Here is a 60,948-nt window from a genome sequence, read left to right as displayed (position 1 = left end):
ATGAGAGGAAGGTGGTTGTAAGCTATCTAGCTTTGTTGTTTTTAAGCTTTGTGAGGTTGGAGAAAGATGAGTGCCTTTACCTGACAGAAGGCTCTTGCCCTGTGAGGACATTTGTCTCAGATTGACAATTTTGAACTGGTGTGACCTTTTCTAGACATCGGCATCTGCAGTGTGGTCTTGGTTATTTATGGTAATTGCCATTTCCCATCACTTAAAAGCTTTGACTCTCCTGAACAAATGGCTTTGGTCTGAACTGCCTGAACTTCCCAAAGTTTATGACCTTCACTGTCTTTGCCCTTTTCCTGGGAAAACCCCAGGAAATCACCTCTCACAAATCATGTGTGCGGTAACAAAGTTTGTGATTAAAGTTCATCCTTTTGTCTGACAGATAGTGACATATGTGTAAATCAAACATGCTGAATACAATGAAATTTCATCTGGTGAAGAGATTCAAACCAAAGACAATGTGTGGCGCCAATTATGCAACAATGACTATTTTTTGTGGGGTGTGTGTGTAATAGTATGGTAGTGTGTGGGACAGAGAGGGAGAGAGAGTTTTCTGGGAGAAAATGCTTTGAAGTTGCAGAAAATTCCAGGAGTTTCCTGTTAAAGGGTCTGGGGTTTAATTCGATCCAGGAGTGTGTGTCTGTGTGTAAGGAGAGGAGTGTCTCTCGAGTCAGTTTCTCTGCTGCAGAGAGACGTTAACACCACGATAGTCTTTGCTTTTCCCTTTCCTTTACAGATTCCAGGTTGGATCCACCTGTTTTTCACCATAAAGCCTTCAGTGGAGCGTTGAACTGGGATTCAGGCTATTGTTTTATTAACTGGATACTTTTTTTTCCCCTTTTTTAAAATAACTGCACATCACTTCTAAACAAGCGGTGGTGAAAGCAACACTGCACATATGTATTTTTACTTCAGATGAGGATTTATGAGTTGCTAAGCAGTTCCAGCTGATCGCCAGACCAATTTATTTGCAACATCAGTGAAGATGCCTCAGTTTTTTACCTCACACTATCTGTTGCTGATTGCAGCTTTGTGGAGCCTCAACAACCTGGGTTTGCTGGCTGCATGGCAGGGCTTCGGTGACGGTAAGCCAAAGGAACTGTTGGACCCAAATGTACGAGACTGGGGAGACTACTCAGACCTTCCTCCTGGAATTGAACATGGATTAGGGCTGGAAGAAAGCAGAGAAGATGGATATAACAGAAAAGTTGGAGAGTCATCATCAAGCTTGGCTCCAGAGATGGATTTCCTGGCTGACTTTGCAGGTAAGAGGAATTAATTGACCAGCAGATGTTCCTGTTCTTATGTCCCTACAGTCACCGATTTTCCCTTGCAGGTAAAAAGCGTCTGTGGGTGATAACAGCTCCATCCCACAGTGACCAATATCTTCGTATGATGGAGAAACAGCTAGAAGAAATGGAGCAAGTACTTCTCTGCAATTTATTCTGATACATACACATTATTTACTCTTTTTTCAGATTTAAAAAAAAATTTAAACTAGCTGCTTATCCATCAATTTTTACTTGTTTTATTTGATTGTTTCTTTCTCTGCCTTACTCAGAAAGGCCTGAACTGCCATTTAGCAGAAAGAGATACGTACATTGTAACTATCATTCAGAATGCTATGATGGAGGGACGGATCCAGAAAACAACTTTTCAAGGAGATGCCACAGTCGAGAACCTGGACCCCGACACGGTTACCAAACTGCTGCACTACCTGGAGCTTACCAGCCAAGTAACCAGTGTGCCATAAACTGTGTGATTCATTTCAAACTCTTGTCAACATATAAAAAAGTTATTGCGTTTTTAATTCTTTTTTAAACTGAAATGCTTCTTGGTGGTTTACTAGTTGATGTGTTTCTGATTTGTGTTGAACACCAATCATGTCAGGAGCAAAAGTTCACCATGCTGGTTATAAAGAAGAACCTACGGGTCAGCGAGCGCTTCCCTTATCCGGTGCGTGTCGAGGCCGTTTTGGAGGTCATCGATCAGTTCCCCATGAGGAAGCTGGAGAAGATGACCAGAAAAGGATCTCACCTCAGGTTTCACTACCTTACTTTTATTTTTATGTGATGACTAATTTTAAAGGTCCTATATATGATGATCATGCTTCCTTTTCAGCTGTACACCGTGAAATGTTTGTCCTGTTTAGCATCAATAATTCATTTTCTTCCACTTACACAGTTCAGGGTCATAGAGGTCTGGAGCCTATCCCAGCGGTCATGGAGTGACAGCCAGGATATACCCTGGACATGTTACCAGTATATTGCAGGGCTAGCAGAGAGAGTCAGACAACAATTTACTCTGACATGCACATCTATGGTCAAGTCAACATCACAAATTAAATTAATGTAATATTTCTGAGCTTTGAGAGGAACGTGTCAGGAAGTTTGCCAAACAGTCCTAGACAGGCTCCTGCAGTGAATTCAGAAACAATAAGTACAGAAGAGTCACAAAATGTGCAAGGATATTTGTACCCAGTGCAAAACAATTATATACAAGAGTTTCAGAGATCTTTAGACCATTATATGGCGTACGCACACAAATAAGACTAGCAGTTACAGAGACTGAGTAACGGTTGTCCTCCTTCCACCTGGAGGCTGCTGAGTAGTTGATGCAGGTAAAGAAAAGTCTCATTAGTTTATCCGGTCACTTAAGTGTATGACCGCCTTGCTTTCACTGTCTGATGATGAAATTGACGTCACTCAGATCAGAGTAGTCTCTCTAGCAGACTCAAGAACACAGAAACTATAACTCACCTATAAGCAGTTGGGCACTAGCTTAAGTCAAACTCACTTCTGAGAGACTGAATTAACTACCAATGGGAAAGAAGGATACTATGGACTAATAAGGTTGGAAAATATGCAAGACTAATCTACACAACCAGAATATTGAATATCAAATGCAGCAACTGACAAAGCGATGGGGAACAAGTGAAGCGATTCATTGGTGAACTGTCACGGTCCGGGTCAGCGGCCGTGTGAAGAGTGGAAGGAGGACTCAAACGCAGCACTATTTCAGACGTGAAGGGTGATTTATTGACAATACCAAACATAAAAGGGAGATGGCAAAACTGAACTAAGGACGAACTAAACTGGGAGAAACTACACAAAGGAGTGGCAAACCTGAACATGAAGGGAGAACAGCAGGGAGAGCACGCAGAGGATTTCACAGGGTATGAACACAGACGACGCGACGAGGAGCAGAGGAAAACACACACTATAAGTACACAGAGAGACACTGGGAAATCACACACAGGTGGGGGGAAACAGCTGGACCTGATTAACCTGACGAGACAGGGGAACACTAACACCAGGGACCAATAGAGGGAGCACAAACCCAGAACCCAGTATCTAAAATCCCAAAACACAAACCATCCCAAAACAGCCCATGAATAATAAAGAGAATAATAACAATAAAGAACACAAACACAAAGTCACTGAGTCATGGTCGCAGGACCATGACATGAACAGGACGTTATTCCATGGGCAGTATCTGCTCACCAGACTTCCTGCTAAACAACTCCCCCTCATTTTATTTTATTGTATTTTTTTTTTTTTACAATCCCTGACACTTACGTTCATCAGTTTAAAAAAAATGATGATTAAAAACAGATAAAGATTTCATAGTTTTCCAAGTGAACACACATGTGAATTTTTTGTTTTCTATGCCATGTTTTAGATGTAAAACCACCAAAAAGAAGATTGTGAAAAAAAGAAAAAAGATGACACTTAGTCCTCAGAGGAGAGGAAATGTGACTTCTGTGGTGCCATTACAAAGAAGACCACCTTTGGACAAAAAAGCTGCTCTGAGGAGTAAGATCCAGGATATACTGAGTGGTCGGTCGAGGTTTGTAATTCGTAAGCCGTCTACAATGAGAAAGCCTTCGAGCAACAATGATCCCATCAATTCTAAAGTACAGGAGAAAACAAGGGTGAGCAGTCTTCCATCTGTTTCAAGGAGCAATGAGGAAGTAAAGAAAAACAGGTAATGTCTTTTTAAGTTAGTATGTTTTGTTAGACTTTGAAACAGAGTGAAGAGTATGCCTTTGAATGTTTTGATTTGTGTTCACATCTGGTATTTCTTGCCTCCTCTTCTGCTTACAGCACATAAATACTGTTTTTAGTGCTGGATGGACATCAAAGTGACTTTTTTATATATTGTATTGCAGCACTCATCCATCTGTGGAAGAAGGAAAGAAAAGAAATGTAGAGAAAAATAATGGAAATAAAACTGGTCAGAGTGGAAAGGGGAACAAAAAGGAAAAACAGAGGTCTAAGAAAATAGGCAAAGGGAAAAAAGGAAAGAAAAGAAAAGGAAGGGGGAAAAAGTCCAACAGAGAGGCAAGTGAGAAGGATAAAACAGCGCTGAAGGAGTTTTTGGACAGTTTAAAGGGGACAAGAAGGTTGATGGTAAGACCTTTTGTCTAATCGTTGCACTTCTCTTTGCCTCCAGATTGTTAATGAATTTAAATCATGTGTTTTCACGGCTGTACCTGAACCAATTTTCATGTTTTTGTTTTGCCTCATACAAGGTGATCTCAACACCCAACAGAGAGGCAACACTGTATATCCAGCAGACTGAGGAGAATGAGAAGTATCGCTGTGAACTCGCTATAAGGAAGATCACAGTGGCAACCATTACTGGACAGGGAAGTGATGGCACACTTATAATTCAGCACTACCACCTAGGTAGGAAGGGTTTTTACCTTTTGTTGCCAGTTATGTATTTGCATTTCAACATTTGTTTAGGTTCTCTTCATGAATGCTTTTAAAACTACAAATCCTCTCAGGGTTCACTGAACCAACACGTATTTGGTTTTGTTTTGTTTTTTACTAACATGCAACCAAAGGCAAATATAGTGCTTCCTAGAAACTGAACAGTAACAAAATTGTCCGTGGGTGTTGACCTATTGCCAGCTATTTTAGCATGCTAACAATAGCTAACGGTAAAATACACAGACTGTTTATAAGCCTTAAGGTTGTTAGTAAAGAGATAGCCATCTTGGTATACGCCTTATGCGTGTACAGACATGGATTATTAATAAATTAATTTTAACCTTTGGTCTGAAGTCTGTTTTTAGACACACTAACCCTGCGCATGAATGTCATAGTCATTCTGATATTTCAGTTTTTTGTTTTTTTGTTTTTGTTTTCTATGGGGCTTGCTCTTCAAACAGCACAGCACAGACACTCATGAGTACAAAGTGAGGAATGGCCTGGAATAACCTACAAAACTCACAGGAGGTTGTTGGTGTTGGTCTGCTTCTTTCTGGTTTGTCTCGTCCCCATTTCTCAACGTGGATTACGTGTAAATAAAAACATTTATCATGCGATAAAGGCAGCACGGTGGCACGGTGGTTAGCACTGTTGCCGCACAGCAAGAAGGTCCTGAGTTCAATTCCACCATCAGGCCGGGGTCTTTCTGTGTGGAGTTTGCATGTTCTCCCCGTGTTTGCGTGGGTTCTCTCCGGCTTCCTCCCACTGTCCAAAGACATGCAGCTTGTGGGGATAGGTTAATTGGATAATCCAAATTGCCATTGTGTGAATGTGCGAGTGAATGTGAGTGCGAATGGTTGTCTGTCCCTATGTGTTAGCCCTGCGACAGACTGGCGACCTGTCCAGGATGTACCCTGCCTCTCGCCCTATGACAGCTGGGATAGGCTCCAGCGCCCCCCGCGACCCTGAAAAGGATAAGCGGAAGCGAATGGATGGATGGATGTTTTCAGTTATTGAGGGTGACAGTTTGGGTCTTCTTCCACATAGTGATAACACATCTGAATGGCACATACTTACAGTCATTTAAGTTAATTATCTTGGAATCTGCAGTTGTTTAGAAATGGCTTCAAAAGGTTTTAATTTAAGTCTCCTATTGTCTTTCTTTAATCTTGACTGAGTTCGTTGGACTTTCTCATTGTTCTGAATATTGGTCAATCCAATTAATGGCATCAAACAAATTCTTTTTATTCTGGAAAAGAGAAACTACTAGTTGTAGTCAATCAAGAACCTAATAGGTCTTGGCCTTGTCAAGTTAAGACAATGTAGAACCTTCAGCACCAGTTACGCTGAAAAGCCCTCAACTGCCATGACATTCATGGCCATGATGAATGTATGTAAACTTTTGAACACAATTGTTTGTGGACTTGTTTTTGAAGAACTGTTGTTTTGAGCCTTCGATTAATATTTTAGCCTAACTCCCATATGTCACCATATCAGTATATCATTTATTAATAACATATGGTTGAAGGTAAAGTAAGGCAGTTCAACTTCAGAGGGACATAAATTATCCCTCAGTCACATAGGCCTAGAGACGTGGCATAGCAACCTCCCGTCCTCCGGGAAAAATGTGTATTCCATGATTGGGTCGAGAGTGGTTGCTAGAAGTTGTACAGAAGGTGCTGAAACTAAAACCTCCTTGTGATCACTGTGGTTGGTAGTAGAGTTGCTGCAATGACAACATCTTCAATGCAAACTGTTATCAACCAAAGAAATCATAAGGAGAGTTTTGGTGCAGCACCATATTCCTCTTTGCCACCAACGTCACCAAGCGATTGCAACCACTTGCCAACCAGTCAGGGAATATATATTTTCCCCAGGAAAAATATATATGCCAGAGGGTCACCGTCAATCTATAGACCTGCAGGACTGAATATTTAAACATGCATTAAGTGATTAGAGAATGCACATTTTTATCTGGAGGCTGATCTGTAGACCTGTGTGAGCGGGCGCCTTACTGAACCAAATTTAATGCTAGCCTAATCCAGTCAATGTGCGTTGAGACATTTAACTCAAAACTACAAAGTTCAGCCTCAGTATGACGCTGAATACAAAATCAAGAGCACAACAAAGTCAGTGGAATTCATCATCAGGGAACTAACCCATACAATACACAGTTCCCATCAGCCATAAAAAAGCAGATAGTATCTAATAAAGCATATAGCAATACACAATAATAAAGTGAAGTGGTTTAGTCAGAATAACATAAACAGCTCAGGTTTACTGCTAAGCAAAATGTAATAGTTCTCTGAGCTTGTGTACCAGGAAGTAACAGTTTAATTTTGCACTGCGGAATGTAGTAAATGTTTAGTTTAACCTTTACACTGTGATACTTCAGTAGTTACATTTTAACAGTTAACACAGTAGTCCCTTTCCACAAGAGGACTTGGTGAATATACACAGCCAAACAAAAGCCCTGTGTACTCACTGTCTTCAAGTTCACACATCGTTCAGAGACACTGATTTGGGATATAGTGGTTATAATTACTGTTTTTGTTGCATGCACTGTAACGTGTACTTGGTATTTTCTCTAACATCTGTGTGTGCACACATTGATTTATATCCTTTGTATGTGTGTTCTCCAGATTCAGAGCCTCCACTCAGTGGCCAAGCAGAGCACTTCTTGGATTTAGGGGCCATCTCTCTGCTGAGGGCAGAGCTCGGCCTGTCGTCGCCCGACCTCTTTTCAATGACTGTCACAGATTATGACATCAAGGCCAGTGTAAGAAAATCTCACCTGAGCTTTCCAAGTTTGGCCTTTTCTTGCTTATTTGGCTTTCTGATAGCAGATAAGTTTAGCGATTAAAAGGACAACACACTCATATTTCAAAACCATTGCAATATTTGAACTTAAAGTAACCCATCGAGGAACCCATTATTTAACCAGGTAAAGATGGGACTTTGATGTTCATAGCAACAAATATTTCTGGCACAACTTCACCTACTTCCAGGGTGCATGGAGAAGACAAAGTTCTGATGACTCCAGCAACACTTAAAGTAATCGGGAACAACTTTATTATGTGACCAAGTGTTGGTCACTTAATAACTTTGACATTCACCAAAAAAGAAAAAAATTGTAAATAATACAGTTGTATCGCAATACATTTTCCTTGTTGTTTAGTTGCTTATGTATGCCCATAAAGACTAAAGATCTAATCCCTCACCTGCTCTTATCCTTCCCCCCCAGAGAGTCTTTGAGGCTCCACCATCAAGCCAGGCTTTGTTTGACTACATTGACAACTTTCCCTCGAGGAACCGAGAAAAAGAGAAGGAAAGAAAGAATCCACCAGCGTGCTCTAAAGACATGGGACAGCCTGTAGTAGAAAACCCACTGCTCAGGTAATATAACTAATCTGTTTTTATTGCAGTGAGCACCATCCACTAAGAACAAAACAAGCTCAAAATAAATTTGAAGATTGCTGTAAACAGGGTCAGCATATTTTAATCTCTCCGTCACCTTAAATTATCAACAGTGAAAAAACCCATGTGGTTAATGCGACCTTTTTTTAGTGGAGCGTGGATCTCTGAAGCTTTCACAGTCCAATCTCCTATCTTTATCTTAAATCGTGTAATTATTCTTCATATTCGTCTTTATTGATTCCTGTGTAAGTTTATGTTTGTTTCTATTTTATTAACACAAATCATGATATAAAGTGTAGCATAATTCAAATTTGAAAACTGGGTAAAAGTATGATTGAATCTATGGTCTTCCATTTTATAGAAGGTGGTCTAATGACTGAATGAAACTGACAGGTATCCAAGTTTAAATCTATATTTTTCATTTCTAGGTTCATTTCTAAAAGGAGACTGCTGCTCATCTCTGCTCCCTCTGAGGATGACTATTTGTTTCAGCAGCAGCTCTCTGCTGTCAGAGGACAGGAATGTCCCCTGGGTACGTGTTTTAAAAGACCCGCGGTAACAAGGAAGTGTTACAAGGAAGCCAGAAGTCAGACATGGGTAGATTTGTCATGGTTGTGAAATTCGGACCTGAAAAAGCATACCATTAAACAAAACTGTACGGATCATGACAGAATCAAACAATGAATATTATAATATGAATATTAGTGTATTAAAAATGTTATGCATTTATAAAATTGTGTGGTACAAGAGCCATATTATTTGAAATATATAACCATAGCTAGACAGGCACTTAGCTAAATAGGTTCATCGACACAAAAATCATTTCTTTGTCTTTATAAAAAGGGATCGTTTTGATTATCTGTGCTGAATGTGTCCCTTTTAATGAGTCTAAATGTACCTTCTCTTATGTTTTTCTCAGGTATTCGTCACTTTGCCATGCTAAAGCTGATAGGAACAGAAGAAAAAGCATCAGGAACTGTTGAGTTATTTCCCTTAAATGGTACGTCATGGTAATGTGGGGCATTCCAGGTGTATGAGACGTAATGGAGCATACACGTTTGAAATCATTAGTAATATTGTATATTTTAAGGTAGGTAGTTTAATAAACATTTTGGTTTAAGAGCATTCTTTGTTTAAAAAAAAAAGAAAAAAGATTGATGTGGCTTGCATGATCTCACAGGTTTTGTGGACTGCAAAAGGCTACATCTGTCAACCAAAGGAAGCCTGTAGCTGAGGAAGACACACTCAGTATTTATATTCTATCATGCTGTCACTACTGCTAACCTTTTGCCACATGTAGATATGTGGTTTGGCCTGCACAGAGATGGAGATGCAGTTGGCAGGTGTAGTCTACATCAGTGGTAGGGAACTCTAGGCCTGAAGTGCCAGTGTCCTGCAGGTTTTAGATCTCACCCTGGGTCAACACACTTGAATCAAATGATTGGTTAGTTACCAGGCCTCTGGAGAACTTCAAGCCATGTTAAGGAAGAAATTTAGCCATTTTAATCAGCTGTGTTGGATCAAGGACACATCTAAAACCTGCAGGACACTGGCCCTTGATGCCTGGAGTTCCCCCTTCATTATAGCAAAGAGAACTATACAGCTGACCAAAAATGATCCCAATGGATAAATAGCAATACATGCTGCACAAAAACAAAAACGCGCTTTTGATTAATTTTTTGACTCCTTTTTGTATGTTTCCTTTAAAAATGCAAAAATAAAATCAATGTCAGCACAGATGACACAAAGGGGAAATTTAGCTGCAGAGGACGAAAAAGTTTCTGTTCCAGGTAGTAAAAGTTTATTTTTGCTGTAAAGTCGAGCATTTCAACATAGAAGTATATGGGACTCTCTCCCTTTTGGAGCCTAGAGGAAATGCTTTCGAAAGTTTTGTTTTGACTGTGGTTTTAAGAGATAAGATAAGAGATAAGATAGAACTTTATTAATCCCTCGGGTGGGTTCCTTTGGGAAATTCGACTTCCAAAAAGCACAGCAACGACCGAAGTTACAGTTACAGAATTGTTATATATATATATATATACACACACACACACACATATATAAATACAGAGACAAATATAAATAAAATATACAAAGGGGATAAATAGAATAAATAGGAATAAAAAATAAAAAGGTTGAGCTGTCATAATATTTTATCTAATCTGAAAGTATCTGGGTTATCCTAGTTTTCGTTTCTTTCGCTTTTCACTGTTTTGTGTAATTTAAATGACTTCCATTCCTTCCCCCAGGTCGCAGTCAGACTGAGGTTGAGTCATTGACGCCTGACTTGGTCAACAATATGAGGGAACAGCTAAAGATCGATAAGGACTATTTCAGCATGGTGGTTGTGGGGAAGGATGGTGACCCCAAAACATGGTTTCCATCACCTATGTGGTCCCTGGATAACATCTACGACCTGGTGGACTCTATGGAGCTCCGCCTCCAGGAGGCGAAGCTGCAGAAGAGGCTGGGGATTCACTGCCAGGAGGACAGAGGAAGAGGAGGCAATGAGCAGGAACACTCCCACGGATACAATGAAGAGAGGGCAGAGATGATGCACTTCTACAGCCAATCCGAGGAATAATGACAAAAAGAGGAAGAAGCGATTATCTACCTAAATTTTTTAATATGAAACAAAAAGTATCAACATGTGGATTTGACTTGAGCCAATGAGACCTCAAAACTGGACTCATAAGAATCGATAAAGTCGATGTATAGATGATGATCTGCTGGATCGTACAATAATAAGCTGGATATTTTACAAGAAATAAATACATTTGAAAAGATAAGCAGACGACAATGGCGTGGTCTTATTCAAGCATTTCAACTGCCCTTTAAAAAAGCAATTTTCTCTTTGACTTCATATGTAAAAAGGGAAGAAAGTAATTTCAAGACAGAGCAGACGGTGCTTTTTACTAATATGTCTGTGTAGACCTTTCAAACACATCCACTGTGCAAGTACAAAAAAGGAAAGGTTCTCTACTGAAATATGCTGATACTAAAACGAACAAAGTATTGAAATAGAAGAGAAGTTCTTTTATTTAAGCCATGACTTTTTAAAGAGCCGCATAAACCTCGTGGTCAGTAATACAGATGTTAACAAAAGTTTTACATGAGTTCTTCACTTGCCTGCATGGACTGATTTCTTGAATTCAGAAGTCCTAACACTGAAAGTTTAACATCGAGTTGTGACCAGAACATGATATGACTCATTCATCCAAATACTAACAAACAAAGCCATCGGTCTTAACCAAACCGGGATCCAGCAAGGGGAATAGCAAATGTTTACAATGAAACTCATGTCAGATATATCCTGAAGCAATGTTTAGTAAAATCAACACAAGAAGAAGATATGCAGGCTTAGCTCAGAGCAAATGCAAGTGTCCAAAATAGCAAACACCTCACATGCAATAATATGGCTCTGCAATATTGACTCTGCAAGTGCAAAAAGAGTGAATTAAACCTTTAACATAGAGGTTATACATCACAAAAGAAAATAGAAAAGTAAAAGCATTTTTACTTTAAAAATGAGGGTTGATGCTAAAGGTAGTCCCACATAATATAACAGATGTGAAGAATAGTTGTAACATAACTATGATGTGTAACAGAAAGTGAATGTACAATAAGTTGAACAATAAGTCTAATCAAAACATGGTACAATATAACAAAGCAAAAAAAGTGAAAAGAAAAACACATCCATCACACAACTGGCTCTAAATTCAGCTCTGGCCTTCACCTCAAAATGTGAATTATAAGTAAGAAGAAGAAGAATGAAGGTTGAAGTAAGACAGAAAGTCACTTTAAACTGTCTCTGTGTCAAATTTGCATGCTGACATAATGTGCCTCACAAATTCCAAGGAAAAGGAAGCCAGGTCGATTAGAGACCTTGGAGAGAAATCCAAATAGTCCCTTTGAGCTTCCACTGACAGTGGCGTAACAGACTTTTACCAGGAGTGACCCCTCCTGACCCCACTGACCACCAACCGGACTAGTTGGTGCGAAAAGAAACAACAGACAAACACAGCAGGTTGGTCAGGCCTGTAACCACAAATACAGAGAATGTCAAACACAATGGAGGAAGGGGGACAGATAAGAAAAGGAACAAGCAAATTACAAAACATGAAAGGATGCAACAAGATATGTGTAGCCATCATTAAAAATACTGTCTGTCCAGATTTTACAGCTTGTTCTGATTCCGGGTACAAATTCTATGTTGCATGAATTTTTTTTAATTGTTACTACAAAATAAGATAGAAAATGCCATACTGGTGTCCACTAGGGGGCTGCTTAGCTCTCTTTAGGGTTAATGAGCCTCAACTGGTGGAGTTACTCAACTTTCACATAGAAAGCCTGTGTTGACACTTGTATTTTCTGCTCTTTATACAGAGTGTGTTCTCAGTTCTAAATTGAGCTTATTAGCTGTTAGCATGCTGAAACTGAAACTTCTCTACAAATTTTACGTATCACTACATCTTCTCATTAAATTTCGGTCCACCCAGCTGTAGCTGTCGCCTGCAGTTACATATGAGACACTGGATATGCAGAGTAATAACCTAGCTAATAAAGACTGGCAAAAAAAAGAAGAATGCTAATGCTGAAGGCAGACAATTCATGAAGTGGCAGACTACATAAATTACTTCTTCACCCTTGTCATGGTTGGCTGTGTGGCAGGCAAGCAGAAGTGGTGGACCCAAAATTGCAGGACTCTTGGAGATGGGAATAAACTGAAAACGCAGCTTTATTGCTGGAGGAATGATTCACGAAATAAAACTTACAAAAACAAAACTCTAAACCGAGGTGCTGTAGGACAGGCCATTACAAACACACAGCAAGTTGAGGGTACGATGCGACACTGACACAGAGAAACACAGGGCTTAAATACACAGATGGCAGTAATCAAGGGATGAGAGACAGGAGGGGAACACACCGGGGAGAAATCACAGCTGACGAGACAGGGGAAACGTAAACAGAGCACACTCACATACGACACAAACCTTCACAATAAAACAGGAAACTCAGACACATGGAACCAGACAAGACATTGAACTAAACAGACAGATTCACAAACAGACGGGGTGACATCATAGACAGACAGAGATACAGACGCAGACTCAGAGGCAGACCGAATATAACATGTAGAACTCAAACAATAATAATAATCATGATAATAAATTGGAAAATGATAATAATAAACTTAAAGCGCTGGGTCACCGACCCAGGACCATGACAACCCTTGTGCATTTCCTACAAGATTATTTGTAATCATCATTGCCATTTTTGATCTACACACCCACAACAAAACTTAAGCCATGAAGCGTTAACAGAGGTTTTCTAAATGAAGCCTAGTACTATAAGTATTCTTTTAGTGAAGCTGTAAAGCTCACTTTCTCACAACAGAAAAACTGTGCGCATTTGCAATTCTTAAATCCTAACATGCAGCCAATTTTCATGTCAGAAGGCTGAATAGTGCATGTAAATAACACCATTTTCTTCCATAAAACCACTGACTTATCATTTGAAAACATGATAAGATAAACCTAAAGTGTTCTCACATATTTAAAGATAAGTGTGTGAGAACACAATTGCATAAAGTACATGAGGCCATGTGATAAATTCAATATATAAGCTTGGCCCTTTATGTGATTGTCATTTACCAGTTTGCCCCTCTGTGAAATGAACTGTGGCACCTCTGCTTTAGCTCAAAGCACTTCTAAGGCTTCAAAGAGCCACTAGCATGGACGTACGCTGGTCTTATACGCTTGTCTTGTCTTTGCGCCGCTCATATGACCACAATGTTTCCTGTGCTGTCTTCTAATGTTGTTCATTGGCTATGGCTTGTTGTCTTCCCGCACTGCTGACCAAAAACCTTTTCATCATACAAGCTATAACACCTCTTTAACACAGTTGCCATGAAACAGTTTTGACTGTGGCTGTTTTGGTTTGTTTTTTCATTTTGACCTGCCTCTGACTGAGTGAACATCATTTGTTAAGGACAGTGGGAAACTGCAGGGAATTTGCCAGGGATAGGCAAATCAATGAGATCAAAACACGGAGATAACAGGAGTTGTGACACCCACAGTCACACAAAACACACATACTACTAAGAGAGGAAGTAGTCAGTTGTAGACAGATGCTTATGTCACTGAAAGAACGGGAGTATACATCCCCCCCTCAGACATACATGCTCAATGCTCAGCCACACTCTTTGTCATTCACTATCAACACTCACTATCTCAGTGCCTTTCTCTCTGTGACAGAAACAGAAACTCGCACAGAGGCACTGAACAAACACTCTCCTTTATCCACCAGCCAGTCGTTGACCAGCTCTCTGCCTGGGAAAGTCTTCCTCAAGATGGTGAGTAAAACTTAAGACACTTAAATAATTAATCATCACATTTTAAATGATTGAAATATTCTAAGTGGGCACTGTGGGTTTAACAGAAGGAACTTGCTCTTGAAACTGCAGAATGGTTGTTATGTGTGTTATAGACGGCTTATCGTGACAGGATAGCATGAGCTTTTGTATCTTTTAGAAGTCAGCCATACTTGATTATTATTACAAACTGGTACATTTTAATTTGCTTGAGCGAGTTAATGTGTACACACTGACAAAAGCAGAGTTGTCATATTTGTATTCTGAGCAGTCAACATAAGCTTTCATTCATTTCAGTGATCGTTAAAGTTAAGTAAAGTAAAATGCTGAATTAAAACCACGTGTTTAAACTCGTTAAAAATAGTTTGATATTTAAAGCATTTTTGTCCCAATTTTCTTTTCACGTACTGTGTAAAAAATGAAAAGTTCAACCTCACAGTTGGGGTTGGTGGTTCTGGGTTTTGTGTCAGTTCGATTAAGCAAGGCACCTTTGCTCTGCACTTTTCATCACACTGTAAATAGAAATCGTGGTTCCTCTTCCTCTGTCGTTTCTCAGCTGGTCACTTTTCACAAGGCTTCTGTGAAAGAACAAACATTAAAAGAGAAAATGTGTTTGGAGTAACTGGTTTAGCATCCAAGACTCTGTGCTTATTATGTTATTTGTGCATTGACCCTGCACCATAACAATGGATTATTTACATATAATTATTTTCATAGCTAGAATTACATTAAACAGCTTTGCATTAAATTTATGGTTCAAACCTTTGAACCATCTCAGAGAAGTATATAGGTGCCACACAAACTATGGCAGCTTTGTGTTGAGCTGTAGTGCAATAAATGGCTATCCTATCAAGAGGTGTTTCTGGTATGTGACAAAATTTGCAGGTCCTTTACAAAATTGCAACTGCAGTGCACCCGTATCTCGAGAAGAAGCAACTGCAATAATCCTGTACATAACATATTGGGCAATTTATAGCTTACCGCGGTTAAAAAACAGAAGTATTATGAGGGAACTTTCCTCTTTTTCTTTCTACCGATTTAATACTCAACCGCATTTCAGGCTCAGCATTAACATATTTAACGCTTGATGTTACTGGCACCACTGCAGTGAAGTTCCACCCACTGTCTCTCTCAGTTTACTGAGAGATTGGCTGTTAAAGAGCATATGCTGACATTTCTCTCTTCAACACTGAAGCCATGTTGTTGACAGTGGATGTGCATTCATTGATAACAGTGAATGCACATTTCAGAATAAAATGTGTCCAAATGTATCAAATAAAACACCATCCACTTCTCCACTGCTGATTCAGTTCTTTAGACAGTGTAGCTTTTAAAGACTCGAAATTCCCTACATGGTCTGGTCCATGGTCACTGGTGGTGACTAAAGTCATCATCTTAAAGACTGAGACTGGTACTTTTTGTCACTCCCTTACTTTCCAGAGAGAGGGTCGCCAGAGTAGATAGATCCATGTACAGTACTGGGGCATTATGTCATCAGTAAAATATACTGGAAGTGTATTTCTCAGACGCTACAGTATGACATGTCTGGAAAGGCTGAAAGAAAAAGCTTCTTCTTTCTAAAAAGAGCAGAGCCGCACAACTTAGGTTACAAAGTTGCATCTGAAAAAATCACAAGACTCCTGGAACAGTGCCTTTTGGACAGATGAGACCAAAGAGCAAATGTTTGGCAATAATAATACACTGTACCATGCTTGGGGAAAACTAAACAGCATGTTGATACAAGCGGCTCACACTAGCTTTCAAGCTTATTGATGGATGATGCTGATGATTTGGGTTTGCTTTGCAGCCACAGGACATGTGCACCTTGCAGTCACTGAGTCAACCATGAAGTCCTCTGTATACCAAAGTGTTCTAGAATTAAATGTGCAGTTTCAGCTAAATCTTGGTTGAAATTGGGTCACGAAACAGATCAATGATGCCAAGCACAGCAGTAAACCACATATAATGACTAAAATAGAAAAAGAAAAAACACAAGGGACTGCAATGCTCTAGTCAGAGTCCAGACCTCAACCTCGCTGTGGTGGGACCTTAAGAGAGCTGTGCATCCAAAACCAATACAAATGCAAAAATGCCCACAAATTTCAATGAACAGAAGCAGTGTTTTAAAATTCCTCTATAACGTTGCAACGTAATACAGAAGAGAACTATTTTTAGTTATTATTACTAAGGGTGTTTCTACAAGCTACTGAACCATGGGGTGATATTCCTTTTTCACAGGACTGTATGCTGATTATGAAACTCACTGAGCCATCATATGCAATATCACATTATTACAATGAGAAGTCAGCAAGAGAAATCAGCTTCCACTTCACTCTGTGTTTTTGTGTCTAAGTCTCAGCACATAAGTGCACGTTAACACTGTGTGCTAAGTGTTTCTGTTTATAGCGGTGCGCATTTGCACTTTCCATTGCATTGTGTTCCCTTGCTTTTATTGCTCCATAGGAATAGCTGCAGCTGTGTGTCCTCATGCTCTTATCTCTACTTCCTGCTCAAGCCAGCTTCATTAGAATAGGTGTGGCTCCTAGTTGGTCACGAGCCAAATATATGACACTTTGTTAAACTGACGCTGGATGAAAGTGTGGTTAATAATGTACCTCAGGTTAGTAATGCAGCTTATTCCTGCCTCACACTTTTACATCACAGACCGACTGTTCCAGTTCACATATTTGAACTCCTCATTCATTCAAAGCCACTCTAAAAACACAGACCATCTAAATTATTTCCAGTGTAAACACCATTTTGCAGCTACCTTGAAACAGGTATATTACAAAGGTCCATGTAATAAATGCTTTTAAACTGGGGCCATTTGAAACTTGTGTTTATGACAGTGACAAACCAGGAAGTTGGTACAGAGTGTGGTTTGAGAGAAGGGTTTTTTTTTAGTCGGAAGTTTTTAGTTATTGTGTGTTTTTTAAATGATGAAACCTGGAGTGAAGACAATAACTGGGCAGTAGTTGATGTTAAGACTTCCACATTATTGTGTGGGATTGTAAGACAAGTATATTAAACATCTGAAGAAAAGAAAAATCACTCAATCCTTCGATTGATTATCTTTTCTTTTATTAATCTTAACCTATAGGATGCTTTTGTTGTACAGACATATGTAGCACATTTACTCTGACATAGAATAGAATAGAATAGAATAGAATAGAATAGAATTCAACTTTATTGTCATTGCACATGCACAGGTACAGGGCAACGAAATGCAGTTTGCATCCATCCAGAAGTGCTTTAGTGATATAGATATATTACAATATATATTAGCAATAATATAGATATGTGAGTATATTACAGAAATGGGTCTATTATGGTATGTTATAATGTACACGGTATGAAGTATGTTGTGAATATTCTATAACTATAAGTATGTACAGGCTGTAGTGAGTACAAGCTATGTACAGGATATGAACAGGATATAAATATGAAAAACTATACAGAATATGAAATAAATAACTTTACAGAATCTGGGATATACAGCTATACAGAAATGGGAACTATGCAAGTTGTAAACAGTTGTAGGATTAAAGATTATCGAATGTACAGAATGATTATTTACACAGAGCTATACAGTAGTGCAGTTAAGATAAGTGAGGGTGTAGATAGTTTCTACAGAGGCTATATAAAGTGCTAGTGGTTGTGAGTGGTGGTTCAGTCCATGTTATTATTGTGTTTGAGGGTACAGTTGTCCATTGTGGGTGTGTGTATGTTCAGTCCATGAGTTTAACGTGGGTCAGATGTCAGGAGGCAGAGTTCAGGAGTCTGACAGCTGTGGGGAAGAAGCTGTTCCGGTACCTGGTGGTCTTAGTCCGGAGGCTCCTGTGGCGCCTCCCAGAGGGCAGGAGGGTGAAGAGTCCATGTGATGGGTGACTGGGGTCTTTGATGATTTTCCCAGCCCTTTTCAGACACCGCTTCCTGTAGATGTCTTTTATGGCAGGAAGTGGTGCTCCGGCGATGCGCTGGGCAGTTTTCACGACCCTCTGCAACGCCTTCCGGTCCGAGGCAGAGCAGTTCCCGTACCAGACTGTTATACAGTTGGTCAGGATGCTCTCGATGGTGCAGCGATAGAAGTTCACCAGGATGTCTGAGGACAGGTGGTTCTTCCTCAGAGTCCTCAAGAAGAAGAGGCGCTGGTGAGCCTTCTTGACCAGCTTGGAGCAGTTGGTCGTCCAGGTGAGATCCTCGGAGATGTGGACTCCCAGGAACTTGAAGCTGCTCACACGCTCCACAGCCGTCCCCTTAATGTGGATGGGTGGATGTGGGTCAGCATTCCTCCTGTAGTCCACAATGAGCTCCTTGGTCTTCTCGGTGTTAAGCAGCAGGTTGTTTCTGTCGCACCACTCAGCCAGACGATCCACCTCCTCCCTGTAGGCGGCCTCATCGTTGTCACTGATGAGGCCAATCACCGTGGTGTCATCTGCAAACTTAATGATGGTGTTGGAACCATCAGCAGGTCTGCAGTCGTGGGTGAAGAGGGAGTAGAGGAAAGGGCTCATCACACAGCCTTGTGGACATCATGTGAGAGTAGGGATAACTCGCCAGTTTATCACAGGGCAACATAAGAGTGTACCTACAACAACTTTACAACCACCAGTTAGCCAAATATCCATGTCTTTAGACTGTGAAATGATGCTAGAGCACCTGGAGAAAACCTACACAGGCAGAACATGCACATACAAAGCCTGACCACAAGGGTCAGAACTCATACCAGGTATGAGTCAACAATACTAACCACTGCACCATGCTGCCAAATGCAACAGACTCAGAAACAGATGTGTTTTGAATGCTGGCAATTCTCAAGGTAAAATACTGTAAGACAGAAAATAGTCTCTTTTTTTCCAAATATTGCTTAAGAGTGCCAAACATAGAAAAATAATGACATGAGTCATCTGCAAAGTTCCTGTATTACACAATCCTGTAAATGCTGAGAATACTTATAGTCAAGGAACATAAAATCCCTTATTTTCATGACAGAGGATATTTTGTTATAAACATTAAATCTTTAACAGAGAGACACTAACAAACAGGGTCACTTTTGCAAATCCGTAGCTGCAATCAAGGTGCTGGCCTAACCACTACTACACTTTGAGATGTAGTGTCATTTGAACATGTTTGAACCACAAAGCCTGTGATTAACCTTTTGAGACAAAGCTCTGTGCATTAAGTTTCTATGTGTGCATAGAAAAAAATAGTGTGAGAGGGATCTTGGGTAAATTACTGGGGAGAAAAAAAGACCGTTTAATTGAGCAGTGAAAGAGAAACTGAAGAGAAAGCACAAATTCTACTGACTGGACAATGAAAGGAAATGAGAGGAAATGAAACTTTCTGTTCCTATTTGAACTTTCATGGCAGCTCAGTGTGAGCAACTCATTTTTTTAAATTCCCTTTTTGCTCTGTCTGGATTTTATTTTCTGCTGAAGCCATTTATGTTCTAGCAAGCACGGTCTTATTTTCCTTTAGCTTAGATTCTTCTTTAAGTAAACATCTGTTTGATCCTTACTGTGGTGTTGGATTCTTATTAACTCACTTTCTGAACCCCTTATGTCTTTTTTTTCCCTTCAGGACAATAAGTCAGATGTAAAGGCCATCATGGCTCGCTTCCAAGCAGGTGGGGGAAGCACTGACGAGACTTCCTCTGCGCCGCCTGGACGTATCAAACAACCCTTGCACCCGACCCTCTCCTCTGGCCCACCTATACAGAAGAAACCAGTCTTGGAAAGCCTCTCTGGCAGTGCAGTAAATACGGCTCCAAAACCAAGTTTCCTAAAAAACACAGTATCTACTAAAAGTGACACAGAGGTACAAGAGCCAAATAAAGCTAAAGCCTTGGCAAGCAGATTTGCCAACATCCAGGATGATAGCAACACGAACAGCAAACCCTTTACTGTTAATAAACAGCAGACACCCTTGAAATCACCCTTATCACAGGCTCCTGAAGTTAAAAGCCTGGCACAGAAGCCTCCATTCAACAAACCTCCTCTTACCTCCACCGTGTCTGAGTCCAAACCTGCCTTTCCTAAACCTTCACCAGCAATCAGCAACAAGCCCAGCTGGGTTAAAGACGAAAACAATGCAGCACCAAACAGCAGTCCTGCGCCACTTAAATTGCCTGGTGTGCAACAAAAACCGATTGGCGGCATTGTAAAATTACGGCAGCAAGCTGAGGAACAGGCAGGAGGGAACAAAGACAATGTGATCAAACCTTCATCGCTGGCCAACTCTTCTTCTAAGCCCACTTCAAACTTCAGGACTGCTCAGAATCTGTTCAACAAGGAGGAAAAGACTGAGCAGACAGAGAGTGGTGGGACCAGCAAACCTGGCCTTACAGCTACTAACTCCATTCCTCCTCCAAAACCTCCAGCCAGTAAGAAGCCCAGTTTTAAGAAGCCAGTCAAGCCCTCTCCTCTGGCCAGCGGTGGTGTTAACGGAAATGATTCATCAGGCCCAAAGCGTAACCCTCTCCCCAACAGCTTGGCTCTGGGTCCTCCTCCTGCTAAACCTAACCGACCTCCGAAAGTCAACCTGGAGAACATTAAAAGAGGCTCAGAGGCCTCTGACGAGGGTAAGTTGGATTTGTCCGTGTAACCGCAAAGCCACACTATCATTTTGGTCAGTGGCATGCTGACTTTTTGCCATACATACAGCCAAGAGGCGTAACAGTTTGGTTGGATGCTAAATTGTCTGCTGACACTAGCAATCTCGGATAGTACACTCTGGATCTGTACACTGCACAGACGCATATACTTGAAAAGTAGTACTATGCAGGGATAACATAAAAATAAAATACTATAATTTCGCTCAACCAAAACCGTTGCACAGGCAGGCTATTAATATAATTAACCACAAATAACCACAAAGCTGAGAGATTTTGTACTTGTTATAAATATGCCCCAAAAGACCCCAATGACACACAAGCTATAGATAAGTCCAGGTTATTGACTTGAATTAGCAACACTGAGACCAAATGATGTATCAAGACCCACCTTTAGTTGTGATATGTGGCCCAGCCCTGAGCTAAATGTCATGAACCATGCTCGATATGGGTTATGGCAAGCATGTACATGATGTGACCCAAATGTTATAACACATCTGACATCTGGCCCATAATTGGTAGACCTGTGGCTGACATGTGGTGTTTGTACTCATCCTGAGTCAACTCCCAAAGAAAAGTAAAGAGATGGGCCACGTTTCAGCCAAAGGTCATTGCCTTTTGGATTGTGGCTTCATCTGGCTCAGGGTGTCAAAAGGAAGGAAGCCACGTAGAAGCCAAATATATATTTTGAGAAAACTTGGCCTGCTTCAATAGAGTGGTGGATCTGAACCAAGACCGTTTGTTGGCCTGTGTGTAAGGGTCTGATAAGGTTATTGAGGCAAGTTATAAACTAATGGAACTTATTGCAGGTCCAAATGACCAAAAGTCTTTTAATCTGACAGTGTAATCAAAAGAAGCACCACGAGCATGTAAAATGTTTGAGATGCTGTTTTTCACAAATATGAACACAAGTGTGCCTTGAAACTTTGGTTTGTTTAGGGTGTCGTGAGCATAAATTGACTGAATTACTGAGTTAGGCGGATAGCAGACAGGTTGCTGACATCCACCTGTATAGCAAGCCACGATAAAGTTGTCACATTCACAAGATTTTGAGGAAACTTATCCTCTGACCCCTGACCCCTGACCTTGAGGCCGAGGTCACTGAGATTTAAACAACTCCTAATAGTTTTAGTAGATACAATTGTATCAATTTGGCACTCCTATGTTGCTTTGTTCTCGAGTTATCACATTCAGAAACCTGCTGACAGCCTTCCATATTTGTAAAAGTTAAATGTAATCATCTACTGAATCATTCAATTCAGTTTCATTTATATGGTACCACTTATGGTGGCTGTGGCTCAGCAGGTCAAGCAGGTTTTCTACTAAGTTGAAGGTCAGTGGTTTGATCCCTCCTCCAGTCTGCATGACACAGGATCTTAGGGCAAGATACTAAACCTAAATGAAAAGCAGTCTGGTGTTTTCTACACAAGTATGCAGTGGAGGCGTGCTTTCACAGTTTAACGTTGTCCCAGACACGTGTGATCACACCTTCATGAAGCTAAAGTTAACCCAGCACGTTAGCTACTTCCTTTATTCAGAATCGAAGGAGAGTTCAGAATTTTACTTTAAAAAATATACATAGATGTAAATATATTTGTTGTTTATTTTAATTACCTGTTATCACCCATTACTGTAAGATGACAGCAGAAGTGTTGCAAGACTAGAATGTGTACTTTTCAATACAGAACAAGAAACCTTACTATTTGAAAGTAAATAAATACACTTGTACTAGAAAAAAAACTTATTTTATTTGATAGATGAACAGTTCGGTGTTTCTAGTTTAAAGAAATGCTGAATATCCAAAGAGTACACTAAGAAATACTAGAAAACAGCATTTAAACCCAAACTTAGGTCTTGGATTTGTTTTTTATTAATAAAAAATGGATGACCGCTGTGGTTGCTGACAAATCTTGATGAGATCATGTGTATCTCTATCAAAAGAGAACTCTAAAAAAATGCTTAACAAACTCACAAAATAGGCTTTTCAAAATGAGATGAAAATGAACATTTTATTGCTTTGCAGTATGGCCTAACGTACAAGAAAGTAGAAAATATGCTCTACATATGTGAGACAGGGAGTTCAGCTTCAGGCAGTAAACTTTTGCCAGCCAGCAGGGATGCACATGTGCGCCCCCCACCCCCCCAGTCAGAAATACTTCAGCTTTTTGTTTGATTTTACATCCTTTGTTTTCAGTTTGGTCTCATGGGTGTTTGGTTCTCTAATCTCAATCTGTATACAACACATATGGCAAATTAAACACAGCAGAATTTGCAGGAAAACAAGCCCCAGCAACATTTTATGTAATGGACTCTCTATAGAAGCAGAGTCAGTCTCCCCACCCCCGTGAAAAGGGTTAAATGTGTAAGAGTTAATGTGGGGCACTCAAGAGCATGCAGCTCTCGTGACTGTCTAAAGAAGGTGTTCCTCTTATTTTATTGGTTGAAGTGCATTTCCTCTATATCGCCCGCAATGCTACTTTGGACAGGATCTGTTAACGCATTTCTGAAGTGTGAAATAGAAGTTGCTTCACAAGTCAGTGTGGTTTCAGTGACGTGGGCAGTGTTTGGCCAGCAGTTATTGAGCATACTTTAGCTTATAAGACCTAAAAGAAATACACAAAGTATGCTTGTGTATGAAATATTGCACTGCATAAGATACTCTGTGTATTTTCAGTGTGTTTACACAAATGCTGCAGTTCTTCCGAGCTTCACATAAGAGACTAAAGTGACACTAGGTTCCTCTATTTGCAAGTTCCCTGTCCAGTTTCTCTTTTCTACCCCCACTTCACTCGCCACTCTGACAGCCGAGTTTGTTTCACCACATGGGGAAGTAAGTTCCAGCAAGCCAGCGAGCCTTTTTAAAGACAGGCTCTGTCTATAGAAACATACGTGAATATATTCCAGTCAGAGGTCGGGTCGGCTGTCTTGGCTGGAATTCTAAAGGCCAAGAGAGCAATGTTCTGATCACAGTTTTGCAGTTTTGTGAGATTCATTCCACCAAACCACATTGCCTAGCGTCCACTAGTAATAACTCTGGATAATAACACTGTACTCTCACTTTCTTTCCTTTATTTCTTATGGCTTTTGTGATCCTATATTGATCTTGAGTAAAGTTATAAAGATTTACATAATTCGCATCGCCTACATTACTGGAGTTTGTTTTTAGGTGCATCATTCAAATTTAGTGGCCAAAGAAACACATTTACCGACATTACAGACACACCATTTTGAAGCACTTACTGTTAATTACTTCCTGGTTGTTGTGCATTACACATTATACACCTGAATACATTTCATGGCAAAAAAGACTCCATAAAGACGTAGCCATTTTCACTTTTACTTTCAGTACTCTCAAAACTCCGTGAGTCACATTTTAAAGTTCCTGGGACATTTTTTTATGTGGACAGTGAACGAAGATTGGTCATTGTTCTCGAAATCTTGTGACACAAGGGTTACTTAAGCAGGAAAAACACTCTAGGAGATTCAAATGCCTCGTTGCAGAAATTTTTTTATATATTATTCTTGATCATAGTCAGAGTCCTATTAACACATACCGTCAACAGTCTCTGAAGGTTATGTACAGAGGACCATCTTTGCACCAGTTTCGATGTGTCTAGATGAGACTGATGTGACTCTTTGACATATATAATCATCACAGAAATTAGAGAGACCTATTTCAAAGAAAAATGGAAGTTTTTCACATTTAGAAACATAGATACCCATCTATTTATGTACACGTCTTGTGTGGTCATCAGAGATGGTGTCAGACAGTGTTGGTGAAATTCATTTGCATTGGTCTAAAAAGTGCTAAATTTACACTGGAAGCAAGTAAAGTACAGCAAAACGACCTAAAGAGTAATCGGCTAACACAGCGTCAACACTGCATGTTTCTGCTGCAGGTCCCAGTTTTAAGAAACCCATTGCTGCGAGCAACCATGTGGCCCAGAATCAAGCCCCACCACCTGCACTGCCAAATCTGCCCCCACGACATCCTGGAGCCATGTGAGTGACACATTAAACACACTTTTTCATTTTCCTGTTTGAACAGAAACACGGTGATAAATGTTGGACATGCTGTGTATTATCTGGATAATGCTACTCGAATTAATAACAGCTAAATCCTAACCTGCTGTTTAGGAACCAGCAAGAAGACACTTACGACGATGTCGATCACGTGACCAATTCTCCTCCGCCTCTACCACCATCTGCAGGTCCAGTAAAAGTCTCTAAGTCTCTAAAACTAGTGTTGCACAACTTTTTTTTAACATCACAGGAAAACAGAAGAAGCTGAACTTTGTGCTAGGAGACAGTGGTAATTTCTAAATACGTAAAATGCATTTTATTGGCATTGAAAATGTGTGGAGTTGTATGAAAGGAAGAAAAGAATATTTTTAGAACTCAAAATGTTATGGCTTCAACTATTCCTAAGTATAAAGTATACTATTTTAAATGCTTCATTTTGGAGTAATCCCAAAATATTTTTTTAATCCAGTGGATTCTAGTGCAACCTCACCATCACTGTTTACCTACCTTTACCTACATTAGTTAGCATAAGGATAAGATGCAGGGAGCAGAAGCAGTGAACATGAATACTTTACCGTACAAAGCAACAGACCCGCACAAGAGAGGTGAAGAAGAGAGTGCAGGCAGGGTGGAGCCGATGGAGACAAGTGATTTTTGACAGAAGGATAGCAGCTAGACTGAAAGAGAAAGTTTACAAGATGGTGAGGAAGATGCTAGGGATATGGTGAGATGGACCCAGATGATCTGCTGTGGCGACCCTTGAAGGCAGCAGCTGAAAGATGAAAAAGTTAGCATGAAGCTAAAGAGATTTAGTTTTCTAAATATTATGTATTTTCATATCATACTTAAAAAAAGACTAATTCTTAAAATGTTTTTGGTACAGTTGACAGTCAGCATTGAGCACGTTAAACTTCACAGTATGAACATGAATTCAGATAGTGATATCTGCTTCAAAAGGGTCTCATTGTAACGCTGCTTTATTGTTTCTCTTTTTGCAGCCCACCCAAGCCAGAGAGGAAAGGTGAGACATGCTGAATTACTTTCACTCATATAAATACAGATTGCCATGCAGGTGAAAGTGCAGAATAAACCACATCACCACCAGTGGTACCACAGAAGGAAACGGCAACAGAATAGTGACTAAATAACACGAGCCCTGGAAGTAATTATAAATGAACGTATGGGTAAAAAAACATGACTTTTGACAGATTGTAGGTCTGCTTCAAAGAGGCTTTTGTAGTCCAAGCAGAACTTCTGGAGGTTAAATATCTTTAACGAATTCAAATAATTAAGTTGAAAAGTTTATACTCTAAAATTAAACGTGTCTTAACTTGACTAAGGTTATAGCCTTATATATTTCTGTTGCTTTATGTCCTCTCCTCCCAGGAGGAAATTAATGACGACGATGATGATGATGGAGAGATGTATGAAGATCTTGATGAACGATGGTGAGAGATTGTCACACCTCCATTGGCTTATCCCACACCTCACTCGTGATGTCTAGGTTTTAAAGTGTGAAAGAATAACTGGCCTTTTTATACACAATGTTTGAGGACTGCGTATGAAATAAGTCTGCTTAGACCCAAAGTTCAAAATGTCTGCGGTAAATGTTCAGCTGTGTCCACGTCACACCTTATTAACACTACCATCTAGTGGTTGTTTTGCATCACTATGAGATGTTGTTGCTTTTCGGTCTGTGGCACTTTAACCGATTAAAACAAGGGAGCAGACAAACTTAGAGTAAATTAAATCTCCTTTCTAACTTCACTTTTTAAGGGACATCAGAAGTCTTGGAATATTTTGGGTAATGATATCAAATAAAGCTCTTGTTTTTATAGAACCTAAGAATATCTTACATAAACATAAAATATATACATTTATAAACCAGGTTTATTTTGACTAAATTGGTACAATCAATCCCTGTTACTCCCAGTGAGAATCTGAGCATCTTCAGCATTGATGTGTGGCTCATTAAACTATACATCGCTACCATCTTGTAATCTGTTCCCTTCAAGGCTTCCTGTTAGCTTTCTGTCACAAACTCCACCCAGTCTGAAAGCTCTTCTTCACCTTTCTTACCCAATAAAACTGAATCTTAAACCTATTTATCCATCCATCTATCAAAACTTTTGTTTTTAAATGCTTTGTACTTTTGGTGTTAAAGGGAAGCAGCGGAACAAAAGCAAGAGAAGAAGAAAGAGAAAGAGGACAAAGAGGAGAAAAAACGTCAGGAGGCTGAGAAGAAGGAGCAGAAGGAACGAGAGAAGAAGGAACAAGAGGCCCGGAAAAGATTCAAAGTGAGTGAACGTCTCAGGTAGAATCAATAAGACTGTCACACCTCAGTCATCAAAACCAAGTTATTTGTCATGTGCACATTTGAATTCATGTGCATGCATGGTTGTGTGTTAGTTGGTTGGTCCCCTAGATGTCCTTCAGAAAGGAAAGGCATCCACAGATTGTCGAAGCAGCAAGACTGACCTTGGTCTGAAGCAGGGAGACCCCGTGGACATCATTCGAGTCCAGGGAAACCCCGAGGGTAAATGGTTGGGAAGAGCACAGGATGGATCCAGTAGGTTCACAATCTACCCCTCAATTTTCTCAGTTTCTCGTCACCTTCCACTCTAACTCTTTGCTGACAGGATAAATTGTCACTTGTATCAGCAAATACAGGATCAGCTATCTCTCTATGCACCATCTATGGTCTTTTTTTCCATTTTTAGTCAATATTTTAGCTTCAAAGCTGACTGTAGGAGCAACACTAACATCTCGTCAATGCTTCATTTTGCTCTCACAGTTGGCTACGTGAAGACGACTTCAGTAGAAATTGACTTTAACTCCTTGAAGAATCAAGGAGCCTCACTTCAGCAGGCGTACGAACCCGAAGTCTACGATGACATCGATGTAGTTGATAACAGGTACGGGATTGCAACTGTAAATGATGAGTCCTTAATGTGGCCCCAACACTTCTTCACAGACACAGACGTAGATAATACGTTTGAAAATGCTAGTCAGTCAGGGTTATGAAACGCTAATGGCAACTCCAGTGTTACTGTCTTGCTGTTACCCCATGAAGCACTTCTCCAATTTACTGTGAAAAAACAAAGTTAGCCAAGTTGGCCTGCTTCTCATTTAATATCTCTCTTTTTTTTCTCTACAGCACTAAAAAAGGACCAGGAGGTACATTTTACAATACTGTGTTTCATTTTATTATTATATATTATTATATTAATAATATTGTTGCTCACACAATGAAATCTTGCTGATTACATCTCTTATGCCTTGTAGTTGTCCTACCACCTCTACCAGGAGGAGAAGAAGGAGAAATATATGATGATGTTGTCGATCCAAACTTAGAAGTCAGGTGAGAACTGGTTTTGTTATTTAAAAAAACGGGTAAATGCAAACGTAAAGACACTCTGGAAAGATTCAGAAAACATGACAGAAGAGCAGATCATTACATCCTTGGTTGGCTTTCCAGTCCCTTCGATCCCAGGTCTTCTTTGAAGCCCCGCAGCTTCCTGCGGATGTTTGACCGAAACAGACGCCCTGCCAGCTCTAAAGTGTAAAATACACTCAGTAGTAAGACTGACCACAGATCTACTGTCCACTGTTGTTAATCCTTAATCTTTCAGCCGTCACTCCTCTTTTATCAGTGACGCCGCATTTCAGTTTTGATTTCTCCCGACATCGGCATCAGAAAAAACACTTCACCTCTGTCTGAATAACACTGAAACGTCCTAATTTGCAGTTTAACTTCCGCAGTCTGAGAAGCTGGAGTCTAACGGTCACGTTTACATGTTTGTGTCTGATCACTGACTACCTGTGATTTTACTAATCTTTGGGAGTAATTTGCATGTGCGCGACTGCTGTACAACTCAATCAGAAAAATCAATGTATTAACAGCTAACACTGTCAAAAGCATGTTTTAACCAGAGTTGAATATGATTGTTAATCAGGGCTGCTTTAAGTCACATTAACACACTTTTAACTGATGATACTGTAGCAATATAAAGGATATAATATTTTTTAACTATCTTTTCCTCTGTTGTCCCAGAGTGCCTCCACCCAGCCAATTTACAGCAGATGGGAATTCAGGTATAACTCATTTGACTCATTTGACCACTTTACTGTCCATTTCAAAATAACACAACTTGGCACGGTTTCTCTAACATAACAAGACGTTAATGCACACATAAGTTTTTCTGGTACAGGTTGGTTTGTCTTTTAGGACCCAAAGGCTTATTGAGGCTAATCGGTTCTAAGATCGTTCAACTTTATATTGATACTATTGTGTCGTTGCCATTTCTGTCCCACTTTCTTGACTTTAACTTGTAGTATTTTTCCACTGTAACACTATAGTGATGGTCTGTGAGTTATACTTGTTATATTTACTCTTTTGTAACATTTATTATAATGTCTACGGTGTTCCTTTAAGAAAGGTTTGCAAACTAAAGCTTCATTCAGGCTTAGTGAAAACTATCCAATCCAATACTCACCGACCATTTCCTTGTGTTAACACAGATAAGCCGGGTCAAGCAATTGATGAGGAAATATATGATGACGTCGACTCTCAAAATGCACCTATCCCACCTCCCATCAGCAGGTAGATCAACCTCACAACAAAAGACTGTATTTAAGATCAACTCCAACCTGTTTAGATCCATGAACTGAAATGTCTTAATACAGCTGTTATTTCTTTCCAATTTCTGTTTGTTTTCCCATCAAGTATTCCACCTGGGAAAATCAAAACCAAAGTTGACGAAATGGACCCTAAGAAGCAGAAAAAGTTTGAGAAGGAGGAGAAGGAATTCAGGAAGAAGTTTAAGGTTTGTCACTCTAACATGTTTCAACCACACTTACAATATCTTTTATCTTATTTCGCATGTTTTTATATATACACACACATATATAGATATATAAATTTTAAATCTGTTTCAGTATGAAGGAGAAATACAGGTGCTGTACCAGGTGAATGTCATCCACAATCTTACAAATAAAAAATGGAGTGGCAAAGAGCTGCCAGTAAAAGCAGGAGAGGCCCTTGATGTGATTGCTAAAGCTGTGGATAACAAACTGATCTGTCGAAATGAAGACGGCAAGTGTGAGTATCTATTTACTCAATTATATTGATTAATTGATAGATATATTTAAGATCTCCATTTACCCAATTAACAAATCCTAGCACTATTTACCATTAAACCCTTAAAATGTGCATTTTACAGTTGGTTATGTCTCGACCAGCCACATTGCTATGGAGTAAGTACTACAGACATTCACACATTTATGCTAAGCTAGAAACTAAACAACATACTGGCAGTACTGATGTTTTTGTTTTTGTTTACAGCGATGGAGATATCTATGATGATATTGGAGACGGTACGTTCTGAATACATTGCTGTGCAGCTGAACTTTTAGGAGTATAACTGCTGACAGAGCAGTCTTTAAAAAGTGGATTTTATTTTAACCCTCCCACAAACCTCAGTACATTGAGGTTTGCAGGTATGGCTCTTTATGCACAGCTCTCTTGAGGTCCCACCACAGACTTTCTATATGGTTGAGTTCTGGAATTTGACAGTGTTTGACACACCCTCATATTTAACTCCACAATACTTTGGGAGTTCATGGTTGACTCAACGACTGCACAGTGCCCAGGTCCTCTGACTGCAAAACAAGTGCAGTACTATTAATGGTTAAGATGGTTGGTTAAGATTGTGTATTCCCTCCTCTTTCACAAAAGTGGGAAGGACCTGAGCAGCAGACACATGACTCAAAACACTGAGAAAAAGAAATTCATTCAACTTATCAATTGTAAACTATGTAAACGAAATCCATTTGTCATCATGTCGAATACTTTGCGGTGTCAGTGTATTAAAACAAAATAACCAAAACAGCTAAACCAAACAAATGTGAAACCAGTAGAAGAGTGTGAAACCAAAAAAGCTGTACTTCTGATTTGTGTGTTGAGTGTGGGTTAATATTAAAAAAATTATTTTATTTGTCTGGCTGTGGATACGACCCTCACAGGAAATACATTTTAACTATTGTTTTGCTTTCATTTCAGAGTGCATCTACGACAACGATTAAAGAACATCCTGCACCAGCTTTTTTGTTTTATATTGCTTATTTGCATCTTTTGTTATTTATTATGTTTACTGTTGCTATACACTGGGAGTTGGTATAAAATGGCCATTTGGTGTCAATCTATTTTTTTTCTTTATATCATCGAAATTAGACAGAAAAAAATGTGTGGTTGGTGGCTCCAACTGCTGGAGCCAGGCTAGCCACATACAATCTCATACTTTAACCCCCACCCCCCAAAAAAGCTCTAAATCAAACTATGTGTCAAATATTTGTTCAAACAACAGTATTTTAATATATTTCTCTGTCTGTTTTCTTCATTTCTTCCTCGTTTGGGCTTTAATTTATGAATTTGCTTCAAAGATTTTGCAAAAATTTAAGAATATTTGCAGTATACAGCTAATAAAAAGATTGTACTTTTGTTGTCTTTTCGGCGGATGATGTACTGTTTGTATATTCCTTTCTATAAGGCCAATTCAAACATTTATCTTTGTCTAACTAAAGATTTAGACAAATGTAATTCTGTGCCAAAGTACTTTTCATGCACTGTATAGAAAGTTAAGAAGAACTTCCTGTATTTTTTTTTTTTTTTTTATTTGGATTTTTTTCTCAACACATTATATTTTGTCCTGTTGTTGCAATAAGACAATACCTGAGAAAGATAATAAAGACCCCAAATTAATATGCACTGCATCTTTCGATATGTACCTCTGAACTTAAATAATGTAAGTTTGGCTGGTTAATGGATGGTGGTGAGTCAACAAAGGATTGTTTATTTATTTGTTTTTTAGGAGAAGGGGATTAGTAGCCTCTAGTGGCAGCTATTAGAAACTACAGCGAATTCAAACTTCAATGAGACACAAATCACAAAAACAAATAAAAACCTGGCAGTACTGACACATGACTACGTACATAACACCTAAACCACGTGATTCAATTGAAACACTTACGAATGAAACACTAAATTGTGAACAATTTAAGTGTTTTCATTGTAAAACTCTTTAAAAACCTTAAAAACAAAGATGCTTTTATCATCAGAAATGTTAGTTTTACTCACGTATAATGCACTTTTGTTTATCAGATACTCTGGATTTTCCTGTTATTTCTGACTATCAGGCCTTCATTCTGAGCCAAGCTTACCACTGAATAACTGTTCATATGCTGAAGAAAGCACACTAATCTGACATATTTCTGTCCATGTCTGGATATATTGGTATATTGCTATGGTATGTTCTATATGGTATATTCTAAGATTCATAAATACTGACTTTTACAAATATTGCCCAAAACAAAAATAAAATGAACATTTAAATAAAGTAAATCCTAACTAAATAAAAACGTGTAAACTAAATGAAACTAAACAGAACTGAAATAAACACTAAAACGGACCAAATCAGTATCTCTTACACATTTTTGGAAACGTCCTCTGAAAATACATAATGCAAGTTCTGAGATTTATCAAACAAACACTGCCCCATTAATAAAAGGTTAGATATAAATGGAAGAAAAACTTGAATTAAACCGTGTTGTCTAACGAAATATTGTTTGCAACAGATATTCAACAAATAATTATTTATTTCTAACTTGTTAAAGCACTCTACCTTGTCCGTGTGGTAAGTTGGCACGACATTGCAGCTTTATATCTGTTGTGTTAGCCCACTGTTTGCATTAACGTATGATGATGATGATGATGATGATGATGATGATGATGATGATTATTATTATTATTATTATTATTATTATTATTATTATTATTATTATTATTTCATGTTCCGCTAAAAGTCCAATTTTGCACTGCTTCAAGGGAAAAAAAAAACTATTTCCGCTTCGACCGGAAGTCACATCCTAGCTTCAACATGGTTCCCCCCGTTGCAGTGTCGCCGCTCATCAAGGTAAAACATTAATTTTGTAGCTTGTATAGCTTTTATTACTGTAAATGTAAATGGACAAATATGTCTAAGCCACAGTCTGTTCCTAATACACGCAGACTCGCGTTAATGGAAGTTAATGTATTAGCATCTTAGCTAGTGTTTGCTAGCAGTGACATTGAGAGGTGAATGCTTCCTCGCAAACGGTTGCTTTCTGCGGCATCTTTCACATCTGACAGAGGCAGGTATTATGACTAGTAATACCCATGCCATGTTGTTAGGCTGAGTAATAGTTAATAGTGTTGTGGTTGTTGTTCACTACGTATGCTGAAAGGTCAGAGAAAAACTGGACTTCGTCCCTTGTCACGGCTCATTTGGCGCACTTCGTTTAGGTTTTTGTACGGTATCGTGACCACACACGATGTTTTTAAATATGAAATTACAGAATTAAGCATAAAATGGTAGTTATATATCAGCGATTGACAGTAACGACAGAACAGGCTGTTGAAATTAAGTTAATCTTGTTCATATGATATGAACAAGATGATAAGATGAACAAGATAACCGTGCGTGAGCTGCGACATATGAATCACGCATGGTTAGCTGGTTATTCACACATGTTTCGCTTGATAACATGTTTGTTAACACCATATGTTTTCCATTTCAGACGGCCAGATGGTCTGCCCTGCTACTCGGCGTGATCTACGGCAAACAGCGATTTGGTAAGTCCATGTGTGCGCATGCGTTAACTGGTTTGTGTCAGTGCGTAAAAGGAAAAACTTGGAACAGAAAGTCAGGAATGTACATTGTTTGTGACAGATGCAAGGGTTTTATTTTATTTTTTACTGTACCACATATCACAGCATTTATACCCTAAACAGGAGATGCACCAATTGCAGTTTTCGTGGTTGATTCTGATTTCTAGGATCTTCTCTTACTGAAACAACTGATTAGGTGTTGCACAAAAGCAGGTGCAACAGATTTGTTTTTCTCTGTTTCATAGCTGCTTTGAGCTCCTTTGCTAACACCGAGACTTCATGCTTGTAGTTTAGCCACTTTGCTTTTGTTAGCTAAAATTTCCAGGGTCTTTTAAAACACATACATTTTCTTTAAAGTAAAGTTTTCATAGAAAGCTTTCTTTTTATTCTAAGATAATTTTATCTGCTTTAGTCATTTAACTCTTTATCTTTTGAAAGTCATAAAGCTTCAGGACGTTGCCGCCTTAATTCTTGAATTACTAAAATTATATTAAGAATGAAGCATGTAAGAAGGCACACATAATTAGACACAGACTAGTATGACAGAAGGAAAAACAGTTGCGAAAACTACTACTAACTCCAGGAGTTGCTTATTAATAAATTTATGTCACAGAGGAAGGGATATGTGCTTGCAAGGATTATTTGTACTTTAGGGCACCCTTAATTTCCATGAAGATGTCTTTAGCACATGGGGAGGGGGAACTAAAGGATGGATTTATGAAGTCACAAAAGTCTTAGAAAATGAGGGCTATCTATGCTCAGATACACTTATGTAATGTGTCTTAAGAATACCACTGTGATTTCTAAGAATGCTTAGTGATGGGCTCTGTAATTTTTGTTAAGATTACCTGAAGCCCATTGCTGAGGAGGAGAGGAGGGTTGAGGAAGCGGAGAAGAAGGCCAGAGAGGAGCAGGAACGCATCTACAAACAACTCTCTGAAGGTAACGCAGAATCACACACAGCCTTTGTTTGTCTGTCACATGAAATTAGGTTTGTTTGTTTTAATGCCAACATATTCATGTTTCCTCATTCTTTTTCTGTCTCTGCAGCAAATTCTGACACCATCCTCAAATGAACCATTTCCTGACTTATGTTGCTGAACAATAAATATTTCCAATGTAATCAATAAAGTGTCCTTTACTTTTTTTTCTTTTTTTGAATTTGCCTCGTATTAGTCGTCACTTCTTTTGAACTAAGCCTTTTGAACCTTCTAGTTGCGTTTGACAAACACACATGCACATTTCGTGACTCGAGCTAGTCTGTGTTTGTGTGTACACCTGTCCTTCAGTGGGAATTGAGTCTGGAGGAGGAGCGTGGTTGTAATCCTGGCCTAGTTTAGCAGCAATCCTAGGATTGGGGTCAGGGACCAGTAGTAGAAAGTGCAGTGTGGACAGAAGCGATCCCTCAATACTCTTGTGGGTTGTGTAATATTGTAACCTTCATAATGAACTCCATATTGCATTATAGCATTATATAGAACATGTTCTTGCATTATAATCATAATGGCTGGGGGTCAGTTAAGGCCAGGACGCGCCTTAACTGACCCCTGCATTCAGGATGAGGGGAAGATGAATAAATGACCAGATTCCAACAATAATGTTGGCTCTTGGTAAGTTTCACCATCACAGGAAATAAATCCACTCGGTTAAAAATACACTTGCTTTTATTGGGGTCATCATTGTACATTTGGAGCACATGAGGCAAGCTTTGAAATGCTGACCAAAAAGTAATTTAAGTCTATTAAAAAAACATCCACGGTACATCCAAAGCACATTTAAATTGATTTGGGACCTAATGTTATCACACAGGCATTTTTATCATAGCAGTGCCATATCTGGAACACTTTAAATATTTGTAAATTGAAGCTAGCACAATGCATTTATTCAGCTTTATGACTCTTTTTCTAGTGCTTTATAAATAATAAGGTAAGGCCCTCTAGCATCAAACTAGAAAAATATTTGCATCTTTATATTTACAGGAAGGGCGATGGTATGTACAAGTCTATACACAAAGCTCAGTTGCTTCTTCATGCGGTCTCAAACAGCTCTGTGTCCTTGTTGCCTTCGAGGCCTGCACTCAGGGATTGTTATAAGAATAGCCTGATGGCTCAGCGATTAGTGCTGCTGCCTCGCAGCACAACAGTCCTGGGTTTGGGTCTCGAAACCTGACCAGTCGTGTGGCGTTTGCTTGTTCTTGCTTTTCCTTTTGTATCCTTTCACATAAGCCACATGGTTGTTTGTCATTATGGTTACTCTTCCTGATGCTGAGCAGGTGAGCTCTGACTGACTCCTCGTCCTATTTGGGAGGAGTCCAGTGCAGGGAGAAGCTTTCAATCAGGGATTGATGTAGTACAACTCCCTCTAAAGCAGTTTGAGTAAACTTTCTGATCCCAGTATTTGATTGTGCTCATGTTGTAGCAGATATGAACAGAGCAAAATTAATTAAATCTCAGACAAAATCAACCAAATAAATCAGTTTTATGTGTGACCACCTGATTTCCCGCTCTTATTTAATAAAACATTTATAATTCTATATTTGGAAAATACATATCCGAGGCTACCGTCTCACATTCATAGACCACATACTGTATATTTACAATATAAAGGCATCATGAATAAGCATCTACAGACTTTTGCTGACTGTGAACTCATAAGTGTTCACTGTAAAACTCTTTTTAAAAGCTGTTCCTGTAGCACGACCGAACATTTACCTTTGGCTCTCTGCAGACAAAGTAAACAGACTCTCATTTGTAAATAGTGACTGGAAGTAGTCAACAGTGGATTACTTTTGAATATGATTAAACAATAACTATGTTCTGTGAAAACTAAAGTACTATAATAGTAAATATATGGAAAATTAAAAGCCCAAACATTTTAAATAATCTAAAGAGGCCCGAGCATTTAAAAAAAAGCACTGCACTCCCTTTCTGTACAGGATTATTGTTTACTACACAGATGTAGGCTGTGTCCTCCTGAGATGTTTGCCATGTAAATAAATACTTGGAAGAATTGGGGAAAAAATAAAAAAGTTGTACATATGAGAAACACACAACAAGCACACACACATTCACACATTGTCACTAACACAAATCCTTTAAAGATAAGCAAACTTTTTTAAGATCAGAGGAACACGAGATGCAAAAATCATCTTCAGTCTTGATTCATAAAAGTACAATTATTTTAAGACAGGAAGCAGCAATTTTGCCTCAAATGTAATCGCAGGATTTTTTTCCTTTTTTCAAAATGTGGTCAGTCTTTCCTTGATCCGAATTAATTTTTGGCTCACCTGGCCTCTTAAAAATAAAGCTTTGCTCTTCTTGGTGGAGATCTCGCCGTGTTCAGGTTTTTCCTTTTCCGACTGGACCCCCTTTTCTGAAGAGTTACTACAGGGCTGTGCATTCATATATCCGTCTCCCTGACTTTTTCTTTTGTTTGTTTCTGCTGGGGTGAGACTCAGTCTGTCATGAGTGTCTTCGTAGACCCCAGGAATGTCAGCAGTTCTTTGGCTGATTAGCACACAGAGCAGGTCTTGGAGCCAGACCCACCACTGGGGTTGTTTGCAGCTGCTGTTAAACAATTAAATATTCAACAAAAGGGTAAGTATACAATTAAAGCACTAGAAACCAAATGATCACTTGTGTTGTGGCTAATTTTAATATATGAACCCATTCTACAATCCAAATGAGATATTTAACTAAAAATAGACACAACACTGTTCAAAAATATTGGTGTTAGACCAAAGAAAGGCTGAAAACCTGGTGGAAAGTTTCATGACAAGTCAATGACATAGTTAGGTAGAAAAAGAGACCTCAGAGAGGTTTGGTGTTTCAGATGTGAAGCAAATTAAAAGCACTATCACCTCCTCTGGGCCTGAACCCATTCAAGATGAACTGAGGTGGAAAAAAAGTAGAAAACTGACATTATTTCTTGTTTTTTTTTTTGTTTTTTTTAATGTTGAATCCTCCACACTAAAGACGGAGGATTCAACCTGGCTTACTATCAGCATGCAGCTCAACGGTGTAGAGATGGATTAGTGCACATGATGTGAGTAACTTGCCCTTCTATGAAGGCCCCATTAATGCTGAATGATATTTGAAGGTTTGGGCACAGCATATTCAGCTATCCATTGAATTCTGCATGTATTAAACAGTCCAGACACCAAACTGGGCTAATTGGTATCGATTTAAAAGTGGGGTTTTTTGTTGTTGTTGTTTGTTTTTTTAGCACTGTGAAAGGTTGTCTCTGTGCTACCTTCAGATTACTTAATAACTTTCAAATCATTGCATTTCTTTTATTTTTGCACTTTACATTGTTCCACCTGTTTGGGTTCAGTGCTCTGCCTCTCTGAGTCAACAACCTTTTTAACAGTTCCTTGTAGGGTTCTGATTATTGTAAAGACACACCCTACCTTTGCTGGCTGCCGCTGCCTCTTTAGCAGCTTTTTCTTCTTCGATGGCTTTGAGCTTAGCCTCGTACTCTTCCTTTTTGGCATTCCACTCCTTCCTGTTGTTTAAGATGCCATCCAGCATGGGCTGGATTTGTGGGTGGAAGCGAGAAAACTCCTTAAAGATAAGATGCAAAGAAGAAATGAAAAATTAGCATGGAGCAGCACAGAAGAGGGGAGCTGTACAGGAGATGGTGATGCTCCATTGAAAACACAAATACATAATAAAAAAAAATAACAATAAGAAGAAGAATTGACCCAGTGGTTTAAATGTGTTCAGACTAACCTAGTTTTTGCACAGAAACAGTGACAGGAGCCATGCAGTGCACATATTCGGTGAGCAAGAATGTAATAATCATTATTACCTTGTAGACAAACGTGCAGACAAAGTCAATGAAACCACACTGAAGCTTTGGAAGCTCAGCTGACTTGTTCCTGTCCATCATGGGCTGGTGGGAGGGACAAACATTTAGCGCAGTCAGAACTGTCATATAATTAATGAAATCAGTGCAAGTCTGTAGCTAATCACACACACTTCTACACATGATTACATTTTTACTTTAAAATAGTAAAAATGGCCTGTATTTGTATAGCGCTTTACTTAGTTCCTAAGGACCCCAAAGCGCTTTACACATTCAGTCATCCACACATTCACACACTGGTGATGGCAAGCTACATTGTAGCCACAGCCACCCTGGGGCGCACTGACAGAGGCGAGGCTGCCGGACACTGGCGCCACCGGGCCCTCTGACCACCACCAGTAGGAAACGGGTGAAGTGTCTTGCCCAAGGACACAACGATGGAGACTGTCGGAGCCGGGGCTCGAGCCGGCAACCTTCCGATTAGAAGACGAACTGCCAACTCTTGAGCCACGATCGCCCCCAGTCACTTCACTTTGTCTGAAAAAGCTTTATTTTTTTACTTGAAACTTGTCTTATGACGTCCTTTGCCTCTGTACGAGTAGTTCACCTTTCCTCAGGTGGGTTTCTGCTCAGCTACATAATGAGTGCGATCCCTAAAGTGACGTGTGTGGGCTGCTGAAGAGACACTACAACCTTATTCTGCCCTTTACACATCTGTAATAAGCTAGGAAATATAGTGCTGGACATTGTATCTAGCTGGCAGTATCATGAAAAAAACAACAACAAATGAATAATTATACATTTAAATGTGAAACAAATAAGTCTATTTTTATGAGCACAAATACACTCCAGCAGTAAATAAACTCACAATGGGTTGCTGCTCCAGTACAGTCCTCTCCAAGTCACCCTGTTCCCAAAACTCTGCTGCCACAGACAAGGCGACCTGGAAGACATACAAACATGGTTATGCTCTTAAATAATGCAAAAATCATTATTTACTCATTTGTGACTCAGCTTACTATCAACACCAATAATTTCTGTGCTTCTCACCTTGCTCTGAACTTCCCAAGGCTTTGTGATTGCGGACAGGTCACATGCGGTCATCATCATGGCCCTGAAACAGAAAACAGTTTGCAGCCTCAGAGAAATGTGCAGGAGCAAGTAACACTGTGCATGTTAGCTGCACTCACATGACAATCTCTTTTCTGGTTGTTTCTAGTGACATGAAGTCGACCCATTTCTTTTCATCCTCATACGTATGTGAGAGGTCCACAATCTTTTGGAACATGGTTCTCTTCCTAGAAAGGTGCAAGGAGAAGAATCATTTACTTACTGTTTGTCTACTTTTTAATGTAGTTTGACAGTAAAAACATTAGAAAAATAAGACATTTATCGTCAGGGAGCAAGGGCAGGCAAATGAAAAGTAGTACTGACTTGAAATAAAGAGCCAGGTCAGTGGCGATGATGGCGATGTCCATGAGATGGATCACGTGGTCAACCTGTCGCCTGTTAAGGTTCTGATAGATATTCAGTGTCTGCATAGGAGAGGAGCAAAGAAATGTCATTAGTGACCGAATAAAGAATACAAGTAACCTAAGCTAATCTCTCGTTAGCGTCTTGTTACTCACCTCGTCAGCCAAGAGGAACTTTCCAAACTCTAGATGGTGCCGTTCCAAAATGGAAGAGCCGTGTAACTTGGCCAGAGGATTACCAGATCTGTTGAATGAAAATAAAAATCCTCAGATACCAGCAAGATTTCAAATGGGACTGAAGTCGGTTATCATAATAGTTACTATATATGAAAGATTTTAAAAGAATTTACAGGCTTTTTAAAACATCATTCAGTTTATTACCACATTTTCCCCCATTTGTTTTCAAAAGATCTCCTGAAAGGTTAAAATGTGCAGGTGAACTTTTAAGATGATCTAATGCTCATTCTGAACTACAAGCGAATGCATAATCACTGTAGTAATGACTGTGGATCACTATATCCTGTGTGTGTATATGTGTAGCTATGGTTCATCAAATGAACAGAACAATGACGACTCACTGTTTCTGTTTACAAGCTGATTGCTTGGCATAATTCAGAAATCGTGTAATTACTTGATTTGTGCCTTAGATTTCACCATTTGCAGCCATTTCAGTGACATCTGCAGCACATGCAGCAGAGTAGCATCGAAGCTAAACGGCCAGTAGTTTTTTTCCTTTTTAGGGCATGTTGCTAATTACTTTATAGAACACGTTGCTGGAAAGTAAATGAGAATTTACCTCATCATTTCCCCCTTTCAAAATAAACCTAATATAGTGACTACGTCAAAAATTCCTTCCTTAACTTTTCTTTTTATCATCGACCTGCCAGCAGGCCCACTTTACAAGCACTCTTTAAATGACCATAACTAATTGTTTGTGTTAGAGACAAAATTCAAACTGTTTCAGAAAGAGGAGAATCTCTTTACTCGGATTACAAGGTATTGTAATTATATTGCACAAGGTACTGTACAATATATTGCTAAATGCTATATAATGCTGCAAACCTTAAGCAGTTTTCTTTATTTTGTTGTGAGAAATCAAAAAGTTCCCATAAGCACTTACTTGACCTGGTACAAGTTATTTGTCCCTCTGTGATCAATATCGTGAAGGAATCCTGCGGTTATCATCGCCATTACCTCCAAGTCAGTGTAGTATCGCTTCAGCATTCCTGTCTGAGCACACAGAGACACACAAGATATTGCCCTGCTGTGTATAAAGATATACATTTAAGCTGAGGTAAATGGAGGTTAATAAAATTAAAGAAATACCGTCAGTAGCGTAAACATCGTCTGTCCAACATTAAAGCCGTGACGCCAGTTGTGGTAGGTGATCCTTCTGTACCCTTTGCTGACTGAATACATGAATCGAACCAGCACCTGAGAGGAGAGCAGCAAATCATTAAATCTATTTAAAAACGACACAGCTCCAAAAGGCTGTTCACAAACTGAAGATAAAGATGCACACTTGTGTTTATCTGCATTACCTCTTGTGGAATCTGGAACTTCTTGACCACACCGACTTCATAGTACATCTGGATCCCGCACTTCACCAACTCCATCTCTGTGCAATTAAAATCTGAAAAGCGGAACTCATAGATCTCAAACTTCTTAATTAGTGGAGGAAGGTCTTTTTTCTGTGAGGGAAATGAATGAAAAAGAGACATATATGGAAAATGTCAAACTTTTCTGGTAACATATGCCAAATTGAGGGACAAATTCATGTGCTGGACATCAGAATACGCATGTTGGACATACCAGGATACCTAGGAGCTCGTCCTCTTCACAGTCTCTGGGTTCACAGTCATAGAGCTCTCTGGTGTACTGGGAGAAATTACAAAAACCATTGATGTTATAGGTTTAAACTGAGGCAACAACGCCAAGTACAAAGATGGCAAGTGTTAGTTTGGTCTCCTACAAAGAGAAAAATTAGTGAATCTTGTCAAAAAAGAAAAGCTTTTTTTGGTTCTTTTTGGATGGTTTGCAATGTCTTTTGGTGAGGTGGGAGTTCAAATGAGGCTGGAAACCTTTTCTATTGTCATTCATCTAAATACTCTAATGTTTACAGTCAGTTAACAGCTGGGAGAGAAAACACATTTAAACAGGACAAACCAGGATGTTCTGAATCTCATCATCTCGACATTTGACGTGGTAGAGCACCATGTCCTGAGCGATGTCTTTGCGGTTCTCAAGCTTATTCATCTTGTCGTAGGTGTCTGTGTTCAACGCTGACCATCCCAGGAACTGAGTCAAAGCCTGAGAAACAGGAAAATCATCAGAAGATGGCCATCTATGTTACACGTACAGCCTTCACCACAAACAGTGTCGGCAGTGGACTCCACACATAAACATAAAACAGATATAGACACTTTATCTTCCCAGATTACATTGGTGGGACTGTATTTGTCTTTATTTGCACTAAATGATTTTGTGAAGATTACTGTTACCTCCATGAGCTGCTCATCCTGATCATCAAAAGGCTTTCCATCTTTTCTGTTGTAAAACGTGGCTACGCCAACTATCTCTTCCTTTTTGTTGACGATTGGCAGCGAGAGAACATTTTTTATTGTCCAGCCACTGCTGTCCAATGGCTCTTTCTGCAACACACAAGAAACAAGCAGACCTCATAACATATGTCTACATGCAAAAGGTTCTTTAGCTTTTTTTACAAGCAGAACATCTTGCGTGGCCTGTTTAAGCTTAGAACTGTAACTACAATCTAAAACATTGTAGCCCAAATACTTCAGGGGGTCTTAATAATAATGAAGAAACAGGTTTCATTTTAATCATGTTAATTTTCCAGTAAATCATTCTGTCTGGTTTAATGATGCATTTTGGTGTTTTCAAAAAAATTCAAGCTTAGTATGATTGTCTGCATATTTTCTCTGTTTAACCAGTTTGTTCCTGGAATAACTTAAAGATGATAACTGATTCAGATATCCCTCTTGCCCACTAGTCACCTGGATAATAAACCAGGAAGAAGCAGCACAGGTTTGATAAACCCCGACTGAAGTTTTAGATATTAACGTTTTAAAGTTACGACAAACCTTGGCTATGGGTCACAGACCCCTGGGCGTTCCCGGATACCACTGTGACTGCCACTGCTCTGAAAGTACTCTGCACTGTTTTTTGATTGTTTTTTGTCTGTTTATTTTTAATAAAGTAGCGTCCTCTCTACACAGTGACGTCTACAATATCTTACCTGAAAATTGAACGTCTCATCAGCGCCTGCATTCATAATGTTACAAATCTACGAGAGGGAAGAGAACAACCTGATCAGTTTGGAAATATTTATTAGGTTAAACTGGTTTGACAGCTTTCTGCAAGTAATTAAAAAGAAACTTACAAAGCCGCTCTCAGCAACATAAGTGGGAAGGCCACTACTCAAAGCCCAGTGATCTGCGGGAGGATTGCTATAAGACACACAGGCAGTAAATCAACAGATGTTATCTCTCACTAAAACTTTATTAATCTCTTTTATTTTTTCATCTAACCACTTACGGTATTACTTTGATGTCTTCCTTTCCGTGTAAAATATAATCAATCACTTTGTAGAAGTTTACCTCCTAAAATCAAAATAAAACAGGAAGAAAGAGGAAGCAGTGTGTAGACATTTACTAGCAAAGGCAGTGCTGGTAATAATGTTAGATAAATAAAATAAAAGAACATACCCTGCCATCAGGGGTTACAGGGCCAGAGTAAGGTGCCTGCTCTCCCATCAAAACTGGCCAGATGTCAAAGAACTCCTGGAAGCAGAGAACGAGTCAGTAACTTCACGGTGGTACAAAAATACGGCTTAACACACACAAAGATACAGAAAGAAGCCACACCTTTTCCTTCGTCATGTCTAGTAAACCAACAGAGTAGCGGTCACAGTTGAGGTAGGCTCGGACTGTGTACAAGGCTTTGTGAAACTGTCGCTCGATGTCTGTCAGCTCTTCGAATACCTTGTTGGCTGACCATAGCAGCAGCTACAAAACATGCAAAATATACATTAAAGAAGGGTGAAAATTAGGTTAATACATGGTGCAAGTGTAACACTGCAGTAATATTTCTGTATCTACATCAAAGACAGCACATTAAAATTGCTGTACCTGTCCTTTACGCGTCTCACAGCTGTGGAGGTAACTCAGGTGGTAGATCTTCAAGTTCAAAGTGGCAACTCTCATATACTTCAAAAAAAGCTGTGAGGATGGAGGAAACGGGGTCAAAATAACATAAAAAATAAGTGGCAGAATTAAATTTGTGGTACAAAAAAATGCTGTAAATGAAGGTTGAGGGGTGATGAAGATAATGTACTATAAATATAATCAGCAACATCACATTATTATTATTATTATATTTATTATTGTGCCTTTTTTTAAACAGAGAACATACTGACCTTGCCCATATTTCATGCAATACTTATCAGTTGTAATAAGAAACTAATTGTCTTTAATTACAATCTTAAGGCTGACTGACTGTCTAAAGCTGATTGTCTTTACCTTAAAGCAGAAAAACATTGTTTACAGAATTGTGCACATTAGTTTCAACTGTGAGTGGTTCAAGCACGTGTGCTTTTGTGGTTTGGACTCACATCTTCATCTTCAGCAGTGAAATGTGGTCCTGTGGTCTTGTTCACAGCCATGACCACTGCCACCATGTCTTTGCCGTTGAGGATGGGTGTAGCCAGAATATTCCTGGTCTCGTAGTCTGTGAGCTCGTCAACAAATGAGCTGAAGTGCTGGTTCTAAAATGCAGGAAAGATGCCTTCAGAGCACATAGACATGTAATTGCTCATCCAGAAAACATTATTAATATAACACCGCAAAGGCTTTCATAAGGCCTTACTGAAAGCCGAATACATCGCTAGAAAAATTCATTTAAGATTATTGTTTTGAAGACAGAAGACTTTTACAATGTACTACAGTTAATGTGTGTACACTTATAGTAAATACTCCAACTTAACACGGTGACATAGAGACAATGAACAACTTTTATACAGCAGAGTTCTGCAGGAGCCAAGAGTAGATTTATTAGAGAATAAATAGAGTCTATAATAAGAGGTAAGTGTGTAGGTAAGAACGCATGATATGGCCCACAAATCCCACATTTTTATTAGTTTGTCAACTCAATTTAATTATGAAACTACAAAACGTATGATGCACGCTACTGTTCCTTTAAAATATAACAGTGTAAATAACAATATAAGGTTTATACAGGGATATAAAAGTAAGCTATCAAAGTGAAATGATCTGTTTTAGATTCCTGCTGACTAAATGCCAGAGGTGTCTAATCCACAGCTAGAGCAGAGCCTCATGGGATCTGAAAATAAATGGATTATGTCTGACAAGGGGATTTACACCTTCAGGTGGTCAAGTGTAGTGTGTGACTAGCTTTTCTTTTACTCGCCCTATAACCATGAGGCTTTAGGGTATGATATCTAATATATGTGAATATTTACGAAAGCAAACGTGCAAAAATGTTACTTTGTTGTTACTCTGTGAGGAAAAGAGCAGCGGCAGCTCCTGCTGTTTGATTTTAAAGAGGCTGATTTTAAAGAGACTGTAACAAATCTTGACATTCTTGCCTCTTTCATGTGCAACCAATGAGATTATCCAACAGAACTGAACAGATCATGGGTAACTTGCCACCACCTTTACCTTCCATTGGAGAGAATAAATGAGAATATAAATCAAAACTGTTATTGTGATATATTTATAACTGATTTAATTCTTAATTCTAGCCACTGTGTGTCACCTGGTGGTGATCTAATATGAATCACACCTTCATCATCTAAGCTTTCCCTCTAATTAATTAGCCCTCCCTCCTCCTTACCTCCTTGACGTTTTTCACATTAACTGACTTCTTGGTCAGAGCCACATTGCCAACTATTCCCATGTCCAGCGGATACACGATCTCAGAGTCTGGTGGCACAATGCAATCGTCAAACTCGGAGTCTTTGCTCACGTTGAAGAGTCGTGTGGCGAGCTCTCCCACGCCATTGCGCTGGCGGTACATGAACAAGCTGCAGCGGTCGGCGTGCAAGAGTGCGCCGACTCTTCTCAGGATCTTGAAAACCACCTTTTCCATGTTGATGTTCTCTTGCATGTCTTTGATCAGGTCATACATGATTTTGCTTTCCTCGATCTTGAAAAGGACAGAAAAATCACTAAAGATCAAAAATAATATTAATAATAAACAAAAAATAAAACTGTAACTTACCTGACTGAGCTCTTGAAACTGGCTGAAGTCGATCTGTTTCTCTGGGAGTCCTGAAACCTTCGATATGGTGGAGGTGTTCATCTTCTTGGCAAAGTACTTCTTAGCAAAATCAGGATTCCCGTTCAGGAACTTTTCCACGTCTTCCTTTTGTACACCCATGATTGCTTCTTCCTTGTCCTCTTCCAAGTGTCCCTGTCTTCTCCCTCTTCAGCTCAGTGATCGAGCTCCCACTACGTCCAACACTGCTCCTCCAACTTCCCCACCTAGAAATCGAAGACAAAATAAGAAAGGAAACACTTGCATAGTGACAACTTTCTAAACTTTACCCCCCAAGAAAGAAAGAAATCTTACCCAGATACTACACACAAAGGTGGGAAACAGAAGTGGACACATTCAAATGCAGGTATAAAAAAATAAAAAAAATAATCCCCTCTTGTTAGTGGGATAAGCAGACTGAGAAAGGGAGATCCCTGAGGAGAAGGCAGCGGGCTGAATCCAACAATCCCTCTGTCATCAGCAGATAGTGCTGAAGGTTAGTGGGGATCTGCCTACACTAAACTCATCAGCTGATCATGTAGTAAGGGATATGTAGGCCAAAGGATCCAGACACCATTGTGCTTTTGTCCAAAACAAAAGTAAAATATATACTGTCAGGTCCCTAAAGGAATAATTATTTTTTAGGTTTTCTGCTGGCATTGCACTACAAATTCAACTTGGCTCATTTTTTGCTGTTAATTACTGATTTTGTTGATGTACGCATTTAAGCATCGTGGCACAATAACTTAATACACAATAACTATAACTTTTCTTTAAAATTCTGAGGGGAGAATATAATAAAAAGCTTAAAAACCAATGAAAAAACAGCGAGTCTTCTTCGTTGGTCTCAGACTGTTTTTTTTATTGAGGTGTTTTAAACATTTAAACATTTGTTTAAATATATAAGCATTATAGATATACAGATATAGGTTTAAAGGCTCTGAAACCAATAAATAGAAATGATGGTCCTGTTTTTAAATTTCTGGGTCAATACAGATGTTTAAAATAGCAATTTTATTATTTTATTAACATTTTTTAAATTCTCCACTAATAATCATTAGTATAAATATATTTTCTATCTCTTTTGTGCTAGTCCAAAATATAAATAATAACAATAATACAATTTTACTCAATTTTACTAGGAATATTTAGCTAATACAAAATTGATGTGCACCACTGATAAACACAATTTGTAAATGTGTAAATTTACTTGTAAATGCTGATATAGCAATGGATCCACAGTAAAAATGACTAGTAAGAAAAACAAATATGAAAAAAACAAATTAATTAGCTGACTGATTACTGAAAACTTTAATGAAACATAAAATCAGTAAATAAAATATTATTTGTCTCCATATTTCTGCACTGCTGTGAATGAAAAATTTGTTGCATTATTAAATCTAAATGATTATAAAATCTACAAAATTATAAGATATATATTTGTATTACATACACACCCTTTGCTTTTCATGTCTACTGTATATGTTATATTTTTCAGTTACAGTATGCCAGTTCTGCCTCTCTCTCCCTCTCTCTGTCTCTCTCTCCTAGGTCTACCTGTGAAAGCTCTTTAGTTCCTCATTAATCTCGACCTCCTCTTTATAAGCTCTGTTTAGTTAAAACGCTGCCTGATGAGGTCAGCACCCAAACTCTGGCTTTCTCCTCATGTAGTCTTTAAACCTGTAATGCACATATAGACAGTGGAAAATGAGACGCTGTGTGCTTCTGTGGGAAAATTAATCCTTTGATTCAGTGCACTGAGGTCCTGTCTATAATAAGGTTTCATAAACATCTTAAACAAAAGGTCAAATACATAATCTCCTTCCACTACAATAGATTACTGGTACTGTGTGTGTCTGTGTGAGTGCGTATCTGTGCACATTCATGATAGGGTCAGGAGGTGTTTATTGATTTAGTTTGATAAGGATGTGTATGATGTGCACCGGTTGTGTTACTCCATGTATCATCTACACAGGAATCATGTACGCACTCACCTGAGCCTCACTATGCATGCTCACTTGTGCACCAGCATATTTCCTCTTCTTAGTGCTTTAGTTTACCTAATATGAATGAATGCTTAAATCTTACACAGTGACCAGCAAACTAAAGCGTCCCACCATCACCATGTTAGCAGCTCTGTGAAGTACTGAGACGGCCACATTATCAGCCACACAACTATAGTGTATAATAGTATAGTATAAGTCACCTAAAAACACTTGAACACGCATTTGAATCATCTTAGTTTTTAGTCTGGCTAAATTACACATATATAATTTTGTTTTCTGGCTCTGTTAATGCTTCTGGTGGTATATTCTGAATGAAGTGGATGGAGCTCCTATAAATACAGGAAGTGGTAATTGGAATATACCAAGTGTTGCCACATCACAGGGGTGGAATGGAATTGTTTTGTCAAAATACCTTGATTTAATTCATTGGTTTTGATGTTCTGTATGTGGTTGGTTTGGATTTGATTAATGTTAAGTTAAAAGTAACTGTTACACTAACTGTTTTTTTGTTGTTCTTGTTTGTCGTTTCCCATGATTCTTTGTTTAGTTTTGGTCAAGTATTTTTTAGACATTAGCTAGCAGTGTTATTTTTAGGTATGTCCCAATTTACTTCAGATAAATCCTGAATTTAGTTCTTTTTAGCTGACCTCTTGTAAAAGCCCAAAGTTTATTCTTAACTTTTTTAGGTCAGATAAACTTGTTTCCTTGTGCCTAATCAGTGGTCTCTAATACGGTACTTGAGCAAACACTTAAAGCTAACAGCTGCAATCAGCATGCTACAGCACTAATCATAGCAAGTAAAACAGCTTATAATGTAAAGTTCCTTGAAATAAATCTAATTGTTAATTTGAATAGAGACAAATTGAACTGAATCAATGACATTGTTCAACATGCTAATGAATAGTAATGTCTACTGTTTTCACCTTCTGTTAGCATGTGAACATTTTTTCATTAGCACTGTTAGCAAAACAAAGCACATATAAAGCCGATGTCAGTGTCATTTGTTTTGCATGTGTTGATCATGAACCAAGTAATAGAAAATGTTACCTAATTATGGGTCTGGATGAAAAGCCATATGGTCATTAATGTTACTACTATTTCAGTATTTGTCGAGCTATTCAATTCAGTTCAATTCAATAGTATTTATGTAGCACCAAATCACAACAAGAGTCATCTCAATGTGCTTTATATTGTGACCTAAAGACTCTACAATAACAGAGATGAAACCAAAGATGTAGACTTTTAGTTTAGTACATGAAAAAATGAAAATAAACTGAAAGATTTACTCACATATTAGCTTTCTTATATTGCAATCCTGCCATGCACCACACGATGGCAACAGACGCAGGCTAGAAAGATGTTGAGTGATCCATGATCTGCAAGTCTCCTATTTTTCCTTCTGTGTGGGCACATGCAGTGGTTATCTAAGCATATGTTACAAAGTATGTGCTGCCGAAAAGGATTAACAGACTTCCCCATACTTTTCACTTTGTTCTTTATTTTGGGGGGTTTCCTTTTTTTTTATTAGTCTTTATTAAGCATACATATTGGGGCACATCAGTCAATACAACTCTGCCTCAATGAATTATGAATCTGGATTGTTCATAATGAGTTCACTGAAAAAAAGAAGTGTATTTTCTCGTAAAGATTTCTCCTCTTGGGCTAAAAGTGAACTTTCCACTACATACTGTAGATATCATTGACAGCATCCATCCATTGTTTGAGGCTTGGTGATTTGGGTTTATTCCACTTTTTTGCATTTTTATTTTTTATTTGTATTTTTTTGCAGGCTACTGAAAGTATTTTTACAAAGCTGCCAGTACTTTAAAAAAATTTTACTTTTTTTTTTTACATTTTGGGGCTTTCGCCTTTGATACATATCGTAGCAAATTAGCAAAATGACCGATACCAGATTGCCACCATGTTGTTTCCATTTACGGTCACATCAAAACATTTTGTTCAAACAAGGAACCTCAGATTTATACAAAGAACATCTTGCATTAAGGATAGAAAACATATTTTTAGTTAGAGCTCTTAAAGCCTAAGACCTACTGAAAGAAATCTCCGTCCCGGGTTTCTCCATGGATCGGGTTTCCTCCAAGGCGTGAGCACCGATCAGCAGAGTTCTGTATAAAATTAATTATTCAAAGTAAGCTCAGGTATGCCGTTCAGCAGGTTAGTTACAGCGCCGGGAGTAGCTCGGGAGAACAAAATGACACAGAAACTGCTTCAGGTTGCTCTTCCAAAATCAACTCAAAGGTTTATTCAGTATACAACAGTTTATATAGAGGAAAAAAAAGGTTCGTGTGTCAGCAGATTCTCAGTTCAAACCGGTACAGACCAAATAAGGAAACGTCTTCCTGCCTTCTGAGCAAAGAAGTATCCTTTGTGTAGTTTATCAGTTCAGCTACAATTTATGATCATTCCAGCAAAATACACTCCTAGACATAGAATACAGAGTTCTTTCATTAGTGAATTCTGAAACAAACCACCTGGCCTTTAACAAGCTCTTTTCTAGGAGATAAAGAAGGGAGGATGGGAGTAAGGAAGTGATCTCTGTGGTGTTTTTGACCTTGAGGTACCATCCTGTGATTCTTACACATTAATTCTTGGGTCACAGAGAAAGAGAAAAACAACTAGTAAATGGGCCTTATTGAGTAACAGTTTTCCTGTATAATATCACTATAAAACAATATCCTGTAAATGCTACCATGGTATCAAAATATCACAACAGTTCCCTCCTTTTATCATGAAATGATAACATAGTATAAAGACAGAATGTAATAACATAATATAAAGACAAATCATAAATGTGAAACAAATCATAAATGTAACTAGTCCTTCGAGTAAGCTTAATATCAAAAATTCTGAGAGCGTATACATGGTATCACACAACAGACAATAATTATCGAAAACATGCGGCAACGGTAACAAAGGCTACAATTAGTTCCTTCCATTTTCCAAACGTGTCCTGTAGCCACTTATCTAGCCACTGACCGTGGCCTGTATTGGCAATTAGTTCTATCTTCAATGCTTCAAGTTTATTCATAGCTTGTGTGAATGAACCGTTAGGGGCGGTATTATTGGGAATGAAAGTACAGCATACATCAACGGTCACTAGACCACAGGTACCGGTCCAATTAACAGGTAAGGCTAGTCTAAGAGTATTGTTGCACAACCAATAACCGTTAGGGATTGCTCTAGTTAGGCGCGTGACCATGTGTGATTTAACTAACTCCCCCCAGTCAGTATCATTTAATACACCGTCTGGGGGAACAATGATCGATTCTCCGCTCGAACTTGAACTGTGTGTGTGTTCCTCCAGATATGATAAAACTTCAGCCACAGAGACAGCTAGCCATGTCTCATTACAGCGTGCACCTGGGGAGTCAGAGAAGAATGTATAGTTATCCTTTGTATAATCTATGTGTGTGTCTGGGCCAGTTAACTTTAGTCTGCGCAGACATATCATACTAGTATTAAAATGGAAAGGGATCTGTCCTAGGGGTAGTGAGGGCTTTAACCTAGTCTTAGGGCGTTTCATTGGGGCGCAGGTCCCTGCCGTGTCATTAGATAACTTCAATAATTCGCCTAATGGAGTCTCAGGGTTAGTTGGTGTGTGTGTGTGTGTCTAAGTAAGCAGTCGAGAGGGCTCAGAGTCAACTGTAAAGTGTCTTTAAGGAGAGCATTATCTCCGCCGATTTTCTCTAGTCCCTCAGTGAGGGGGAAACCGGATATGGGGTATCCTACTATTACCTGTTCTGGATTACCCTTTGAACAGACATAACAGTTACTGTTTCCTAAATCACGAGCGGCTGTTCTGGCATTTTCATACCAGGAGTTGACTCCTGCTCTAGAGGGCGCATAAAATGGTTTATTAGTGGCGTCTATGTTGCTATTTACTGATTGTGAGGAGCGTATTAAGTAGGTGTCTCGCAAAATAGAGCATGAGGTATTGTCAGCAAAATATGACCTGCAGAAATGTGAACATGGTTGCAGTTTACAATACAAAATAGCAAAGAAAAATCCTAAGGTTAATGCGATAGATATGATAAATAACCTAAATATATAAGAAAATATATAAGAAAAACAGTTCTTCAGTCGTCTTCTGGCCTGGTCCCAGGTTCGAGAGACATAGAATAAGCGTCGTATGATGACAATGGGCATTTCATTTTCTCCATTATCAGGATGGAATGAGTCTAGCTTTATCAGATTAGACATCCTGTGGTACTCTCGGCTTTCTGTTCCTGCTGGATGTTTGAGTACCTTGTTGTTGTTCAGGTGAAGCATCAAAGAGCTCTCTGAGTCTTGGCTCTTTCAGGCGTTGTGTGTTAATCAGTGATTGCGTGTGTGTAGGTGTATTGGATCCGGGCGTTGGCTCGCCGGAGATGTCGTCTACCTGTTGTGTGTTTATTTGTTTTGGTTCCGGGCGTTGGCTCGCCGGAGACGTCGTCTGCTTGATCCGACGCCTGAGATGGTCTGGTTGGGCTGGTCTTAACCCTGCTGGCATGAATCCACTGAGGTTGTCCGTCTGTGAGGATGCTGGTTCTTCGTCACTGCCAGTACAGTCTGGGGGCTGGAAAACGCGCGGCCTCCCTGAGTGTCCTTGGTTTTAGCGACTTCACCAACACTGCGTCCCCTGGTCTCCACTGGTGGAACTGTGGAGGTGAGAGGCTGAGAAAGACAAACTTTCTGATAGTTATTATTCAGTGTTTCTACCAGGTTGTGAACATAGTCAATGCAGTGTCTATGTCCCCTTCCAATAGCGGTGCCCCTCTGGAGGCTGACCATGATGTTGGAAATGGTCTTCCCATGATTATTTCAAATGGAGATAATTTGATTGCTGCGGATGGAGTCATAATGTATGAAATGGAAAATCTGGTTGTGATAAATGCTGATGTTTCGCTTTTGGTCTCCCCATATTAGTTCGTGCACATGTTAGACAGGTTGCTAATATGCTTTTTACTGCATGTGATGTTTTCTCAATTACAAATCTTGATTTTGATTTTATTGCCATTATTACCCCTCTTTGTCCGACATGACTCACACAGTGAAAATGTCGGACAAGGACTGGCATCAGGGAATATGGGAGGGCAATCAAACCCTTAAGATTTTTATATAGGCCATCTCTGTCATCTAAGGTACAGTCATTATTCTCCCAATAAGTGTAATCACATGCAGAGGCTTGCTCTTGTATGAATTTTAAATCAACATTTGTGTCTAAATAGTCTGGGAGTGTAACAAGTGGCAGCTGTAGGGGCACAGATAATACTTCCTGCGGAGGTGGGAGTTGCGATGCAGCTGCAGCCTTGGCTGTCACGTCTACTAGAGCATTACCTGTTGCTTCGTCTGTGTCAGCTGTACTGTGTCCTTTCGTTTTTACAACTGCAACGGCCGATGGTAGCTGTATAGCCTGAAAAAGTCTTTGCACAAGATCAGAATTAGCAATCGGTTTTCCGTCAGCAGATCTAAATCCTCTTTGTCTCCACAATGTGCCAAAGTCATGTACGACGCCAAATGCATAGCGGCTGTCTGTGTAAATTGTCACACGCCTATCCACATGGAGCTCACAGGCGCGTATTAAAGCCATGAGCTCTGCTTTTTGTGCTGAGTGAAATGGTAATGAGTGAGCCTCTAGTATGATGTCAGGCAATGTCACCACTGAATAGCCACAAAGAAATGAGTTGTCATTCGGCCTTGAACAGGACCCGTCCACATAAACCGTGGCTGAGTCTGGGATAGGTGTTTGCTCTAAATCTGGACTTGGTGCTGTGGATTCCTGTATACGTGTCATGCAGTCATGATCGTCAAGCCTGTCTGAGCCATCCTGTCGGTCAGAAGAACACAGCATATGGATCAATAAATGTGCTGGCGAATTGGGTGTGCTGCTCGCTTTTATAGTGAGATTTGCATATGTTGTGTAGTTATGTTTGCTAGAATGGTCGTGACCTGGTGATTGGTGTGTAGAATAGTGTCATGTGAGAGTGCGAGCCTCCCGCAGTCCCTTATCATGACAGAGCAAGCTGCTACCGCCCTCAGGCAGGCCGGCATCCCCTGAACAATCCACAGGCAGCACCTTTGAGTGGCGGAGGTCAGCGCTCCCTTTAATTGAAAGAGGCTGTCATTTCTGTGGACCACAGTATTCGAGGAGGCTTGTCTTTTTTACAACAGTCACGCAGAATGTGGTCATGAAAAGAACAGTCTGGTATCCACTGTCTGCAATAGTTCACCATGCCTAAGAAGGACAACATTTCCTTCTGTGTAGTGGGCCGAGGGACGGAGGTCACAGCTTTGACCCTGTCTGCAGTCATGGAACGTTTTCCGTGAGACAGTGTAAATCCCAAATATTGAACAGAAGTCTGACAGTACTGCATTTTCTCTGCTGATGCCCTGTGGCCAGTCTGTTGGAGGTGCTGGAGAAGCATGTGTGTAGCAGTTTGACATAGTTCCTCACTCGGAGCACAGAGGAGGAGGTTATCCAGTACAGCCCTCCGGAGGAGTGAAGCTGTCCAGGGTAGCACGGACCACCATTGAGAAAGCCGCAGGGCTGTCTATCATGCCTTGGGGCAAACGAGTCCAAGTGTACTGCTTATTTCTATGTGTGAATGCAAATAACGGCTGTGTGTCTTCATGCACAGGTACTGAGAAAAAGGCGGAACACAGGTCCACCACGGTAAAATGTATAGCTGTGGATGGAATAGATGTCAATATGCTGGGAACGTCTGAGAGGTGGCAGAGGCATAATGACTGCATTAATTTGCCTTAAGTCTTGTATGAAACGCCATACGCCAGGTTTGTTAGGCTTTGGCACAGGATTGACAGGAGTGTTATATGGAGATACTGTGGGCTTTATTACTCCTGTAGTCAATAAATCTCCTATGATGACATCTAGGGCTGAGGCTTTGTCGGCAGAAATGGGACATTGCTTGACATATACTGGCTTGTTGTTTTTCAGCTGTGCGTGATAAGGTGTGCAGTCAATAAATCACTGGTGTGAGCAGTTATCAGGTTGTTGAACAGTGTGAGAGAGACAAAAGTGTGGCTTGTTATATTTGTACACGTTTTTTTTTTTTTTTTTTTTTTGGCACAGTGTGTGACGTGGAATACCAGAAAAAGGATGTTGAGTTCATTCTCTGCTGAGGTGTCCAGCTGACACAGAGGCTGTTCCTTCTCCATCATGTCGGTGCATAGCAAAGAAAAAACATAAGCTGTTATCAGTGTCAGCAAACATTTCACCCTTTGTGTTAAATGAAATACACAAATTCAATTTTGCTCTGGGTGTCTGCGGCTGCTGGAAAACTGAGCTAAATTTGCACCTCTAGCTTGTCTACCTTGTGGGTTAAAATTCGGGTTGTAAGGCTGCCTAGATGTGGAGCCATTATTGCGTGCTTCTTGTGGTTGCCAGTTACCTTGACTGGAAGAGCTCCGCTGACGCCTAGTGGCAGGAACTTGTACTGCGTTCTGTGGTCGAGGCGCGTGTGCCCTGTTGGAAGCTGCAAATCGACACTCCCTAGACCAATGTCCTATCTTCCCACAGCAAAAAAACACATATCTCTACTCTTATCTTTCCGTCCTCTGAAACTTCCTGGCTGTGCTGGAGCGGATGATCCTGCATACATTAGTTTCTCACTTTCCTCTGAGCCTTCAACATCAAAATTCAACATCATCTTAACACTTTTTAGCTTTTGTGGTAGTAGGGAAAAGATCTGCACTAGCCTTCAGTTTTACTGACCTGTTTTCTGGCGATAATCGTTCGGGATAGGGTTCCGGAAATAAATTAGAATGCATTGAACTTACAGTTCTTAAGTTGTAAACAAAGTCAGTCACGTAAGTACTTCCGCATGTTCTGGATACGTAATCATGGAAGTCTTCACCGATTCGCGGACGTAGGTTACACGTCACCGGAAGTGGGAGTTGTACTGAGCCGTTATTTGTGATTTTATATTTTATTTTATTATTTTTTGGTTTTACAGGTAATTTCGATTTTTTTCTCGGACCTGTCTGAGTTTTTTGAATTATTCTGACCCATGTTCAGTGATTTCCAGAGGGGTTTACACGCTTTGAAGGATTTATGTTAGTATTTTGCTGTGGCACAGCTGAGGTTACTTTAAATTTATTGCTAGCAATTTTTGTTTGGGTGAGCAACTTCTCACTTAACGAGCAGCTTCTCGCAATACAACAGGCAACTTCCTGTGTCTTTCTGCTTTTAATTTACTTTATTCGGGGACTAAGGAAGTCGTCAGTGTATCTCTCTGGATCACTAAGTGAAACTTCGTCAGCATATCCCGTTTCTTTTATAGATCGATCACTGAGAGAGGTATAATACGGTCTTATATAAATATTAAAGACGTGTATTTACCTTCGTCAGCCAATCCCACTTCTGACACCAAATTGAAAGAAATCTCCGTCCCGGGTTTCTCCATGGATCGGGTTTCCTCCAAGGCGTGAGCACCGATAAGCAGAGTTCTGTATAAAATTAATTATTCAAAGTAAGCTCAGGTATGCCGTTCAGCAGGTTAGTTACAGCGCCGGGAGTAGCTCGGGAGAACAAAATGACACAGAAACTGCTTCAGGTTGCTCTTCCAAAATCAACTCAAAGGTTTATTCAGTATACAACAGTTTATATAGAGGAAAAAAAAGGTTCGTGTGTCAGCAGATTCTCAGTTCAAACCGGTACAGACCAAATAAGGAAACATCTTCCTGCCTTCTGAGCAAAGAAGTATCCTTTGTGTAGTTTATCAGTTCAGCTACAATTTATGATCATTCCAGCAAAATACACTCCTAGACATAGAATACAGAGTTCTTTCATTAGTGAATTCTGAAACAAACCACCTGGCCTTTAACAAGCTCTTTTCTAGGAGATAAAGAAGGGAGGATGGGAGTAAGGAAGTGATCTCTGTGGTGTTTTCGACCTTGAGGTACCATCCTGTGATTCTTACACATTAATTCTTGGGTCACAGAGAAAGAGAAAAACAACTAGTAAATGGGCCTTATTGAGTAACAGTTTTCCTGTATAATATCACTATAAAACAATATCCTGTAAATGCTACCATGGTATCAAAATATCACAACACCTACACACTCTAAAGAAAGGCTCACAGACCAAAACGCCAGAAGTGTAAAAAAAAATTACCTGAAGATCATTCTTGAGATTTAAAGTAGTTGAAGGTCAAACAATGACACCAGTTTTTTTTTTAACTGTTAGTAATTACTGTGGCCAGTTTCATAACCTTTACATACACATATACCACGCTTAGATTTTTTCAAGGTTAAATGAAAATACAACAGTATTATAAGGGAACTAACTGTATTTCTTCACATAGGAATTTAACGATGGTGTAGAGTACGTATTTTTATCAGGGATCTATTTCTGTTCTTACAAGCAGGATTAAACTGTATTCCTCCAGTCAGTGGAGAAAATAGAGCTGCTGTCTTGACTGACTTGTCTGTGTGTGTCCTCACTGAAGACGCTGTTTACTTTCGGAGCTGCACTAGTTTACACCGATTGCTTAATTTTTCACCGGATATCGGATTAAACAGGATTTGTAACAGTAGTAAGTCGAATATAAACAAACAGACACTAAGGTAAATTTTAAAACAGACACCTGTGGATATTATTACATGATGTAAAATGCCAGCAGTAATCTCAGGTGACCAAGGTCAATCCAGGAAAGTAGAAATCACAAACAGGGGTCTGTGTGTAAGTTTATGAATAACAATGCGATGTCCGGTATGTTCTTGTGGGCTTAGTTTGTACTCTTGTGAGGCCAATTCTCTGAAATTACCAAAATTCTTTAAAATATATATATTTTTTTTAACAGGTGGGGCACATTTTCTTATTTTACTCATCTATCAGTATTTTTGGACTTTTTTAAAGAGCATTACACCTTGATTGTTCAGCCAAAACAAGATGACATAACTAGATTGTCTACTTTTATTCACCCTCTCCTGCCTGGTGGCCTGAGCTAGTGTCCATTAAATTGTGCTTATCAATGAAGTGCATCTCAGTTGTTTACAACACTTTCCAGACTTGCCAAAGTATCAAAGCAAAACAGAATACAGCTCACATCTCAAATCAGTGTTTTCTGACCACGTTTTTATTATGCAGCTGATAAAAACATAGGTTTTTTGGTGGTTTGAGCTCCAAGTTGTTCTTTTTCTCTCACTTCACACACAAATGTTGCATGTGGGATCTAAGATAGAGCTTATTTCCTTACTGCATGGCTGTTTTTCAAGAAATGCATGTCGGAAAAGGGAGCATGTACTCATTCTTTCCTGTTTGTTTTCTCATCCTAAACAGACACGGAAGTTTCTCAGGTGAATTTGTACTATGCTAACACAGCACTTTTCCATTGCTGAAATTGACTTTTGACCTCTTGACCCTTTTTTGACCCCAAACTCTTTTGTTTTTGCCATTATTTTATCTACTAAAAAGAAAAGACTAACCTGCTTCCTCATAAAATACCTTTTTGGGTTTATCAAAATCCAGTAAATTTTGGAATTTTCAATTTTTCAATGTGGTGTCACACAGTGATTTTAGTCTCCCTCTGTCTTCATTGTGTAGCCTGGCGTTTTGTCCTTTAATTAAACTCCCAATAAAGATTCCTGGTTTTAATAAAATGGACAAAACAATCCAAACAATTGACCTCATTGTCACGGACCCAGCTCTGGAGGACTCGGGGTCCGTGAGCAGTTTTGACTCACCTCCCGTTGATATTGTTGTTATTATTATTTTGGTGATGTGTGTGTTTTTCTGCACTGTGCTGTGTTAGTCTGTGTCCCACTCATATGTATAGGCAGGGTATGGGTGTGTATGTCTGCGGGTGTGGCTGGAGGATGGAGCTCAGCCACCTGCAGGCCTGAGGGGTGTGGCCCTGCGGAAGGACTGGCCACGCCTGAAGTTCATGCCACACCTGTTGGTGATCAGGGCTCGTCGGGGGAGCTACTTAGGAGAGAGTTGGAGCTCCCACCGGCGCGGGATCATTAAGCTAAGACTCCAAGTCAGTGTGTAGCATTAGGAAGTGCGGATCGTGTGTGTGTGTGTGTGCGCGTGTGCGCGCGGGTTCAGTGTTTAACGGCTGCTTCTGTATTGTCCTGCAGGTGAAACGAGGGACCAGAAGGGCAGCACGCACAGGGTGTGCAGTAACACAACAGCGGGGAGCACGAGCACAGACGTCGGAGGGAAGCACGCACATGGGGTTCGAGGGAGCAACGGGGAGTTATTGTGTTTACAGCTTTCCACTGTAAATAAAGAGCACTGTTTGCATCGCAGAGTCTGCGTTTTGGGTCCTCCTTTCCCCACATCCCCACGGTCTGCCCTCCAGACCGTGACACTCATTGTTTGGATTTCAGACATGCATTTTCATTACTATTATCAAATCTCTAAGTTTAAAAATCAACCACTGCTTGTATTTTGCACACAGTCAGACACATTTCACTTGCCATCTGTTGGCAGCATGTGTCTTGTTTTACAGCTCTTCCAGTCACTTACATAATGGTCTAATTGTTTTTATAGTAAGTCTTGGGCAGGTTTGAAGGTAAAAGCCAGATTACGTTAAGGATTTCAGACGAACAGGATTAGCTCTAGATTTAAGCACCTTATTTAGTCCCAGGCAATGAAAATCAGCCATAAGCTTGTCTGTGGTGCATGTATATAAAGGCAGCTTCTGACACAAGACCCAGCCTGGTGGATAACTGCACACAGAAAACTTATTTTTAACTCCTATTGCTAATTTAACCCAAAACAGGTATGACATTGAAATATTTATTTGAAAAAAATATCCTTTCAGCTACTTTTCGGGAATTTCTTTTAATTCTGTCAGTCGTGATGATCAGAAATTGTGTGATTTATGTTCCTTCAGCTCCCGTTAGGTTTAATTATTGAGAGTGGTGAGCTGGACATATATAGCTGTGAATTAGTCATTTTCCTATAGTCTTACATGATATCATTAATGATAGACTGGAACATAGTGCTCGAGTGTAAAATGAGATCTGACTGACTGTATCTCCGATTTTAGTATACAGACTCCAGGCGTTGTCGTGAACTTTCCAGAAATGTTTTTCTTTCATCGGTGGAACTTATTCATTCAAATTTGTATTTAACAGCCTATTACAATGAATACTGCGGGCTCTCTTGTACTGAATCTTTGATTACTCTGAAAACACTGATATATAAGTTCATTACAGAATGGGATCCTCTAAGCTTGCCCTGCTGTTGGTCTTGGTGTCCTGCGTGGAACGCTGTCTGTCTGCCTCCTGCGTTGTTGATAGCTTCTCTGTGAAAGAGGACTTTGACCCCAAGAGGGTGAGTGAATTTAAAATACACAGACAGCAACAATGATGAACAACAAAAGGATAATTTCTGACTTTGCTTTTCTCGTTTCATTTTCACTGAAGTATGCAGGGAAGTGGTATGCACTGCAGAAGAAGGACCCTGAAGGCCTGTTCCTGCAGGACAACATCTCAGCAGAGTACACCATCGATGACGATGGCTCCATGACCGCCTCCTCCAAGGGACGC

At 39.5% G+C, this 60,948-nt stretch overlaps 4 protein-coding genes across 5 annotated transcripts in view; 3 read left to right on the top strand and 1 right to left on the bottom strand.

The window, feature by feature from the left end:
• The first annotated feature begins 689 nt into the window (after window positions 1-689).
• ccdc80l2 (coiled-coil domain containing 80 like 2) lies at window positions 690-10,888 on the top strand. The gene is made up of 12 exons (XM_085358165.1): window positions 690-1,271; window positions 1,343-1,431; window positions 1,568-1,741; window positions 1,897-2,048; window positions 3,688-3,993; window positions 4,178-4,418; window positions 4,541-4,697; window positions 7,367-7,503; window positions 7,969-8,120; window positions 8,570-8,673; window positions 9,061-9,141; window positions 10,391-10,888. Exons 1-12 carry the CDS (start codon window positions 992-994, stop codon window positions 10,723-10,725), a joined length of 2,208 nt encoding a protein of 735 aa, XP_085214291.1. The 5' UTR covers window positions 690-991; the 3' UTR covers window positions 10,726-10,888.
• A 3,434-nt stretch (window positions 10,889-14,322) lies between these two features.
• On the top strand, window positions 14,323-31,249 carry fyb1b (FYN binding protein 1 b). Its single transcript, XM_085358164.1, has 19 exons — window positions 14,323-14,496; window positions 20,095-21,094; window positions 25,024-25,126; window positions 25,262-25,335; window positions 26,146-26,168; window positions 26,534-26,595; window positions 27,312-27,444; window positions 27,557-27,716; window positions 27,942-28,062; window positions 28,305-28,324; window positions 28,433-28,508; window positions 28,626-28,709; window positions 29,202-29,242; window positions 29,669-29,750; window positions 29,874-29,973; window positions 30,086-30,248; window positions 30,370-30,403; window positions 30,492-30,523; window positions 31,209-31,249. Exons 1-19 carry the CDS (start codon window positions 14,323-14,325, stop codon window positions 31,229-31,231), a joined length of 2,505 nt encoding a protein of 834 aa, XP_085214290.1. The 3' UTR covers window positions 31,232-31,249.
• A 6,112-nt stretch (window positions 31,250-37,361) lies between these two features.
• LOC146628886 (rod cGMP-specific 3',5'-cyclic phosphodiesterase subunit beta-like) lies at window positions 37,362-46,546 on the bottom strand. Of its 2 annotated transcripts, none has more exons than XM_085358162.1 (23): window positions 46,388-46,546; window positions 46,001-46,312; window positions 44,760-44,912; window positions 44,278-44,367; window positions 44,014-44,154; window positions 43,855-43,929; window positions 43,685-43,749; window positions 43,530-43,596; window positions 43,386-43,433; window positions 42,631-42,780; window positions 42,296-42,439; window positions 41,942-42,007; window positions 41,671-41,820; window positions 41,456-41,563; window positions 41,250-41,359; window positions 40,286-40,373; window positions 40,092-40,192; window positions 39,848-39,955; window positions 39,708-39,771; window positions 39,526-39,600; window positions 38,661-38,744; window positions 38,260-38,413; window positions 37,362-37,417 (listed from the first exon to the last, which is right to left on the bottom strand). In XM_085358162.1, the coding sequence occupies exons 1-23, from the start codon at window positions 46,544-46,546 to the stop codon at window positions 37,362-37,364; spliced, it is 2,568 nt and encodes an 855-aa protein (XP_085214288.1). The 2 variants fall into 2 exon arrangements, with proteins under 2 accessions (XP_085214288.1, XP_085214289.1); XM_085358163.1 differs by having other exon boundaries at window positions 37,362-37,414.
• Window positions 46,547-60,616: 14,070 nt separating this feature from the next.
• Window positions 60,617-60,948, top strand: part of rbp4l (retinol binding protein 4, like) — a 1,185-nt gene continuing 853 nt past the window's right edge. Inside the window, exons 1-2 of the mRNA XM_085358161.1 lie at window positions 60,617-60,733; window positions 60,826-60,948. The exon at window positions 60,826-60,948 is cut by the window's right edge and continues 14 nt beyond it. Coding sequence (XP_085214287.1) covers window positions 60,617-60,733; window positions 60,826-60,948 — 240 coding nt within the window. The remainder of the gene's footprint in view (window positions 60,734-60,825) is intronic.

The sequence above is a fragment of the Diplotaxodon limnothrissa genome, linkage group LG7 (assembly GCF_057381915.1).
Source record: "Diplotaxodon limnothrissa isolate DT_005_m linkage group LG7, D_limnothrissa_male_GT1.1, whole genome shotgun sequence".
Classification (NCBI taxonomy): domain Eukaryota; kingdom Metazoa; phylum Chordata; class Actinopteri; order Cichliformes; family Cichlidae; genus Diplotaxodon; species Diplotaxodon limnothrissa.
This window is presented reverse-complemented; position numbering and strand designations above follow the sequence as displayed.

Coding starts and splice junctions, on each gene's coding strand:
- ccdc80l2 (XM_085358165.1), top strand. CDS start 992: ATGCCTCAGTTTTTTACCTCACACTATCTGTTGCTGATTGCAGCTTTG. Junction 7,504..7,968: donor ATTATGACATCAAGGCCAGT/GTAAGAAAATCT, acceptor CTTCCCCCCCAG/AGAGTCTTTGAGGCTCCACC. Junction 8,674..9,060: donor AGGACAGGAATGTCCCCTGG/GTACGTGTTTTA, acceptor TGTTTTTCTCAG/GTATTCGTCACTTTGCCATG.
- fyb1b (XM_085358164.1), top strand. CDS start 14,323: ATGCTCAATGCTCAGCCACACTCTTTGTCATTCACTATCAACACTCAC. Junction 28,509..28,625: donor GATCCAAACTTAGAAGTCAG/GTGAGAACTGGT, acceptor TTGGCTTTCCAG/TCCCTTCGATCCCAGGTCTT. Junction 28,710..29,201: donor CGCCCTGCCAGCTCTAAAGT/GTAAAATACACT, acceptor CTGTTGTCCCAG/AGTGCCTCCACCCAGCCAAT.
- LOC146628886 (XM_085358162.1), bottom strand. CDS start 46,546: ATGGGTGTACAAAAGGAAGACGTGGAAAAGTTCCTGAACGGGAATCCT. Junction 44,913..46,000: donor ATGTGAAAAACGTCAAGGAG/GTAAGGAGGAGG, acceptor CCTGCATTTTAG/AACCAGCACTTCAGCTCATT. Junction 38,745..39,525: donor TACTGGAGCAGCAACCCATT/GTGAGTTTATTT, acceptor CCCTCCCACCAG/CCCATGATGGACAGGAACAA.